This window comes from Beta vulgaris, chromosome 2, assembly GCF_026745355.1.
Source record: "Beta vulgaris subsp. vulgaris cultivar EL10 chromosome 2, EL10.2, whole genome shotgun sequence".
Taxonomy (NCBI): Eukaryota; Viridiplantae; Streptophyta; class Magnoliopsida; order Caryophyllales; family Amaranthaceae; genus Beta; species Beta vulgaris.
This window is the reverse complement of record NC_079203.1, coordinates 23,551,719-23,622,039: the sequence shown is the minus strand read 5'-3', so window position 1 is coordinate 23,622,039 and position 70,321 is coordinate 23,551,719. Positions and strand designations below refer to the sequence as shown.

At 36.3% G+C, this 70,321-nt stretch overlaps 3 protein-coding genes across 3 annotated transcripts; 1 reads left to right on the top strand and 2 right to left on the bottom strand.

Annotated features, from left to right (window-relative positions):
• Positions 1–14,906: 14,906 nt before the first annotated feature.
• LOC104887092 (auxin-responsive protein SAUR71) lies at positions 14,907–15,725 on the top strand. Its single transcript, XM_010671678.4, has one exon. The coding sequence runs from the start codon at positions 15,082–15,084 to the stop codon at positions 15,493–15,495; it is 414 nt and encodes a 137-aa protein (XP_010669980.1). The 5' UTR covers positions 14,907–15,081; the 3' UTR covers positions 15,496–15,725.
• Positions 15,726–18,690: 2,965 nt separating this feature from the next.
• On the bottom strand, positions 18,691–39,987 carry LOC104887093 (nucleolar complex-associated protein 3). Its single transcript, XM_010671679.4, has 13 exons — positions 39,603–39,987; positions 39,103–39,269; positions 38,824–39,017; positions 34,763–34,971; positions 34,572–34,674; positions 31,901–32,064; positions 30,446–30,584; positions 27,900–28,070; positions 27,676–27,812; positions 24,107–24,421; positions 22,389–22,528; positions 22,217–22,308; positions 18,691–19,594 (listed from the first exon to the last, which is right to left on the bottom strand). The coding sequence occupies exons 1-13, from the start codon at positions 39,761–39,763 to the stop codon at positions 19,106–19,108; spliced, it is 2,481 nt and encodes an 826-aa protein (XP_010669981.1). The 5' UTR covers positions 39,764–39,987; the 3' UTR covers positions 18,691–19,105.
• A 13,098-nt stretch (positions 39,988–53,085) lies between these two features.
• On the bottom strand, positions 53,086–54,579 carry LOC104887173 (uncharacterized). The gene has a single exon (XM_010671770.3). It carries the CDS (start codon positions 54,577–54,579, stop codon positions 53,086–53,088), a length of 1,494 nt encoding a protein of 497 aa, XP_010670072.3.
• Positions 54,580–70,321: the final 15,742 nt, after the last annotated feature.

The following is a 70,321-nucleotide window of genomic DNA, read 5'->3' as shown; positions in this document are numbered from 1 at the left end:
CAGAAATTACTTAAAATCGCCCAAATTTATTTTTATAGACCATTTTACCATTTTACCCTTTTTCCTTTTCCACACCACCCACCACCCACCACCCACCACCCCACCACCACCACCAACTTACTGCCATTTCACCCTCTCCTTTTTTCCACACCACCCATCACCAGTTCTTTTATGGTGAACGTCTGGCCAGGATGTTCTGACCATGGGGCGAACGTCCAGCCAGGACGTTCGCGCCATGGCTAGAACGTCTTGGCCAGACATTCGCCATAAAAAAATTTCAAATTTCCGGGTTACGCGAAGGGTGACGCGAAGGTGGTGGTGGTTGTGTGTGACGTGATGCTGCAAAGGTGGTGGTGGTTTTGTGCGATGTGAAGCTGCGAAGGTGGTGGTGGTTCTGTGCGATAAGACTTGCGAAGGTGGTGGTGGTTCTGTGCGACGAAGGAAGTGGTGGAGTGAGAGTGGGTGGTGGAGTGAGGTGGTAATTTCAATGGAGGTGAGGGCGGTGGAGTGAGGTGGGTGGGTGGTGGTGGCAGCCAGACAAGAGGTAAGGGGATGGTGGTGGTGATTTAAGAAAAAAAAGAGAAAGGTTATAAATGTAACTTCAATTTTTTTTTGGGGGCGGTTCTAAGTAATTGTGGGGAGATATATAGAATTTCAGTTTGAAACTTACTTATTTTAGTAAAAAAAATTCAAAATATCTACAACAATAATGATGAAAAACCAAAAAGTCAAATTTTAACTCTTTAATCCCATTAGATTACTAACCCAAGAAACCTTTCACTTAATAATTCTCACCAAAATCACCCATATAATCCATCCCTAACATCCCAAAACCAAAAATCAAACCCCCAACCCTTCAACTAGCCCAATATATGAACTCATTCAATTCAACCCCAACTACTCATATATCATCAGAACCCTAAATTCACCCCCACACACAAATTTCTTCCAGTTTTTCCCCAAAATCAAAACCCTATATCTACTCTATTCTCCTCTTATCTTGTCCCTCAATCGCCAAATTCTCTCTTTCCTTCTACCTCTCCATCTTACAGTCTGTTCTCTCTCCTCTGTTCATCTAAAAATGGTGAATCTTGAACCCTTAAGAAAAGCTCTTACCTCCGAAAAAAATCCAGAGAAGAGAAACCTCCTAAATCTATGTGTCCGACTTTTTGAAACCTTTCATTTCTCTCACTTCACTAGGATGTATGAAAAGTAGCGAGCCTTCAAAGTGTATAAATCTCAAAGCAGTTGTACCTTTAGGCCTCGCCATTAACAGTATAAAGGAGGAGGAGAAGTTTGAATGGGATGTGGTTTGTGGGTTGCCTACGGTTGGTCATTCGGAGTTTAAGTTTAAATAGAGAGTGCAGATCTAGGGGCGAACGGAAAAAACCAAAGTTTGAGGTGCGAAAAATAGCCTAGTCGATTTTCTAAATTCTCTTACTTGCCGAAAACTAGGGGTGAGGGTGAAAATTGTTGAGTCACCTAAAAAAGAGAAGGATCAGAAGTGTGCTTAGGAATTAAGTCAGGATTCTTCACTTCAGATTTTGGCTTCTATGCCTTATTTTGATTATGGGGGTCTAATTCTGTGGGTGGTTATGAGGGATTTGATTCTTTTGGAGCGCATGTCATCCCATGCGTAATTTTGTACTGCAACGAAGAGTCTCTCAACAAATCAGAGACCATCTGATTTAGAAGAGCAGAGGAACCTAAATAAGTTTAAGTATGACCTCTAACTTTTTAATTTTTTAATTTTTAATGTGTTCCTTGTCAATGGTGATGTGTGGCATTCGCATGATGATTTCTTATTGGTTGCTATGGGATTATATTTTTAGTGTTGGATTGGTTGTTGTGGGATTATAATTCATGTTGGATTTGGTCCCTTTTGATTAGTTGGTGTTTGAATTATTTGATATTGTTAATTTTGTTGTTGTTGGAATGGTTGATGTTGTATTTATTTTTGCATGTTGGAAGTATTTTTGGTTGTTGAAGTGGTTGATCATGGATATGACAATTGAGGTTGGATATGTTGGTGTTGTATATGTTAGTGTTGGATATGTTACTATTGGATATGTTAGTTTTGGATATGTTGTTGTTGGATATACTTTTTTAAAACCCCTCATTTCTCTTCTTTTACTAGGATGTTGTTCTTGTTTGCGATTTATTTATTCATGTTGTAATGCTTTCTGTTGGATATTATGTTGCCTTTGGACATTATTACTCCCTGTCATTTTGTTCGTATGGGTCCTAGCTTCTCTTTTTTTTTTCTTCTTTCATTGTTGTTTGTTTGGACACAAATGAGAATATTTCAAATTTTCCATCATGTATAATCACCCCATGCTCATTAAATAAGGGTCTTGAAGTGACACTCATGAACATTGCTTTGATATTGTATCTTTTTTACTTGCATATTCTATATGGATTAATTTTTGCTGGTAGGAAATAGAACCTTCTTTTGCTAGGGTTTAAGTAAAACCACTTTTCATCAATATGACCACTATTTTTCATAGGGATGAAACATGGTTTTCTACCCTTTGTTGCATACTCAATGTGTGAGAGTACCCACTGCATTCTCTGTATCTTATGCTTCTCTATGACTGCTGGGTGGTTGTTACTAGTGTGCACCGTTGGGTTTTCTAGTTTGTTTAGCCTGATAATCTTCATGTGTGAGAACTTTAAATACCCTACGTATACTCTGTAAGTGTACCTCAGATGCAGGGGCTGACTGCAGCCACTGCTCTGAAACTTCATGTGCTTTCCTGCCTGACTTTCCTTCTTTTTTTTTAATTGACATCAATGGCTTATCTCCTTGTTCTTTGCTTCTCTACTTCTTTGAAAATTGTGGAAATTGTGCTTTTATGCACCCCTATTTGTTTTACAACTGTCGAATTTTTCTCGCATGGTAACTTTCCATTTTTATTCATGCCAAGTAGCTGAAAACTTATGTAACCTCTTTGATTGTTTATGAGGTTTTCAATTTTTTTTTCTAATAAATGCATTTCCCACCTTTATTCTACAGTAGGTGTAGTGCTCCTAACCTTTCTTCATCAAGTAGCTGGTCTATTCAAAAGAAGGCATCTTCATCATCCATTTTGTTGTTTTTTTTTGCTCGGATGATGGTGCTACTATTGCTGTTGTTTTTTTCATTGCGGGAAGATGAAGACCCTAACTAGTATATTGCGTGCAATAATTGTTCTGTGAAGTTAAACTAGGTTGCGATTGTTGCCTAATTTTTTTTGGTCTTTGGAACAATGATTTTTTGTCGGTTCTTCTCCTTATATAGAGGGAGGTATAAAGAGTAAAGCTGATTAACATTTGATGATGAACAATGGTTGGGAACTTTGAAATTTTAATGGACGACTAAAGTTTAAAATTTGGGTTGTAAGTCCATTTGTATTTTTTAAATTTTACATAAAATTTGTTGGCTATGTCTCCATTATTAATTGGCCCTAAAATTTGTCTCCAAATTTTTTTCCCAAAAAATTTGGCTGATATCTGCCATTAAAGGTGAGACAAAAAGTCAAAACTTAACTCCTTTTTTCTCTCTCCTAAAAGGCAAAAAAGTTCCCCCATTTTTGGCGCCTAAATTACCCACATGGGAAACATACCCGACTGATCTCCCCATTTTTCTCTCTTCTCCTTTTCCCTAATACAACCCTTAACTATAATTATCAAATTCTCACTAGGAGTCTGTGTCAAGCCAAAATGTTGCAATAATTTTGTTACAGAGGAAGTATGTGGAGACAACCTAAGTGTGCGGTAAAGTCTTTGTAAAAGTATAAAAAAACGTTCGTCGAAAAGTAGGTCTATATATAGGGAAACAAGTCCAAAAATCGCACGAATAAGATAAGAGTAATGTTGCAACTGGCGCACGGGATGTGCTCTCCATCCACAGCCATGCATGACGTGCACGGGCCATGCCCTAGCTCAAGCTTCCCGCGTCAGCACATGTTTCCATGCATTGCTTCTTTTTTCTAACTGTCTTGATATTCTGCGCGCATTCTGGTGCACTACACGCAAAGCAGATATGAGCGATTTCCGAAATCAGAAGATTTCTTTTATCCTTTAAGGTTCGAAAATCATTTCTCTTAAAGAAAAAATTCTCATTGTCATTTTATTTTTGAATTTAGAAAGTATCTATTATGATCATTTGAAACTACAATTAATTATAATAATAATTCATTAGGCTTTCCGAAAATGAGGTTTAAAATTAGCTTTGGAATTAATAAATAGACTTTATTCTTTAAAAAGATATGGACTTAACGTCTTTGGATTGTTCTCCTTTGAGTCAGACCGATTATGACAATGGTGTGTATCATCATTGGATACTCAAATGGGGAGACACGATTATGTGTCCACAACGGTGTACAATCAGTTTGCAGACATTTTCACCAAGGGCCTAACACGACAAATATTTTTAGTGTTCCGATTCAATCATAGCGTTCGATCTAGGGATGGGTATGGGTCGGATCTACGGCAAGTCCAACTAGACGCAGACCCGTAAAATTTTGATGTATACCCATGGGGTCTAAAAAATCTAGATTCTTACCCAAATTCAATGAGTCTAGTAGGTCATGGGTCCAAAATGGGATTAAAACTCATTAAGAGTTTACATTACTTTTTTTAAAGACGCTTTATTTTACCCCTGTTTTTTTAGTTATTAAAAATGAAAAAATACGTCTAATACTTCTAAAAAAATAGTCCAAATTAAATCCACAATAAGTTGTCTTAGTCCTGGTTGGATTCGGATGAAATGAGAAGTTAAGGGCTCGAGAACTTGACGCAATGGATGCTTGAAAAACTAAAAATTCATATGTTAAGGTAAAAGTTTTTATTGCTCTTTAGATATTTATTATATGTATTATTATTATTATTATCATTGTATATATTTTTATAAAAGAACATGGGTCTGTAGGGCGGGTTTGAGTCTGAATCTATCAAACCCAGACCTAATCCCTTTTTTAAACCCATACCTTAATTTTTACCGAGACCCAATGGGTCTCAAAATTCTAGACCAATATCCTTAAAAGTGGATACGATCCAAACGGATCTGGGTCGGGTCTTGGGTCCATGCCATTCCCTAATTCAATCTCCTCCCACTATATATGACTACGGGGGTGTGGAGAATATGTAAGATATTCCACTCGATTACTATATATATTTATATAAATATTGTATTATTATGTTAGGTTTATGATATATTCATTGTAACACCTACAAATATTGATCGATCCAAGTAAGGAGATTTACAGAATCTAACATGCATAATCATAAAAATATATAAATATAATGAAATTTCCAAATGTTTTTAGCAATAATAATCAAACACAAATTTGATTTATATTTACATGTTATACTACTTCATCTATTTCTTTTTAATCTACACACTTTTCTTTTTAAGATGTTTCTGTTTAATATACACATTGTTTTATTAATACTCGTTTTTGACGTGAACAGTGGACCCTATAGCTTTTGTCCATAACCCGCATGTGAGTACTTTTACGACTATTTTTTCTTCTATCTCATGCTTTTCCACCCTCTCTTTCATACTTTTCTTCTTCATATCTCAAGCTTTTACTATTTCATTACTTATGGTGGAAAGCAAAGCGTATAGATTAAAAAAGAAATAAATGTAGTATAACTACCTATTATAGAGTCCAGATCCAATAAGAAGGATCTCAAAACGAGAAGGGTAAGAAGGGTTTATGTGCATATTTTTTGTACTGAATGTGCATATTATAGTTTTCAAACTGTAAGTATATGCTCTTAAAAAATAAGATGCACATTTAAGTAAAAAAAGTTCACATGATAAAAATCCAATTCGTATAAAAAATTATGCACATTTAGTTAAAAAAAAAATGCAAAAAAGTCCTTCAATGCAGAAACTCCTTCTCATTTTAAGTATTATATATATTACGAGTATATTAAATCTATTTATTATATAAAAAAATATCTCATTTTGCTTTCATATATCACATCATTATTAAAATGTCGTCTATTGTTTATCCCTTTTTTTTTTCTCTTGGGATGTTTTAGAAAAAGAAAATTAAAACTCATACTAAAAATGATGACCATGAAAGACCGCTAATTTAATCTTACATTCACTATATTTCTTCCCACCAATTTGTATGTTTCATCAACTCCATCTCTCCACCCAACCAAAAACTAATAATATACTTCATCCATTCTATATTAGTCGCAATATTTTTCATATTCAGCTGCCTACATCAATTAATTGCAACAATTCTAGTTTAGGCATGAACTCACCAATTTTTTTTATTACATGTTACTCTGCAATTATACCTAAAACCTTTGTTGAAAATGATGACAAAATAATAAAATAATAATCCATTACACGCAGCCACCCCGATAAAAAAAACCCATACAATTTATCTATATTATGAATTTAAGATTTATTCGTAATTTGTGACATGACAAAAATCTCATTTTTATTAAATTCCAATCTTTCTTCTACTCAAAAACAAGCAAAAATCCCTGAAATGTGAACTTGTAGAGTTAGACTCGACATCGCTCACCTGCAAATCAATCTTTTCGATTTTGGTTCTGTAGGAGCAAGTCAGAAAGCAAGATACATCTGATTTAGGATCACAATGGATTCTACGATCCTAGATTCTATGATCCGATTTTATCATAATAATTGAAAAATATTACCTTTCGTCTATTAAATGTCGGTGACATGTTACTTCAATTTTAGAGTACTATTGAACTATATCACCATTTGAGAATGAAAAATGTCATTATTAATGTGTGTAAAGTTTTAACATGAGTGTTTTGCAATATTATAACATATTATCACTAATTTCGGTTACATGTTACTTTATAGGATCGTCCAATCCTACAATTCGATCATGTCGATTCGAAGTTACCAACCCTTATAATCCAAAATAGGATTCCTATCTTGAATGACTTGTTTGCCACCTATTTAATAATGAAAAAGCAAATGGAGACAGATGGGGGTATTTGTAATCCCCCACATTTTTAAAGGATTTTCATAAATATATTTAAGTATTTATGTAATTATATTTAAATCCAAATGAATTTGGAAAATGATTTGACTTTTAAAAAGGGTTGACTATTTTAAAAGTCAACTAAAAAAATATTTTTCTTAGCTTAATAAAATTTGTAATATTGTAATTAAGCGTGTTTTAAATAAGAGTTTAATTATTAAAAGCACATTTGAAAAGAAAGCTTAATGGAATCGAAAGCCCAAAAGTAATAAAAAGGGAAAGGATGATTTGATGACTAAAGTCCTAATAAGCCCATCTTGTTAGTCATCAAAGTTTTAATTATTGAAATTCCTTTTCCTAAGCCCAATAGGATTAGCCTATTTAAATATCCTAAAAACCCAAATATTTTGCCCTACACTTTATTTTCTCTCTCCTCCCTTGCACGTGATTTCCGAATTCTCTCTCTCTCACTCGACATTTTCTCTCTCCTCTTCCTCTTGAGCGTGAGTTTCATATTTCCTCTCAAAAATCGTTTCTTCTTCGCTAAGTAACGTTTCTTGTTGAACAAGAAACGTCACGAATAATTTCTTGAAGCCAAAACCTGCTGCCGCCACCTCCTTGCTGCTGTCACAGCCGCCGGCGCTGCTCTTCCTCCTTTTGTTTCGGTTGTTTTCTTTACTTCTCCTTTAAGATTCCATTAAAGTCCTAATTTTTATTGTTATTTTATTACTATTTACATGATTACGATTTGAGTTATTATTTATTATGAAAGAGTTTATTTCGGAATCCTTTATTGCTGCTTTAAGAGAAAAGTTTTACCCTACTTTTATGAGGAAACTAAAAGCCCAGAAGTTTACAAACCTTAGGATGAGAAGTATGACTATCTCTGAGTATTATAGAAAGTTCATAGCTAGGTTTGCATTTGAGGTAATAGCCACTGAGGAGTTAAAGGCTCAATGATTTGAGCAAGCTTTGATTGAGGAAATTCAATTGGGGTTTAGTAGATTTTGAAGTGTTGGATTTGCCTATTAGCATACCTATTGGAGAAATCATAAGGTATACTAAGTTATTTAAGAACTTACCTTTGAAGATAGGAGGGAGTGTCTTTCCATCCGATTTGATCGAGTTTAACTTAGGGGATTTAGATGTGATTCTTGGGATGAACTGGTTGAGTCATTACAAGGCCAGGATCGATTGTGAAGTCAGAAAGTAGTGTTGAGAAACCCTTCGGGAAAATTTACCTCATATAGACGATTTGGGAAACCTAAAAACTTTGGGTGATCTCTGCTCTGCAAGTGCAGAAGTTGATGAGAAAGGGGTGTGAGCTGTTTTTCTGTAGCGTGCAAGATGTGAGTAAAGAAGTCGAGTTAAACTTGAGGATGTTCCAAGTGAATGAGTTTATGGACGTATTTCCAGTGAAATTTCAGGTATGCCGCCTGCAAGAGCTGTTGAGTTTACCATAGACTTAGTTCCTGGAACTGCACCTATATCTAAGGCACCTTATAGAATGGCACCTCCTGAGATGAGTGAGTTAAAGACGCAATTGCAAGAACTTTTGGATAAGGGTTATATCAGACCTAGTGCATCGCCTTGGGGAGCTCCTGTTTTGTTCGTGAAGAAAAAGGATGGGAGTATGAGGTTATGTATCGACTATAGGGAGTTGAATAATGTTACCATTAAGAACAAGTACCCTTTGCCTAGAATAGATGACCTATTCGATCAATGAATGGAGCAGTGTGTTCTCGAAGATTGACTTACGTTCAGGATATCATCAATTGAGGGTAGCTGATAAGGATGTACCTAAGACTGCCTTTAGAACGCGTTATGGTCACTACGAGTTCACTGTAATGCCATTTGGGTTAACAATGCTCCTGCTATATTTATGGACTTGATGAATAGAATCTTTCATAGTTTTTAGATAAGTTCGTAGTGGTTTTCATTGATGACATTTTATATATTCGAGGAATGAAATCGAGCATGATGAACATTTGAGGGTTATTTTGGAAACCTTGAGGAAGAACCAACTATATGCCAAGTTCTCTAAGTGTGAGTTTCGTTTGGAGAAAGTAGCATTCTTGGGTCATTTTGTGTCTAAGGAAGGAGTCTCTGTAGATCCTGCTAAGATTCAAGCTGTGAGTGAGTGGCCAACTCCAAAGAGTGTGACTGACATTAGAAGTTTCTTGGGTTTAGCTGGCTATTATAGGAGATTTGTGAGGATTTCTCGAAGATAGCAGACCTATGACTAATTTAATGAAAAAGGAGTCCAAGTTTGAGTGGAATGAGAAGTGTGAGGAAGCTTTCAGATCTTGAAGGATCGTTTAACCACTGCACCTGTCTTAACCCTACCTGATGGGAATGAGGGATTTGAGGTCTATAGTGATGCTTCGAAGAATGGTTTGGGTTGTGTTTCAACAGAATGGTAAGGTAATAGCTTATGCGTCGCGTCAATTGAAACCTTATGAGGCTAATTACCCTACCCATGATCTAGAGTTAGCTGCCATAGTTTTGCATTGAAGATTTGGAGACATTATCTTTATGGGAACTTGCAAGATATTTACAGACCATAAGAGCTTGAAGTACATATTTACCCAAAAAGACTTGAATATGAGGCAAAGAAGATGGCTAGAGTTGATTAAGGATTATGATCTAGACATCCAGTATCATGAGGGGAAAGCAAATGTGGTTGCTGACGCCTTGAGTCGGAAATCGAGTCATAGCTTGAGTGCTTTGATAGTCCCTGAGGAGTTTGTAGAGATATGCAAAGGTTGAACCTAGAAATTTTAAATCCTGGGGAAAGTAGGCTAGACTTAGTAATCTTTCTTTGGGAGTGTCAGTTTTCGATGAGATCATTGAGGGTCAAGTTGGGGATGAGCATCTAGATAAGATAAAGAGAAAATGAAGCAAGGTAAGGAAGTAGACTTCAAGATTCATGATGATGGGAGTCTAAGGTTTAAAGGAAGGTGGTGTGTACCACAGAAGTGTAACGATCTAAAGAGACGTCTTATGGATGAGGGACATAACACTCCATATTCTGTGCACCCTGGGGGGACAAGCTGTATAAGGATCTTAAGGTGATATATTGGTGGCCGAACATGAACGAGAGGTAGCTGAGTATGTGTCTAAGTGTCTAACCTGTCAGAAAGTGAAGATAGACCATAAGAGGCCCATGGGGAAAGTCCAACCACTAGAGGTTCCTGGATGGAAGTGGGATTCGATTTCTATGGACTTTGTGACTGCCTTACCCAAGTCGAGGAGTGGAAATGATACCATTTGGGTTATAGTGGATAGACTGACCAAGTCCGCTGTTTTCATACCTATTAAGGAGACATGGAAGAAGAAGCAACTCGCTACAACCTATATCAAGCATGTAGTGAGATTGCACGGAGTCCAAAGGACATTATTTCGACGTGACTCTAGATTTCTATCAAGTTTTGGAAAAAGGTCCAATCAAACCTTGGGACAACATTAAAGATGAGTACCGCCTTTCACCCTGCGACCATGGTCAGACTGAGAGGACTAACCAAACTATGGAGATATGTTGCGAGCTTGTGCTATAGATTTTCAAGGAAGTTGGGAGGACCAATTAGATTTATTGAGTTCTCTTACAACAATAGTTACCATGCGAGTATTAAGATGGCACCTTTTGAGGCGTTATATGGACGGAAGTGTAGAAGTCCCATTTGCTGGAATGACTATAGTGAGAATGTAGTTTTGGGGACGAATTCATTGAGGAGACCGTCAAGAACGTTAGATTGATTCAGGCTCGAATTCAAGCTGCGCAAGATAGGCAGAAGAGTTATGCAGACTTAAAACGGCGCGAAGATGAGTTCGCTGTAGGTGATAAAGTATTCCTGAAAGTATCACCCACCAAAGGCGTTATGAGATTTGGGAAAAAGGGCAAGTGAGTGCTAAATATGTAGGCCCATATGAGATTTTGGAGCGCATTGGGAAAGTAGCTTATAGATTGGCTTGCCAATAGATTTGAAAAGACATGATGTTTTCTATATCCCAATTGAAGCGCTATATCCCTGATGAGCGCCATGTGTTAGAGCCTGAACGAGTTCAGATAGATAGTAGCCTCACTTATGAGGAAAGACCTGTCAAGATTCTCGACAGGAAAGTGCGTAGTACGCGTAACAAGGATGTTCATATTGTCAAAGTTCTTTGGTCTAACCACGAGTCAGAAGAGGCAACGTGGGAAGCCGAAGAGGATATGAAGAAAAAGTATCCAGACCTATTCCTTGAGGTGAGTTACGAGGGCGTAACTCGTTTTCTTTAAGGGGGTAGAATGCGATAAATTTCGCGCTTTTTGCTATTTTTATGAGATTTTCATGCAATGTATGCCTATGTTGGGCAATTTGCACATGTTAGTGCAAAAGAAGTAGAGTCTCCGCATAAGAAAAGTGTTCATAAGTAACACAAGTGTTTTAAAAATGGGAAAGTGCACGAGAGGCACTACCTTTTCTCCAAAAGTTTTCGAAATGTTAGTTCAAACTTTTGAAAGTACGAGGGTTTTGTGTTAAGTTTCGGGACGAAACTTCTTTTAAGGGGGGTAGACTGTAATCCCCCACATTTTTAAAGGATTTTCATAAATATATTTAAGTATTTATGTAATTATATTTAAATCCAAATGAGTTTGGAAAATGATTTGACTTTTAAAAAGGGTTGACTATTTTAAAAGTCAACTAAAAATATTTTTCTTAGCTTAATAAAATTTGTAATATTTTAATTAAGCGTGTTTTAAATAAGAGTTTAATTATTAAAAGCAATTTGAAAAGAAACTTAATGGAATCGAAAGCCCAAAAGTAATAAAAAGGGAAAGGATATTTGATGACTAAAGTCCTAATAAGCCCATCTTGTTAGTCATCAAAGTTTTAATTATTGAAATTCTTTTCCTAAGCCCAATAGGATTAGCCTATTTAAATATCCTAAAAACCCAAATATTTTGCCCTACACTTTATTTTTCTCTCCTCCTTGCACGTGATTTCCGATTCTCTCTCTCTCACTCGACATTTTCTCTCTCCTCTTCCTCTTGAGCGTGAGTTTCATATTTTCCTTCAAAAATCGTTTCTTCTTCGCTAAGTAACGTTTCTTGTTGAACAAGAAACGTCACAAATATTTTCTTGAAGCCAAAACCTGCTGCCGCCACCTCTTGCTGCTGTCACAGCCGCGGCTGCCCTTCCTCCTTTTGTTTGGTTGTTTTCTTTACTTCTCCTTTAAGATTCCATTAAAGTCCTAATTTTTATTGTTATTTTTATTACTATTTACATGATTAGATTTGAGTTATTATTTATTATGAAGAATTATTTTCGGTTTTCATATGATAAAAGAAATTTAGATTTATTATTTTTAGTTTTAATCATGAAAGATGTGATTTTTAGGGTTTTAAATCACTAGAAATCGTATATTTAAAGTATGAATATGAATTTTGATTGGAATACGATTTTTATATGCATTTAAAATATTTTCAGAAGGTTTAGAAAATTTTATAAATGCTGGAAATTCAGAAAGTTAGTATTTTAAGGTTTTTAATGGTTTTTAATCACTAGAATAGGTTATCTATACTAGGGATTAAAAATAACGAGAGTTTAAATTATAAAAACTATTTTTAAAGACGTTTAAAAGGGTTTGGGACGTTTTTAAAGTTGCTGTATTTTTTTAGTTCAAGTATTTACTTGATTATTTATTGTTCTAGGCGGAGATTCATTGTAGGGGACTTTTAGAGCATAAAAGTGGCCTACCGTTGCGTTTATACAAGGTACGTACATAGTCTACGTGCTATATGGTTTAGGAACATGCCTTAGGGATGATTTTATTTATTAGTATCATGTATAGGACCTTGTTGTCATGTATATGATTTACTATAATTGCTTTACATGTTACTTGCCTGTGTGCTGCATGTAAATTGAGAATATGTATGAGTATGACTTGTTTGTATGGAAGTTTGATGCAAACAAATAATTTCAGTTTTGGTATTAATTCGTAAGTGGATTAATTTAAGTAAGTTGAAATCATGTGTTACATAGATTTCTTGGAGGTTATTAATTTATCTTATAAGAACCGTGGATCTTATTTGGTAAGTATGGATTATACCTATGTAAAGGTACGGATTTATGTTGGCTAGGTTCAACAAAGGATAAAAAGGAAATAAAAAGGAGTCTTGATTGATAAGTTATGAATCACTTGTTAATTCAAAGATAAAAAGAATGTTGTTATGATTATGTGATTATTGAATTGTGTTATGTGGTTGTTGTGGTGTCACACAAGTAATAAATATATTTAACGTAAAGTGAAACGAGAATAAGTTATAGACTTTAGACTGGTGCACGTCTAGAGTTGGACACTAAGGGTTGGGGTACATGTCCGCCGTGATATGTATTTCGAGGGTTGGATTGATCACCATTCCTCTTTAGTTCAAAGGTTCCTCGATATCGTAGGTCATTCTGGTTTACGGAGTCATGACCGTATTTCCTATTTTTGGTTGGTCAACTCGTCCAATAACTATTCCATTAAAGTAATAAAAGTTGGGTCAAGTGTAGTTCAGTAAAAGTTGCTTGTAGAGTATTATTTACTTATGTTATTATTTATTCCTACGAGTTATGTTTGTAGTATCATGCTTAGGATTATTTGTGTCTGATATGTAGTACTCAGCTTTGCTGATTACGTGCTTGTCTGTGTTTGTGATCATGGCTTTGCCTATTGATCCTGTGGTGATCCTTCGGGGGAGCAGAGTCAAGAAAGCATTGACATTACAGGTTCGAAGATGCATACCATTGGGAAATCTGGAATGGAGAGGCTTTTGTGACATTAGTCGTATTTAAGTTGTTTCTAGGAATTTATATTTCAAACTTAGCTTTAAGTTGGTGTGTTTCAGTTCAAACATTGTTTGATTCTTATTTCATAAGTTTAATAAAGTTGAGTTTGTTTTAATAAGTTTTCCGCTGCAAAATTCTGAGTAAGCCGAAACGTTATCACACGGGCGATAATGCCTGGGTAATTCTCTAGATTTGTTATAAAAGTATTTTCTAGAAAGAGAGAATTATCGGGGTGTTACAGTATTTCGTTACTAAAATATAAGTTCAAAAGAAAAAAAAAACTTAAATGAGTTGTAATAGATTATCATGTAAATTGTGAGTTTGAGTTGGTTGGCACATCATATCACAACTCCAAGGTTTGACGTTTGATTTTCATGGGTAACGAGGGTGAAAGCAAAGGTGGTTGGGGGGGGGGGGTGTGTGTGTTTAACTATTTAGCTTTGGTTTAACATTCCTGAAATAGGATAGGGTATTAGCAATTGTTGTACCTCATAAGAAAAAGTTATGAAGATCCCAATTTTCCTTTACTAAGAGCTAAAATTTTCAACCAAAGTATTTTCATTTCTTGATCCTAAAACTTTAACAAAGATGAACTTTGATATATATTGTATTATTCGCTAATGATATTGAGAGAGTTAGACTTTGGACTTATGGCTAAAAATACGGAGGGAAGAGTGCTCTTAGCAATGGATCGTACATTTATGTAAAGCGGAGGCTGTTACTTTTAGGTGGGCCGTTATGATTATCAAATATGAAGGTTGCATAATATGGTGCTGAAAGAGTTGAAGGTGATGCTCAAGTGGTTATTCATGAATCACAAGACCATCATACTAGTTCTATTAGTGCTCGATGATGTCAATCATTATAATTAGAATATTTAACAATTATCATTCTCCTCCTAATTTAAATAATAAAATGAAGTAGCTCATTATGTTGCTAAAGAGGCCACGACTAATAACATTTATCCTCCTTAAATCTTCAGTTTAAGTATATCAAACTCTACGATCAATATCACTCAATAATTAGTTTAAACCCTAACTTTTGACCATAAAACAAAAAAGTACATCCATTCTCTCAATCTCAAAACTTTTTAAAAAAACACATTCCATTTCCCTAATCCTAAAAAGAAAAGATTTATCCCAACTCACCCAATATTCTCCCTTATTAATACACTTTCCTCACCTTCACTCCTTCCATCACATAATTCCCTTTTCTCCAAGACACACTCTTTCTCTCCTCACCACAACACAACACAACACCAAACTCCTCTTTGACTCTTTTACATCTCAAAAATCAAAAACATGAAGCAATTAATAAGAAGACTATCCAAAGTAGCCGATTCTTCCTCAGATTCATCAAACTCATACTCCCTTCTCCGGTCCGACTCTCTAAGTTTACCTCGTCGAACCGGCCGTGCAAGAAAAACCCAACCCGGTCGACGGCGGTCTGTGCCATCAGGTCATGTCCCGGTCTACGTTGGTGAAGAAATGGAGCGGTTTGTAGTGAACGCGGATCTAATGAACCACCCGATATTTGTTAAGCTTCTGAATATATCAGCTCAAGAATACGGATACGAACAAATTGGTGCTCTTCGGATCCCTTGTAACGTCGTCGTTTTTGAACGTGTTCTTCACGCTCTGAAATGTGGTTATGATGTTTCTTCCGATTTACATGATCTTATTAACTCAACGTCTGATGAAGTCATCTTTTTTTAGCAATTACTTGTTTTTTTACTAGATGTAGAAAACAAATATGCTCAGATCTGGATGAATTTCATCTGTTTTTGTTTTGCTCTAATTTCAATTTGTAAATATAGGAGATTGGAGTTTCAAAGGGAAGAAGAACTTTTTCAATTTATTTGTTTTTTAGGGACTTCTTCTTTTTACTTTGTTTTCATGGATCATGTAGCAATCAAATTATTACTTCCTTTTTCTGCTTTCACTTACTTTTTACTCTTATCCTCTACTATCTTACTGTTTGAGACTCTGAGTTATAAGGATCACTTGAAAAATTGCATTAAATAAAAAAAAATAAAATAAATAATGCTAGCGTTTTAGGGTGATACTGTTTCATGTGACAAAAAAAAAAATAATAATTTTTTTTTATTCGATAATCAACCTTATAATCGCGATTGTCAAAAAAATTTAATTTATGATTTTGGTTTAAACTTTGTTTGGGTTTTTTAATGTTATAAACCTGTATTGTTCAGTTTGTGAGTTAATCTTTTCAAAATTTTGATGCGTGCTGTCAAGTAAATGTCACTAGATTCATTTACTTTTAGTAATTTAGTGAATTTAATTTACTTTACATGGTTTAACCCTTATAGGTAATATTTAAAAGTTTGATTAAATTATGAAAAGTAACCAGAAATTAATCATGCATAGTTCACGCTACAGAGTACAGTGTGGAATTCTAAAAAGTTGGTATAGAAAACTCAAGAAACACAAGAAATCAAGAAATTGTGATTGCAGGCGGGACATGGTAAGAAAAGTATAGTTGTTTGAGGACGTAATAATATGAAGAAGTATCTTATAAGGGAAAAAGAAGGTCAAGATGCGAAAAGATAATTCAGAAAGATGGACCAGCTGAGAATTCATCAAAACAGATCGAAATTAAAGAGAAAAAAACAAACAAAAAGAAATAAGTGGAAATTCTCTTATAGTCCAGTTGTTTTTTCACGTCTTCTAGACATATTTGACCATCGTTCTCTGATTACATACCTGTAGTCTTAATTTTCAAATCTTTTTGTTTGATTGGCCAAATAAAAAAAAATTAGTATGAACCCGGTGCACATTAATTTTAGCGTGCATCCGATTCATATCATATGAGTTGTAATGATTACACCACTAATATTCTTTCTTTTCTTTGTTTTTTTGTTTTTGAATTTTTAACACTGAATCATACTATAGCAGCATGCTGACAATATAGCTCATATATATTATCCAAAGTTGGTCTTACTTGAACCTGATATACAATATTAAGATATTTATGATAGTGTATATATTTATGATATAGTGTATCTATTTGTGATGTAGTAATGCGTTTTCGTACGTAATATTTTCTATAGTGTTTTCCTGTGTTATATAGTGTAGTATTATTTATGATATAATGTACGTAGTATACTGTGTTTTTGTACCTAATATTTTTTATACATGTTATAGTGTGTTACTATCTGATATAGTGTATCTATGTATAATATAATATTTGTCGCGGGTTACGTGGTTGAGTCTGGTACACATAAACTTTAATATAAACCGGGTCAACACAAGTATAATTTTTAGCCCAATATCTCATATGATCATATGATATTATTGTCTTAATTTGACCATAATCCTTTACCTTTGTTTACATATTAGTCTTAATTTTAAAAGTTTGGTTTTATGCAATATGACAAACTAGTCCTTAAACTGCAACTTTGGTAGGATTTTGTTTGTAAATAAAATCGAGCATATAACTCATAGACCTGGCAAAGTTGGTCCTGATCCGAAAATCCGGTCCGAAATATCCGATCCGTGGTCCGATCTGGGTCCGAACGAGACGGTCCGAACCTTGATCCGAATCCGAAACGGTCCCGATCCGGTCCGAATCCTGATCCGAAATAATCTTGATCCGAAACTCATCCGAAATCCGAATATCCCGATATAATCTTACCCGATCCGAAACCGACCCGACCCGAAGGTAAACCGATCCGAAATTATTGGTTTCGATTAGGCTTTGATCCGAAATATCCGAAACTTACCGGTTTTTTTATATAAAAAAATATCATTGCCATAAGTATTCCATTCATTCTACCATAGTCTGATTCCGATCCGAAATAATAGTCCGAACGATGACCCAATCCGGAACGATCCGATCCGGTCCGATCCTGGTCCGAATGTAACTTGATCCGAAAACGGCCCGATCTGAATTGGTCCGGTCCGATTCCGATCCGAAATAATAGTCCAAACGATGACCCAATCCGAAACGGTCCGATCCGGTCCGATCCCAGTCCGAATGTAACTTGATCCGAAAACGGTCCGATCTGAATTGGTCCGGTCCGAATCCGATCTGATTGGTCCGATTGCCAGGTCTAATAACTCAAGACGAGAGATTACCTTTATTATGCAAGTTCTTGCCAAACTTTATTTCCTGTTTTTGTTTGGGTAATTTAGAGAATAATTAGCATAGTTTACATCGAGGATACAATAAATTTATTGCTAAATCGATTCATTTTAACTCAAGATGAAGACAAAATTGATCGTTTGTCAAGTCATAATGGGCCATTTAGAGAAAAAGATAACTTAACATCAATTGGTCACTTCAACTAGTTAGAGCATCACCTTGTCAAGGCGGAAGTTGCAAATTCGAGCCCCTCAATTCCGACGGATTGAATAAATATATCAATTCATCTTTCAAATTTTCGAGAAAAAGTAAACACATTCTAAGAAAAGGGGATGCAGATCCAGTCAAAGCCTTTGTTGAGTCCAAACATATTCTGCGTTACCTAGAGTATTTTCTCCAATGTTTTGTCCGCATCAAAACACTTCAGCATCCAAAAAGGATTTTAGATTAATGAAAAAGAAAAACAACAGCGAAGAAGGAAAGACATTCGACATTAGTCCCTAACAGCAGAATGCAAGTCATCATCTACACGCCTTCCAAAATTTCCAATTATAGAAGTTGGGATGACAATGGGGCGGGTTTGGGTCGGGTCCACCCGAACCAAGACCCAGACCCGTTTATTTTTCACCAACCCAGATTCGTTGGGTCTAGATTTTTCATACCCAAACCCAGAACTACTGGGTCTAACGGGTTCATGGATCCTAAATGGGTCGTTTTAGTTTTAAGTTTTAATCACATTTTCGAATATATGTAATTAAAAATTATCGCCCAAATATATATAAGTCATGTATCCATGACTAATTAAAGCATTCTTTAAACAAAATTTTAAGAATTAACTCATAAATATTAAAATATTACAACTTACAAGTCTTAAATTGAGTTACAACACTAACGAGTTCACAAAATCACAACTCATAAAACCATAGCGTTTAGGTTAAAAAAAAAAATTCTAATACGTAGATGGGTCTGCGCGGCGAGTCTGGTCTAGCATATGTGGATCCGAACCCAAACCCGGCCCATGCTCTTCTAAACCCAGACCCGACTTGGACCCATTGGGTCTAAAATTTCTGGACTCACACCCTTATAAATGTGTCGGATCGGGTCCAGGACCCATTGCCATCTCTATATGGAAGCCAAAATTCTTTGAATGTGATAATACATCAACAGAGATCATCTGCTTCAACAGAAATATCTAAAAAAGAACAAAATAACACAAAATGTTTCCTACAAATGTTTCCTCTTCTTTAGCTTTGATCCTTCCTTCTTTACTTTTAGACGCTTTTTATACTCGTCATGCAACTGAAGGGAGAGTGTTGCAAGATCCAACTCCCTTCTGAGTTTCTCATTCTCTGCAATATCATGGACAGCAGTAAAATGATGCGAAAGTTTCTTCAAGAAGCCATCTTCATCAACTTCCAACGAAGAAGACTCATCTTCTCCAGACAAAACATGGTCCCCTCTTTTTCGTTTATTATGCAACTTCATGTCACTCTTTATGTTAAATTGTTCTTTCTCCAAGAGCAGCTCATTATAAGCTTGCTGAGGAGGAACCGTTGCCATATAAACTTGATTAGAAGCAGTGGTCATCTTGGAAATGGTTGAAGCCATGGTTGAAATAGTAGGATGATAATGTTTTGACAACAGATTCAGTTCCCACAGGACGGATGCCAGTGCACCACTCAGGTGAGGATCAGAAGAATACGGATGATATTTCTGTAGGGCGACATAGATATACATATCACGAATACACATACAGTAAAAACATACACATATAAAACTACATATAGAGCATAGAACAACATGATTGCGGGTTGAGGCTGAGGTGGTGTAGTGACCTCTCAGGACTCATTTGAGGATTTCCACTTATCCCCCCTCAAGTGAGTCCCCTTCATCTTACCTTTAAAAAATAACATGATCGTTGGTGAACTATTTCTCCATAGTATAGCACTTGCTTGCGTACGCGGGCCATGTAATCAAGTTTTGAACAAGTAATGAAAAACAAAACAAAAACGGTTTTTTCACCTGGTACCCAAGGTTTTACGAAATGCACGAGGTACCCTCGTTTCGAAAATGCACCAGATGCCTTTATGATTTACATAAAATGCACCAAATACCCTTAATGACTAACGGCGTCAAGTTTCCGTTACTCATAAGGGTAAATCAACTTGATTATTTCAAAACCCCCCACCCACCCACCTAACTACCCCACTCATGGCTTGCCTAGCCACCCCCATCACTCACCCACCACTCCAAAAACCACCCATCCCCAAAACCCCTTCAACCACCTCCTTCCCTCTCTTTCTTTCCTCCACCTCTTCTCCTCTCTCTCTGCCCTCCCCTCCACCACACACCCTCCCCCCTTAACTCCCTAATACTACCCTATCCTCCACCACACACGCCCCTCTTGCGAAGCCTATTCTTGCACTCCTTTCGAGTATCTTCGTCATCAGAAATCAATCATGAAAAGCCAACGTAATGCACTTCTCATTGTTGTTGCTCTCCTCTTTTACTTGATCTTGTACTGTCGGTTGAATCAACGACTTAAGAGGTTCAAGTCCCGCAACACCCTCCCCCCCCCAACTCCCCTACAACACCGCCCTCTTGGCTTTTGTTTTTGTTTGTTTTTGGAGTTGTTTAGGGTTCAAAATTTTCGAAATCCGTTGAGTTTTGTTCGCATTTTTATGGTGAATCTGGTTATGGTGGTGGCTGGCTTCGCAAGCAGAGGGGGAAGGTGGGTTTTGCGGGGCTGAGAGGGAGAGGGAGGGGGTTGCGGGGGGTGGAGGAAGGGGGGAAGGGGGCTGCAGGAGTGGGGGAGCTGCTGCGAGGGGTGGGGTTAGGGTTTGAAGTTAAGGGGTTAAGGTTAGGTTAGGGTTTGAAGTTGGGGGGTTAATGTTGGGGTAGGGTTTGAAGTTAAGGTTCTACTTAGTTTATTCGGGTTTAATTTGGATTAGAGGGGTTAATTAACCCTAATGACTAACGGAAACTTGAAGCCGCTAGTCATTTAGGGTATTTAGTGCATTTTATGTAAATCACAAGGGCAACTAGTGCATTTTCGAAACAACGAGGGTACCTCGTGCATTTCGTGAAACCTCGAGTATAAAAACCGAAATAAAATGGTAGCAGAGTTTAGGCTTAACAAAAATAAAAAGTTGCTATATACTAATGATCAAATATAACGTCAATGTGTTCTATAAATTTATAAGTTAACATTTACACCCTCCATATTTTATTAGTGGTTACATTTGCTTTTTTCTCGGAATCCACATTATACCTTTGACAATTAATATCAAAAGTTTAATTAATAAAGTGATATTGCCAAAATTATAAATTCCAAATGAATCTAACAAGATCCCACAAGATGATATTTTGAAATCTTACACTAGTGAGAATTTAAGGTCAAAACATCAGAGACTTTGACCACAAAAGAAAGTACAACTATTTAAAGGAAATGGCAGTAGTAGCAAAAGTTAGTTCCAAGATCCATTTGTTAATATACTCTTATCTGGTTTCTCCAAAAACAAAAACAAAAATCACTTTCATACATTCAAGTGGAGGAAAATCTGAAAAAAATTAACCAGATGTATTACTATGCTTGTGTTATCATCAAACGAGCATGTAAACTGTAGGCTACTAAAATAATAATGTTATTTATTACAATGCTAACTCAAATTCAGTATCCATTCTTGATGCCAGAAATTAAATATCACCAATAGATGGACAAAATGGCATGAAACATCTATGAGGTATAGATGCAAATTTATTTTGCTTCACAAAAAAGTCAAAGTGTTATAGAGCTCAAAATTCAATAAGGCTTTTAGATAAATACTAATACTCTATTAATATGGCTCCTTACACTATTTGTGTCTTATCAGATGTGAAGCAAGTCACTGAGTATCAGATTAAGAGTCAGTTGAAAATGATAATGATGTTGGTGCTATTGCAGAGGTAAATGCATACCCTCCCCCCCCCCCCCCCAAAACCATTAAAAAGACCCAACCCAAGACAAGGAGAGCCTTCCAAAGGTATTAAGGTAATATATTGATAATGAAAAATAGTGATATAACAAATTGCAGAGAAAAAAAAGCCCCATAATGCTCCAGTAAATGTGTATAGGTTGGTGCATCGATTAAGAAAGACCATTGAATATCTTACAATGTGCACTAAAGTCCCCTCACCAGTCCTCTCCCTTTCCCTCTGTAAAATAAGATACAGGGGTGACATAGGAAGATTGTCATAAGAACATTTACCATTGGAAAAGTTGAGCTAACATTTATATAACAAAATTTTCATAAAGCTAAGAAAAAAGTTATGGAAGAATGGAAGGAATGCACATACCACAATTGATCCTGATACACCTCCTACATCATTTTCTAACATATATCGGCACTTGACATTCTTCTGCAGAAGATTTTTGACAGTGACAAGAGCTGGACAAAAACAGAAGTCACATTGTTGAGCAAATAATTAGGGATTTGCAGTGATGAAAACAAAGGGAAGAGTAACAGACCGGCCATGGATTCTGCAGATCCAAAACATAAGGTGGAAGATGCCAAACGTTTTATGAAAGCGCCAGCTCTTTGCATATCATGTTGCCTATCATCACATAACATTATCTTCAGGGCTTCCGCCAAAATTTGACCTTGATCCCTGCTTCATTTTAAAAATAGAAGAAAAGTAATTAGTTTCTCCAATACCAACATTCTCTTTAAATGTTCCTATAATGGATTTGATTCCCACTAAGACATGTTTCATTTTAATTATACCTTCAGCCCTAAAGTTCCCACTGAGGCATGCTTCATTACAAAAGAATATAGGACATCATTTACTATCTGCAACATAATAACTGTAAAAATAAATGCAGAGTATCAATGTACTAAAAGGCACCTCACTATTTATGTCTGATGGCAAGCCAGCAAGCAGAGTTGGCATAGCTAGTGGACCATGTTTACATAGATTTCAAACGTGGAAAAATATATCAAATTAATCTACTCTGTGGACTGGGACATCTCGGTTGTTCAGAGTCTCAACTATGAATAGCACTAATTTAGTTTTTATTACTTGAACATAGAATTAGAAGTTAATATGTATCCCTTATAATGTCAGCTGCAATTGAATACAAAACGAAAGAATTGGAAGAGAGATTTAGCCACGGGTATGAATTTCATAACTTCGTTAGGCTACATGTGTACAACTCCACTCTCATTCCATAGACCCCCAACCAGATGTATACTCTAGGTCCCAAAAGACGCTTTTATCACTGATCCAGTGGTAAAAATACTTATCATGATGTCGACTAGTCTAGAACATACGAAAACAACAATGAATCGAGCAAGAGAACACCTTTTATTCCAATAGGAAAAATCAAAAGGTATTGCATGAGTGTCTCACAGCAAATTGGAGCAAGTTAAATTGATTTTAGACATTGAAAAGTGGAGGATAAAATTTGCTAAACTGATGCTTAAGCTAATAAACTTTCTTTGTCAAAATTATGTCTTTCATATTGCAGTAGACTAGCTTTTGTATCCTGAAAAAAAAACATATAAAGCTGAACACAAAAGACATTAAACTGACATTTTAAATATGAAAATTGAAAGGTATCAATTTTGTGATTTTTCTTTCATGTGGCATCAACATTATACTTGATAAATAAATGTATAACTGAGGCAAAAAAAATTAAAACTGAACATTTTAAGTTTACAACTTTTCTGTCAGTGCTTTCTTTCATGTGGCATCATTATGCCATTGTGGGCTGGGCTATCACACAATGTTCATGCCTTGTTGGTCACAGTCAATACTTATGGAATAAAAATAGTATAAACTGTCACAAACTACCGTAAAACTAAGGTGATCTTTAGGAAACCACGTATCCAAAGTTTTAGAAACAAGGAAGCCACCTTTGTTACTACTTTTTCATAAGTGCAGCCACCTTGAGCTATATTTGGCTATAGAGGACTTAGATTGATAATTTGATATGTCGTGTGCGTATGTAGTATCAACAAGCTGAAACCCTTCGTCACCAAACCTTAAAGTAATCCAAATGACATCTCCTAGACCCCTAAACATGTATGAGGCATAGAAATCAAGAAAATTAGATCAATGCAACATTGTAGGACCAAAAAAATTAAATCAGCAAAATACCGATCTTCCCATGCCGCCATTGACGCATTATATATATGATAAAATAACATCACGAAATTGAAGGAAAATAACATGTAAAGTACCCACCTTCCTGGTCTATACTCAAGAATGAGATTGTAAAGCTGGATAAAGAAATCCTGTAAATCAACATTCAAGGCATCAAGATTCTTTCTCATCACTTTGAAGGCAACGATGCAGCATTCCAATCGTTCAGACACTGTCAAAGGACTTTCAGAATGTCCAGAATTGGTGCCAGAAGCAAGAATTTTAAGGTGCTTAAGTAGATCAGCCATGAAATCTAGATCGATCAGGTGCGCAAACATCCCCACTCCTTTCAAGCATGAACTGAGTAGTGGATGAGCTCCACGTGGAACGACTGACGAAGTAGCATTTATCTTGGACCTGACCAAGAACAGAAAGAGAATATTAACCAATATGAATAACAAATGTAGTATCATATATTTGCAAAAGAATGCACTTCAACCCCCCAAGTTGCTTATTTTGAAGGAAGAAGGCGAGCAGCAGAGTAACTGTCTTATCATTGCAACAAACCATTATAGATGTTCACTTTAAAATTATATAAGATGGTTTTGATTTCCCAGAGATCTGCAGATCTTAGTTTCTCCATTCTCGATTTGTTTGATCGATCTTTAGGTTTTATCTCTTTGTCACTGTACACCTATATATGTGATACGAAAAGTAACATCCTCCTCCACTTATCCATTTCTTTTCATCATCCATTGTTTAAAGATTCTCTTCAAAAGAATCTTTCCCAATTTCTCCGATATTAAGAACAAAGACACGACATTGTAGTAAGGACTAGTATCAAGGAATTCCGTATATATTACCAGTTATCAGTGGGATGATGGTTTAGTGGACTGCACACATGAAGCAAGATATAAAATTCCAGTTCTCTTTTACTAATCCTGCTTTAACCCTCTTCCCACAGGATTTCTACTTATCTAGAAGCAGAGATAATAGATTTCTACTTGTTTCTTTTCCCTGTAGTATTCATTCATTTTTCTTCATTTATATTCTTACCCGGTGCCTGAGAGACTTTGGAGATTTAAGGTTCTAACAAACAGATATGACATAAAGTTAGAAATGGCATGTGACATTCAAGTTAGAAATGGCATGTGACACTCAAGTTAGAAATCGCAAGATTGCAAGAATAAAGGAAGGCTGTACAGATGTTTACAAGTTCAGTAAATTTGCTAGAGGGCTGCACACATGAGCTGTGAAACTATATAATATTATCTGAATGGGTAACTGAGTTAGGAATCCTATTTTCATCTCTCTTCGAAGTGTATACCAACTTAACAACAAAGATACAATAACTCTAAACTAATTTGTCTTTTTTCCCTTAGGATTAATTTCACTTCAAATGAAATTCTTTTTCCTTTATTGTTTTTTGCTTTTTCTTTATTGGTGCTTTCTCTCTATCCTCCAGCAGTGGCCTATATGATTAGAAGTGTAGAACAAGAGACGACATTGGAGTTCAAAACTTCTATACATGACAATTGACTAATGACTAAGTGTCATGACAGGTTAGAGGTCCTCATAAATGAATCAAGGCAGCTTCAGAAAGGCATTTGGAGTTGTACACAGCTAGAAACTTCTAATTATAATGAAAGAAGTATCATGTTGCAAAGATCAGCCAAGCCACATAATGATGAAGATTGAACAAGTAAAAAGCATAACTTTAAACTTTAAAGCAATTCTTTCGACAAGTTGTTAGGATACTAGCAAATAAAACCTTAGAATGAGATATGGTGATAGATCAATCATGTTGAGATATAAAGATCAATGTAAGGCTTAGATATGGGCTTTTTAGTTACGGGTGGGAATGGGGCTGATACAACCTTTTTATTTCGGAAAATTCTTGGGTAAGAGAGAGAGTTCTTTCTCTGCATTCTTCTTCCCAAGCTTACCTACTATCTACACTGCACCAAGCTTCTATTTCGCAGTTTCAGGAAGCCCATAGTTTATCCTAGGATACTAGAATTCTAGGAGAATTGCATACGATACGCAATCAGACGATGTAGCCTCCACATTGGGGTTTCTAGATTCTTATGCTGTCACTAATAATACTGATTGCAGATTGACATGGTGGAATTACCATACATATTCTCTGAAAACTCAAAATCCCACAGCTTTCCCTGTTTGCAGCTTTATTAAAAAGGCTGAAGGTTCATATAATAGTTAACGTCTTGTGTGCAGTGTGCACAAATAGTTGCAGTGAAAGTGCGGCAGCCAACTTACTTTATCAACTGGCACTTGTATCCTGAGTTATAAGGGTGCAGTTTGGTTTTTCGTCTCTTCACTGTGAGTTGGTTGTGACTTCTCAGATTAAAAGTAGAGTGGATGTATGCTTAGTCTTTGTTGGGTAATATGCAGCCATGCACGAGAGGTGGATTTATTTCATGAGCTAAAAAAAAAGGTGATCTGGTGGTGAGCATTAATGGTAGAAAAGTTGGGTGCTTAGATTAGATCGCAATGATTGTACCATCTATAACAAAACTAACTAACTAATTGAATATATGATGGTGCGGTCTTTTAGCTTCATTGTGCAGGTATGTCAAAGAGTAGTAATCTTTGAAATTTAAGCCCTATATCTACTAATATTTCTATCATCTATTATCTATCCTAGCCTGCTCCCTGCACCCAGGCGTGGGTGTTGGGTACACGTATGTCTTAATTTAAGCTCAGAACTATTTATATTTAATATAATAATAGTAATAAACAACGAAAAAGAATACTTTAAAGATATTTTGTTGAGTTGATAATTAGTGCTTACTATTGAAAGATAAGTATCTATAGCTGCCATAAAAAAGCAAAAAAGTCAGAAATGTACTCCCAACATATCTAAAGTTGTCATCAAAAGATGAAGTAACTAAGCAAAGAAAAGTGAAAGAGGGACAGAGGAAAAAAAAGAGTTTATAAATATGAGTGCGAAATTCTTGAGAAGTTCGATGAATAAAGCATAAGAGAGTAAGAAGATGAGAGATCAGCAGCTCTTGAGTTATCTTTTTCTCTTTCAAAATATTCTTTTCTTATCTATCATTTCAAGTTTCTTCTTAGATATTTGAACAAAAACATTTTCAAGAAAACGTGATTTTCCCATCTCCTTAGTTTGGTTCGTAAAGGGTAAAATACGGCTGTCCAAATGGTGAAAAATAGTTTTCCCAAGGGTGGAAAACATTTTCCTTCCCAAAGAATGAATGCCACTTTTTCCTCCTTATTCCTTACCTTCTTCTCTTCATGTGAAGAACCATTTTCCTTTCCAAAAAACGAATGCTACCTCCCTTTCCTTACCTTCCTCTTCCCTTCTTCCCTTCTTCCCATTTATCCCCTCTCATCCATTTCATTCTTCTTTTCCTCTCCGACTATTCATGCACAGAACCAAGCAAAAGAAAACTAATCTACTATTGTATTTTGTTTCTGGAAAATTGTTTTATGTTGAAAATGTTTTTCACTCAGCCAAACAGAGCCTTCATGCTAGTACATCTAGATTTATTATTGAACGATTCCAATACAAAAACATTAGGATCTGGAATTGAAGTAGAGACACCATAATTATGCATGGGCAGATAATCCGAGTGTGCAAACGAAAGTAAAAGTGTAAAATCGGATAAGATAGCAAAACAAAAATTCACCGTATAGTATCTAGCTGTATCGTGTGCTTCAAAACACGGAAATATGTATTAAACACGGCAGATAATGTCCGAGCTTGCATCCTCCTTTGTTCTGTTTCATCTAAGGCAAGTGAAGCAGCCTTGAAATCAGCATTTACCTGTTTAAAATTCAATCTTAGTGACATGCTAAAAATAAGATTTCGGTCAAAAATAACTTGCACGCAATGGATGGCATAAGCAAACACCTCTTCTCTCGTCTTTGATACCAGTTCCTGCTTACTTCTCTTATTATCACTGACTGCACGTCGACTTTGCTCATCAGAATTCTTTCCCCTCTTATTTTTCTTACGTTTAGCCTTATCATCATCAGCTGTCTTTCTCGCAAGATCTTCATCGAATGACAAAGCCAAGAATACCTAAACAGCAACAAGAAAGCCTTAGTCCCAAACTGATTTGGGGTCGGCTAACATAAATCATCATAGAAAGACCATGACCAATGAAACAAGAAAAGAGCCGGAAGTTAAAAAGAATAAACAAGGAAGAGGGAGAAAGTGAAATTAATAAAAGTAAAACAAGAAGAAAAAAATTATATAAAAAAAACAGAAGGGGTAAGAAAATACAAAAAGTTAAAGGAAAATGGTAAGCATAGATAAGTAAAATAAATAGATTTGAAATATCATAAAAGAGAGCCAAGAAAAGACGGAGAGAGAAAAAAAAATACCTTTGTAGGAAAAACAAATGAAAAGGTTCGAGAAAATCTTAAGAAAGGGAATATGTAAAGAATGTTCAATCTTCTAAAAAAAATGTAAAGAATGTTTAACGCGAAAGGTTTGCAAAATGCAAGAAGTAAACTAAGAAGGGGTAAAAAGGGAAGCAATATAAAGTCAAGTAAAGTCATTAACATATTTCATTCTCAATCACCTTCATCAAGTTTTCTTAGATCTTCCCCTATCCCTTACAACCTTAATTTTAAAAAGCGCGCCCAAAGCACACCTTGGCGCAAGGCAAGCCAAGGCGGTGAGATATACACATCTTATTGGTCACGCGAGGTAATGTGAGACGAGCATAGACGTGCGCTTTTGTGCGCCTTTCCTGGAAGCGTAACAGGCAACCGCTTTTTGGTTCAAAGCTCGCGTGTGGGACACATCCTTGTTTTCCTTTTTTTTTGTTTTCCATAATTTTTAGTTTTTGAACGTTATTTCCTTTGCGTCGACATTACCTTGGTTGAAACCCTAGAACTCGAGGTTTCTCTCTACTTGTACTCGTTGCTGGTCCTCGCCGATATTCTTGGTCGTCTCTGGTGGTCACCTCCTCTCGCCGGTTCTTCTTCTGCTTCTATTGTCTTCCTTTCTTCTTCTTCGTCTTTCTTTTCTTTATATCTTCTTTCTTTCCTTGTTTTTTCTCTTGTGGTTTCCGGCACCGATCTGCTGGTGGTCGTTGCCGGAGAAGCTTCTGATTTAGTTCTTTTTGTTTGTTTTTTTTCCCTTTAATTCTCTCTCTAATAAGCTCTGTTTTCCGTTTCTTTCATTCTTCTTTTAGTAATCAACTTGTGCAGCTGTAAGCCTGTAACCTCTAGGTACTTCCCCCCTCTACATAGTTAAGTGACTCACCTCCTCTTCTCTTCTGTTTTTATTTTGAGATTAGAGAGAAAACATATTGCAAAAATTAGATAACTTTTGAGGAGAGAAAAAATTTTAAAAAGCAAAAAAAATGTATTGATGGCACTAAGCACTAACTTAAAATTTTAAATTATCGCAGCTAATATTGTTGTTAAAATTAAGTTTTTTTTTCAGTATAAAATATGTCCTATAATCGATCTTAAGGTTTTGGCATCAAAGGTGCACCTTCGCCTTGCAGCTCGGTGCGGGTTGCGCCTTTTGAAACTAAGCTTACAACCTTATCACTTGGTCTCCGTAATGTCCAAAACCATCTTCAATGATTCTCCATCATCTTAAAGTCAATCGGTGTAACTCCTACTTTCTTCCAAATAATTCCTTTTCCTCAATAATCGATTCTTTCTTGTATGACCATATAGCCAACGTGAAACACACATCTCCTCCACATTCATCTTTTGCATGTGACAATGTTTCACTGTCTAACATTTCGTGTCGTAAGCAAGGCTGATCTAATTGTTGTGAGGTAGAATTTTTCCTTCAATCTTTGGGACATGCCTGGATCACAACCTGACTCAATTCTATGAGCGACATCGCCATCCGATTCCCAGTCCTTTTGGATAATAGATCCTAAATATCGGAAGAATTAAGAACCTTTGACAATCTTTCCATCTATATTCTAAGGTAATCGCCCTTGCCTCTCTGTTTTGGATCCTACTAAACTTACACTCCACATATTTCGTCTTGTTTCTACTCAGCTTAAAGCCTCGAGATTCCAAAGTTTGTCTCCATAATTCCAACTTACTTTTCACTCGTTTTGTTTCATCAATCAACAAAATATCTTCTGCAAACATCATGCACCAAGGTATATCGTCTTGAATTGACCTCGTCAATTTGTCCATAACTATAGCAGGTATACAATGAAAGAAAAATGAAAGAAATGAGAATCCCTAAACCCTGCCAAGAATACCTAAATGAAAGAAAAATGTCATTCAATGCCATATACAGTAAAGATGAAATAAGAATCAGTAAACTATCAAACCAACACGGAAACAAGATGCATGTATGCACATACAACAATGTCAAAACCTTGACCCTAGACGCATGTATGCAACATTAAATTTTTATTCAAGAACTGAGTAATATCAAGCACGAAAATTACGTGCAATAACACCTACGTCAATAGAGTCAGGGTGCAGTTGACAATCATAAATTTTAACGAGATTCGCAATCAGTTGTACAGCCTCAACAGTTGCCTCTCCACCATGCTTCGCCTCATTTTTGAAAAGAGACTGAATTGTAGTAGAGCAATGTTTCCTGTAAACAAGTCAAAGTAATTCATGTAAACACAAATTACAAATGCAAGTTAAGCAATATTAGAAAAAGCTCACAACCCGGTAATGTAGTATCTAAAACGGAATTGCTGTAGTATCAACAGATAAGTTACGAGACCTGAAACTTTTTATGATATTGTAAATCATATGAGATCTAGTGTAGCAGACCCTATATTATTATTATTATCATGTATAAATAACTAGAACTAACTTGTAAAGAAAAAGAGCAGAAACAACTACTCTTTGCTGCTCAATAATGTCATCTTAGTTTTTTTTTTTGTTTTTGGTTTGGGTGGGGAAAATAGGTAAAAGAGATATTATATTAATAGGACTTGAAGGGGATGTTAACCCTATACAAATCAGGACTTAGGTCAAATGATATCATGTCCAAAAAAGAACAAACATTACAGGTTTCCAAAATCAAAAATAAAATAAAAAAAACCAAAAAACAAAAAAATAGCAAAAAAGAAAAATAAACATATGCAGAAAAGAAAAAAAAAAAAAAAACATATGCAAAAATTGAAGCCTTCAAACCACATAATCAATGATGTTCTCTACAAAATCATGGTCAACAATACCTAATTGTAAGTAAACTCAATTATATAAAGAACAACATGCAATTGATGTAGGGAACGTACTAAACTGCTAACCAGGGGAGGGACTGTTAAGTAAGAGAGAGATAAAAATCCCTGCCTCACTGGCCAGCACCAACATCTACAGGTTTCCATTCCTTTTTAATCATAAATATAGGAATTAAGGAGGTAAATAAAGTAGTAAAGAGCACATACACAAATTCTATCAAAAAAAAAAATCTGAGTTGGAAAGAAAAATAGTGTGAATGATCTACTCAATGCAATTCTCATCAGAAATGATAATACGGGAGAAGTTGTCAAAAGTTTACGATGGGAATATAGAGCAACAGTAATTATAAAAAAATAAATAAATAACCTGCCTTAAATAACACTTAAAAAAAATAACGAGAGAGAACATAGTTTACTCAATGCTACTTTCAATGTTAAGTAAAGACTTATATAAACTCAGAATATACTCAAAGCTACATACTACTCCAAAAAATGACCTTTAACTATTGATTTAAAGGAGACGAGTTCCTAAGAGTAGGAGCTGCAACTTTTTTCATCAGTTCAAACTGAAACCAAAATGATATGATCACTGTATCATATAAAAGCAGATTTTGAGAAGCAGACTGCAGATACATAGAGCAACATACCCTTCAAAGTAAAGGAAAGAGCTGAAGTTATTTAACATGAAATGGTGAGCAATACATAAACCAAACCGAACCTCACAACATCATCCCCAGAAGACAGATTCCTTACAACAGCTGATATTAAGTTATCGCTAAAGTTGAAATGTGGGTGGGCATCAAGCAAAGTGCAGAAACAGCGAACAACTACACGGTTGAACTCAGGGAGGCGTTGTAACGTAATTAGCCTCTGCAGGTAAGCCTGGAAACCAATGAAAAATGAATGTTAGCCAATCACCTAGAAGATAACATTAGAATTAGTAATGGAAGTAATCACAGAAAGAAAAGTAAAGACATGTCAGCTGATAAGTCAAATTAGCCTCTCCATAAAATCTCAAAGTTCTATAACATAACTATTTAACATCAGATTAGAAAGATTGAGGTATACGAGAGGGGCCATATCCTATAATTAACTTCTCTCTCGTGGTTTATGGCAATCAAGCAGGGTGGGGTAAAATTTTAGGCCCGGTATGCACATTCTCCTCCTTAGAGGCAACAAGGGTCTGCCTCCATTTGTACTTATCTACACTTGTAAAAACAACTTGGATAAAATGTTCTGAGCCTATATTAACTGCATTTTTCAAAAAAATATTTTGAAGCAAAGAGGCCTGAGTCATAACCCTTACTTAGATAACCACAGGAGCCCAACCAAAACAGAAAGAGAGCTCAGAACACTTTTAGGTAGGTCTTCAACATATATTAAATGGGATGTTTTGTAGCTATCTCTTTGCCAGACAATTGAGAAAAATGGCCTATTACAGCACTTCGATAACAATAAAAGGAAGTTGGACATCCTTCATGTTGGATTGAAGCTCCTTAAAGATTGGAGTGAAGCTCCTTAAAACACGTAACAATGATGAGCCAACTAGATAAAATGGGCTCATGATAAATCAAACATCATTGAAGAACATCTCAATATCTCCAAGTTCTCAAATCCCAAAGGAACTACAGAAAGTACTGCTGAAGAAAGGCTTTGGACCTGAAGGAGCAAAAAAAAATGGACTTCTACCTCACAATCTGCTGTCAGATGTCATTGTTTGTAAACAGTGAAGCAATAGAGTGAGCAATAACAGCTTATATTCCATCCTAATACATTGTGTTCCCCAAACTCTGTCTTCCTTTACTTCTCAAATTTGTAGCCTTTTATGACAGCTAAATCCATTCTCTACATTTTATATACTTATGCACTGCTTTTTCCTCTCTGTAGGAGGATCTGGACTTTTTGCTTACTATTATATAGATTGTCATTATTACTATATTTTTTACGAATGCTACTCCAAAAGTACATTATATCTTGCTTCAACTTTTCTTTTAAAAATTAGTACTGTTTACATCTAACAAGCAGCTGTTGACAAATATACTATTCATATGTTTATTGGAAACTGTTTGTACACATACTCAAAAGTTTGAAATTCCATACTACCTCTTCTACATTTACCCCCTTTTAATCTATATAACAATTTAATGATATTGCATAATATCATACTGCCATCAACTTAAAAAACTTATACAATAAGGTAATAATAAAAAAATTATATTTATATTTTCATATATATTTTAGTTTATATCCACTTAAAACTACGACAATTTAAGTTCATTGTAAGTGGTAACTACTATATTTAGTTCCATCCCCCGAAAAACAAAAATCCTGGCCCTGCCACTGATTTCCTGCTCTCCATAACTAGCTAGGCAGCTAGCCTCCGTTATCCATCTTTGAATAGAATGTGCAAATGAACTGGCAAAGGGAAGGGTATCATAGATATTGCATTAGTTTTTTTGTTAGAAGTAGATCGAGGGAGAAGCAGTGATTTAGTTATACGAAAGAGAAAGAAATCAGACTATCTATACAGAGTATTGAAAGAGAAAAGAACGAAGAACATTGTTAAGAGATACTTTGTTTGTTAGTTTTGGGAGTGACTCAAAGCAACTCAAAAGATTGGTAACTCTATCTTTAGATAGTGTTTTTACTTAATTAATCCAAATCATCTCTTCTTCCCTTACTCTGCCCAGATTTCAGTTCACTACAGAATGCAACTGTTTTAGCTTCCTGCATGACATCTTCACATTATGACAGAGATGACAGTACAAAATAGCATGTCAGAGGCTCTTTTTGAGTTTCATGGAACAAAAATGCTAGCAAATTAAAGTCAAACCCTGAAACATAAGTAGAAAGCGAACTGACTGGAGTAAATACTTCAAATTAAAGGAAGCCATTTGATAATGTGCAAGAAAATGCTTGCCCAAGTTTCTCCATTTTCTTTTTCAGCTCTACACCATTAGTAACAAAACAGGAAGGAGAAGAGACAATCAAACAAAAAAACATAGACATATCTTCATTTACATCATCTAGCAATGTCCAAACCATTATGTCCAAAACATTAAATCAAAGGACATCCAGGTTCATTCCAACAGCTTCACAAACCAGACAATGCTATCAGATCAAGTTTTCATGTTAACAGGGACGCCATCGCAAAGCAGTCAATCGACAGTAAGCATGATTTTAGATCCATTGACATTGCCCACGATAATTCATACATGTCACTATGAATATTATTTTTGTCAAGTTCGCCGGCAATGAAGAGAGCGAGCTGAGAGATCAAATATTCTTGATTTTAATTCTCTTCATGACTTCATTAATACCAGTAACAACAATAATGAATGACAGCTAAATGATGCACAGACCAAACAACTGCATAAACAAGGACAAACCTTGTATGATGACAAAAGTGTTGCTTCAAAATATCGCGTCTTCTTTACACCCTTAGAAACATTCATTTCTTGCTCCTTCTCGGTAGGAAGCCTGATGCGGTAACTGCAACATACAACCAGCATATATATAAGAAACGACCAGACTTATGTTGAGATGCTAATGAAGGAGCATTACCAAAAGCATTTCTTACCCAGGAATTATATCTCTGAAGACAACTAAGGAAGATAACAATGCTGCCTTTTCAATAGATTTATCACCATCTTTACATAAGCTTAGCAACTCTTTCAGAAACTTTATATTTGACTCAGGATCTGCAAGCAAGGCAGTACCCAACTCTGCAATTTTAAGTTGCTTAGCTTCAGCAACTTCTGCAGCAGTAAGATCTTCTTTCACCTCAACCTATAGCCAACAAGTATAAGTAGTAGCAAAACAGTAACTCTTGAGAAAGAATGCAAAATTTTCTACACTATAATCAGGACACTTCAAAAAATGCATACATTATCTAGTATCTACTAAACAATAGCATTTTCTTACAAAAAGTTATATTCCTCAAGTGGACAAAAATCCATATAGACAGCCAGTGAGGGATTTCATAAAGTTGAAAATGACCTGAGATTGGAACATTGGTTTGTTCGTTGATTTACAAAATGAACCACGCTTAAGAGGTTCTGAAACTCTTTTTTGGTAAAAAAAATTTGAAAACAAACACAATAACATAAGTTGTCTATATATATTTTAAAAAATGGAAATAAAACAAAATAGGAACAACTTGTCTGTTAACATTCACTAATTGCTCATTTATTTATGTTCATCAGTAAAAAGGCCCGTTTGTTTTGATATAAAATCGCTAAGAACTTGTTTAGTTGTTCAGTTATAACAATTAATCCAGAAATCAGTTAGTAATAATCACCCAGCACTAGAACTGTCAATCAGGAGGGGTTATTTGAGAAGAACACCAAAAAACACGGGATTAAATCATTAAAATGATATAAGAAAACCTTACTTTATTTTCTTGTATCACTTTCCACTTATGCTAGTTGTTTCAAAAAATATTTATCAAATCTTTTTGCCTTTAACCACACGTTACTTTACATGCTTATGGGTGGCCAGGTCATAGCAGGTTTTAGAATGTAAAAACTTGTTCAAGACCCATACAATTGGGTCGACTTGAGTTAGGGCTGGATTTTTTGATCAAATCACTTATTAACATGTCTATCACCAACACACCATATACAAAATTTTGACATTCCTTAAAATAAATTTATTTATGGAGAACTTCTTTGGAAAAATGAACTAAGCTCTTCTTAGGGTGAGGAAAAAAAATCTTGCCAAAGGAAAATCTCTGAAATGAAAGCATAGACGTATTTTTTCTACAAGTTACAACTACAACCAAAGCATTAAACTAAAAAATCAAAGACCAAAGCCAAAGGTGTCAGCTACCGAGAAGTTAAAAAATTGAACATCTTGAAACACAATACGGAAAAGGCCTGTGTTAGTTACATAAAAGATATATCAATTATACTATGTGTAATTCTACCACACGACAATTAGACGACACGGGGTGATGGGCAGTAAAACATTGTCACGTTTATAAGATGAATGTGGCGGAAATGTGCATGTTATGTTGAATGTGGTCATATAAGAAAGATCAAGTGAGGAATGAGATTATTAGGAAGAAAGTAGGGGTTACACCAATTGACTTTAAGATGATGGAGAATCCTCTATAATGGTCTGGACATGTAAGATGGAGACCAAGTGATGCCCTGGTTAGGATACTGGAAGGGTGGCAAAGTGATAGGGTCATAAAGGGTAGGGGAAGACTTAAAAAAAACTTGGATGAAGGTGATTGAGAATGATGTGAGTCTACTTGGGATAGAGGAAAATATGGCGTTGGATACGACAGAGTGGAGGAAGAGAATATAAGTCGATGACTTGTCGTGACTTGATATATCTCCCCTTTTGATCACTCTTAGTTTACTTCTTGCGTTTTGCAAATCTCTTCCATTGAACATTGTTTACATTTTCCCTTTCTTAAGGTTTTCTCTAACCTTTTCATTTGTTTTCCCTGCGAAGCTGTTTTTTTTTTCTCTCCCGCGTCTTTTCTTGGCTCTCTTCTATATGATATTTTCAAATGTATTTATTTTGTTTATCTATTCATTTTTCGTTTTTAACTTTTCTTATTTTTCGTACCCCTTGTATATTTAATTTTCTTTTTTCTTTTTGTTTTACTTTTTACTAATTTCACTTTATATCTCTGTTTTGTTTTATTTTCATTAACTCCCCACTTTTTTTTTTATTTCACAACGATTTCCTAAACCGACCCCAAATGATTTTGGGAGTTGGGACTAAGGCTTTATTGTTGTTGTTGTATACCAATTATGTGTACTAAAATGTAAAGATCTTCTTGGGAAACACAATAGTGACTTGATTAAGGATAGTTATTCAGTTCCTTAATTAAGATCGAGAAGCAAAATAACACAGACACTTGTCGATCATTAATAACGTTAATACTTGTCTTGTTAGTGAAGATAGAATGGCATGACTGCATGAGCATTTTCTTCCTTTTTCCCTTCTCTCAATAGGTTTGAAATAGATCTTCCTATAATCTTAAGAGGTTATATTCCAAAAGCAACCGAAAAGACAAATATCTTTCTTGGATGCCACACAAGAAGTATGAACCACGGACCCAAAACTTTTAGACCCTACTATTTACCATTACAATCTTCAAACTATGAGCTTCAAACTAAAATCTATACAACAAAAAAATTAAGCAAAGAGATACATTATTTCATTGATCAAAAGCCAACAAAAAAACAAATAGCAAGGTCTAATCAATCCAACACCTTTAGAAAAACTTAGATAATAAAAGCTACTATAAATTAGTGTAGATAACAAATTTTGCAAGACACATTAAGAATCATGTGCTGCAAGGAGGGAAATGAGATTGAATGGAGAGCTACAATCAAATTGAAACCAGAATGAAGCCACAACAAGACCTGGAAAATTAAAATAAAAATATGAATTGAATAAAGAACTTAGATCGAGCAACAAACATAAGAAAACCCTTGAAGATATATCGAAAAGATGAGAGAGAAGAAAGAAAGTGTTGGTAAACAGAAGTTAGATCAAGATGGTGGCAGTTCCATTGATTTGGGGGGGAAAAAAGTCGGAAGAAGGTGTGAAGGAGAGGAAATCAAAGCGTTTCTTGAGAGGTGAAGGATAATTAATGTCTTCTTGTTGGAAGTTTGGTTTGAACCCAATTCCTTGTCCTTCCTAGTTGGAATCCTAAGATATTCTTTGTAGTTTTGTACATTATCTAGAAAGAATAATGAGAGGTTGCTTTGTTTGCTTGAAGCCTAGAGCAGACCATATAATAAGGAGAATGATGAACCACTGACTAAGTCACTAGACCTACGAAAGACAGATTGATTGATGTTGAAGAAACAATGATAAATGGGCAACAAAAAGGATTGGGTATAAAAAACTTAGAATTTATGAAATATCATAATGGAACTTTAAACAGTAGCAATCTTCTTAAGCACATGAGAAAAGGTCCTACAACTCAACATACGAGGCATGTCCAAAGGAGAAAGAGCAAAGGAGAGAAGCTTGAATGCCAACCAACAAGAAAAAGACCGTTTTCGGTGGAGCTGAATACATTATAAAACTCAGAACCGCATTTCTGTCTTGATGTACACAGATTGAAGATTTAGTGTCAATACAATGTCTTAATATTCCTAACTATTGTAGATTTTGGGTGATCCATTAGAGCATGTACAATGTTAATGGCTTTCCAATAAACTCTCTACTATTCTCTCTTCAGGCTACTCTCAAAAACTATATCTAAGAAACACCTAACAACAATAAAGCTCTTTAAGGAGCTCTCCACTCTTCACTATGTAATGGTCCCCATGTCAAATAATGAAACTCATTTCTTTGTGTCATCATCATGTGTCACCAACTAATTCGTTGGGGCAATGGCGAGGCATTTCCCATTTCTCCCAAATTGTATCTCCTCCCCATCCAAGAGCCCCATTGTTGGCTAAGAAGTAGTTCTCCAATTTCTCTTTCCTTGAAGAGCTAGTTGGAGAGCACTCCCAAGAACCCCATTGTACATGCTCTCATAGTCCAATCAACAAAACTGGAAGATTAAATTTAATGACATTCTCCTTCATTCCAACTATTTTGTGACCCTTTGTAATTTGCATATATTAGAACTACATAAATCAGCTCCAGCGTAAATAAGCTTACCAAAACATCAGATTGAGGGTTCTGAGGTACATCTTCCTCACTCTGATCAAGTTCTTTTCCCTGCTTCTTTTCGTCTTTCTTCTTTTTCTTCAACTTTGCTCTCCTTTCTGCTTTGTTTAATTTAAAGACACCTTTATCTCCTTCATTCTCATTTTCTTTGTCAGAATCTTCAGATTTTTTTGCTTCTTTTGGGACTGAATTGAGTAAGCATATTAGTTACAATAGCTACAGCAATGACTTCTAAACCACCCCAACTAAAAGTGAGTTTAGATTGCAAACCTGTCTTATAATAAAGCTTTCCGTCCAAGGTCTTAACTGGAAGCGCGTCAACACGATCAACCTCTATACCCTTCTTTTCCTCGTTCTCAAGTGTTTTCTTTCGCAGTCGTTTCTCATACAATGCTTCCAAATCATCTTCCTTTGTATTCGCAACACGACTCACATGCCTACACAGATTAAAAAATTTATCCAGATGTCCTACTAAACACATATAAACCTCAAAAACATACCTCAAAAACATACCTACAAACCTCCGAACATATGCAGTCCAACCAGTATCTCCCTAAACATGCTTACTACATCCCCTTAACAAATACTTATCCAACAAAATTCTTCAATTTGGTCATTCAGCTTTAATTCTAATACACCCAATTTCCCAACATAATTATCATTGAAAAAATACCACCCACATAATATTTCTTGGACTTAACAGAACATGAAACTGAAATAACAATGCAATACCAACAACAATTAAGTACAAAAAAGCTAAATATTCATACTTGGTGATAGATTGAGTATCCAAACGAGAAACAAAACCAGCATAAGCACGATTTTTAGTAACAAAATTGACATCTTCATCCGAAACTTCAATTTCTTCTTCGGGTACTTCAGGTGGGAGTAGCGGTGGTAGAGTTACCTTCTGCTTCTGCTTTTTGCCCATTGTGAAACAACACTAGCACACTGAGAGTTTGTGCGAGCTTTTGGTTATTGCGGTGAAAGCAGAAGAAGAAAACAGGGGAGAAGTAGAAGGAAATAGCAGGGCAAAAGATTGAAATTGTCCAAGGGTTTTGTTTTTGATGTTTTCTTCTTTGGCAGGCCCATTTCAAGCTTAGGAGGAGGCCCCTTTTTAAAGAAGCTTAATCGTCGTAAAGGATTTTTGTGTTGTGAAATAAAGAAGCACAAGAATTTATGAGAGGAAAGTATTCTCTAATTGCACTTGTGCGTGTGAATTGCTTATTGAGTATATGGTATTTATAATACACTAGTTTTTGGACCCGTGCATAATGCACGGGAATCCTTTAATTTATTAAGTAGTTTTTTTCTGTTCCAAATATATTAAATGTATAATTATTAGAATACATGCATATAAAGTTGAAAGAATATAAAATGTATAATTGAGCTATTAGCTGCTGAATTAAAATTTTATGATTTTGTATTCAAAATAATTATAAACTGGCTTACAACTCATGCGTTGCATCATTATGATTTATGTTACCCATGCTATATCCTTGTTAATTATATTGTACAATATAAATCATCTAGAATATATTATCCTAATGTTGTTTATCATTTTCTTTAATCTACCAACGATGTAATATTAGAAAAAAATTTAGTGCTCACAAATGTAATATAACTGTGCTATATCCTTATTGTATCGTACAATATATAATGTATGAATAAAATTTTACTAAAGATTTAGGGAAATATTTTAGTATATAGTTTTATGAAATAAAAACATGTACCTTGCTTAGGGTAAGTTAATAATAATTTAAAATTGGCTTACAACTCGTGAGTTAAATTATGACATATCACTTATTTGTAATAATTAGTACTCCATTGATTAGGGTGAAAATGGCTTACAACTCGTGAGTTGTTGCACAATTATGACTAATGACTTATAACCCGGGAGTTGCATTCTAAAATTTGAAATCCATAACTCATGATCACATCGATTATGGTGATTGAAATATTTTTGTCAATTAAAGTTGTTGGACCCGTTCAAAATGCACGAGATTTTTTTAAATATAATTTTAAGATTTTAAGACATTTCTTTTGAAAACGTAGTGTGATATTAGCTCATGATTCAAAGTTTTTATAGTCATATCATGTAACAAAAAATGTTCAAAACTGATTTATGACTCGTGCGTTCAGTGACTAATTAAGTTAATATTATGGTAGGACGTATTACAAACCATCATTTTAGAATAAAACATATTGATTGAAAAATTTGCCGATCTGCCTGTAGCTTCACTCGGAAGCTCTGATAAAAACACAATTTGCACTACTATTATACTCAATCATACAACTATTTTCGCTCCCGCTTTATGCAGTTCCACTCACCCCCAATTTCTTGTTGTCTTACACCATCACTATACCGCACCTGGCAACCCACTTTTCACCACCCACCGAACCACCATGCCACGGGGAACTTTGACAGGCGTTATCTATTCAAAAAAAAAATTGGCAGATTTTACAATTTAAGGGAATAATTACACATAAATGAGAATCTTCAATGACCTGTCACAAAAGTCTAATTATATTATTTTCGTTATATATACTTGTTTTATAGTCTTGTATCATTGTATGTTACGTTGAAAATTAATGTAAATTAATCTTTAATACCCTCTTTGTTCTAGAGTAATCCAAATACATTTTATTCTCTTTTGTCTCAGAATACTATTTAGACTTTCATGGTTGGAATGATCCTTCTACTTAAAGCAACTTATGACTTTTAATTTTTGTGGTTATCTTGCATTATGTGATTTTTTTTTATATTCATTTATCCCTCAATTAATAATTTCAAATCTTATATTTTATTTATCATTACTTATATATATTAGAAAGTATCAAATATATTGTTTATTTTATATACCTTGATAATTTTATAACTGTTGTATGCTAATGTTCAACATTGTCATTGTCTATCAAAAAAAAAAAGTTTCATAGGAAAATCTAATGAATAAACACAACCCTATTTGTGATTATAAACATTCTAAAACGTTAAGTTTTGATTCTTTGTTTTTTTGTACATGTTGCCACTTTTTAGTCCCACTATAAATATCATGGTCTAAGTATAATATTTGAATAAATTTAGCACGTCAAGTTTGTTCAGCTATTGTTTAAACTTATATAGTATGATTAGTAGAATTTCTTAAAGTTTTCAATAAAATAATCAACCGATTTATTTAGATTTGACAATTTCGTGTAATGGATATAAACCTGGTTATCCTGGTTATATATATTAGTTTCTAAGTGATTATGCCCATTGATGATGAAATTGATCTTGAATATGATATAATCCTAACATCTATTCATTGATATTTAAAGAGTTAGCTAATTTTCTTTCTTCTTTAATCTAGCATAATTTCAAAAAGGACATATTATGAACACATGTTAACTTTATTTAACTTTTTTTTTTGATGGGTACTTTATTTAACTTAGTAGTTGTTGTTTCTTCTAATTGAGATCTAAAGAGTTTCCTAGCTTCTAGACCCGTGCAAATAGCATGGAAAATCTTTTGTTTAATCAATATATTTATATTTCAAATTTGATTCGGTGCATATTTATAGTAAATGGTTACATTAAAGGTTGATAAAAAAAATAAGAAATTTTTTTATATTATGATATATTGATATTTTTCCTAAAATTAGGGTGTAGATAAGGATGATCAATTTAAATGGATATTCAATTATCTATTTCACCCAAATTTCGAAAACAGATAAAAGCCCATATTAAATAGATGAAAAGTCGGTGGTGGTTTGTTGGATGGAGCTGGTGACACATTAGATTAGATTTGGGTGGTGCTATGTCCCATTCGTCACCCATTTATCCATCCGTTTTTTATATTTTATGTCTTAGTTTTTAGTATAAAAATCAGGGTGTTACCGTATATCTATATATCCAGAACATATCTATAAATATAAACCAAAACATCCTTCAATTTCTCGCAATAAACAATAATTTATTAGTTTAAAATCTTCATACTCTGAAACATATATGAGTGTAGATCAATTTTTTTTACTTACTATAAATTGTTCTTGGTTTGTTATGGAAAAGGGTTCTTATAATAATAAATTTTGATGAATAATATTTCTTCATTTTTGCTGCTTGAAAATAGATTGAGAGTTAAAAGCAAATACTATTTTAATGTTTTTAAAATTGAGCAATGGGTTTTTACTAACATAATGGATAGTTGGGACTATTGGGAGCAAAATTGAATGAAAAATAATTGAGTCGGCGTTGTTGTATGCTTAGGCCGATTAGATAAATAAAAGTTGCTCTATATTTCTTTTCTATATTGTACAATTTCTGCAAGATTGAAGGAAATGTTTTATGTTCTTTAGAGTATAGTAAACATACTAAATCAAGGGGAAATTTATCATCTGTTAAATAGCTAATGTTCTTTATTGTATATGACTTTATGTTCTTTATCTTATAGATTGATGAAAAACATGGACCATTTAAGGGCCTGTTCTCCCCAGCTTATTTTCAGTTCAGTTCAACTCAGTTCAGTTCAGCTCAGCTTAGCTTAGATCAGTTCAGTTCAGTTCAGTTCAACTCCATTCTTTTATAATCATTTTGTTAAATATTACTATTATGTTGGTCTAATTTATTTTACTAATTACTCTTATTTATTATTATTTATTTTATATTATTATTATTATTATTATTGTTATTATTATTTCTATTATTTTGTTTACAATAGATTTATTCATTATTATTACTATTATTATTAGAAGGAACATGGTTTAGGTCAAAAGCACAAATGAACCCACGTTTTTTAGCCCATAAACAAATCAAATCGCGTCAAAACAGTTTATGATGCAATTTTGCGCGATCCGACCCAATCATTAATTTTATTAATAAATATATTATTACATTATTAAATCTAATTACTAAAATAGTAATATTAATTTACTTCTTATATATTATTGTTATTATATAATCATATCATCAAGTATTAATATATTAATACAAATAATATAAAATAATTATTATTAATTAATATTATTAATAATAATAATTTATGATTATTAATATTATTTATTCATAACTATCATTTAAAAATATCCAAAATACTATTAATATTCATTATCATTACTTATCATTATAATAATTATTTAATATTCATGTTATTATTGTTTAAATATTATTTATATATTTATTACATTCAATTTAATTCAATTCAGTTCAGTTCAGTTGTTTTATGCTGAAGAGAACAGGCCCTAAGTTAGTACAAAATGAAATATCAAGCGAACGTAAGTTATATCATGAGTCTTGTTGTTATCTTGTACACTCTATACAACATACATGACAAAAATAGCTAAGTCAAAGGCTTTATATTAGATGATAGAAAGCATTTATCATACTATGTTATCAGCAAGTTTAGCTTTTGTATTTGTGTACCAGTGGTTTCAATTTTTATGAGCCGTAACTTGTGAGGCATGGCAAGTTGGTTATGAAAAATGATTTGGAATTTTCTGTACAACATAACTATATAAACCCCTTCTCATTTTATTGACAATTAAAGAATGAAACTCCTTCGAAACTTTCATCTTCTTAACCCTATGTGTTGATGTGCATTTAATATTTCTTCAACATACTCCTCATATAGTTATATATAGCATAATGGATTTTTGAAGGGAAGCGTTATTTTTTTTTTTTTAATATTGGTTGAATTATAATAATTGGTTATAATAAGATTTGATTTGTTTCCTTAATTGATAGAAGCTTGATTAATTTCCTTAGTTATTGTAATTGATTTTATTACCCTATTTGTTGCACAATGCACTCGATGGAGGATAGGGTGATTAGAAAAACATTTGTGCCACGTGGCATAACCAAAGAAAAAGCTGGAAAGTTGAGGGTGAAGGAGAGCCGAGGAAGCTTCATGTCTTGCCACATAGGCTGAAGTTTTCTTGCTTTAATATTATATATGATTTCAACTATTATTCAACCTACTAACTCATATATAGGTGTGTTTTTCAATAATAATAAATGCTATATATGAATTTCAAATAGGTGGCCTTTATATTTTGACCCTTAACACTCCCTCCTGAATGCCCATCATGTTGAAAAAAGAGGAGATATTAGTTGACTCATTAAACCTTATCAGGTGAAACCTAATGGGATAAAAACCTGAATAAGGGAAAAAAAGTAAAACGTCCACGTAATCATATATGCTATAATAAATTGGCTTATTAAAAACCTTGTCAGAAAAAAGCCGATGGGATAAAAAATATATCGAAGGGAAAAAGAGTGCAAGCATATAATACTCCCTCTGAATTTCGGACTGATTCTTCAAATTTCTTCACCGAAAGGGATTTGGTAAATAAATATGCAAATTTCTCACATGATTGGATTTGTTGGATGTTATCTTCCCTTCCTTTTGGAGGTCATGTGAAGAAGAGCTTTGGTGATAAATGTTTAGTTCTGTCTCCTTTGGTACCCCTCGCTTACTTGGTTGATACATGCAGTATTATCTTTGTAGGTGATAGTTGGAATTGTTGGAATTGTTTTCATTCCACATTCTTATTGGATATTGTTGATCATTGACCTTAGCCATAAACATTCCCTTCAGGCTTCATAAAGAGCAATTAGTTCCGCATGATTTGATGATGTGGCCGTCAAAGTCTGCTTCGTAGATTTCCAAGATATGGCAGTAGCTCCATAAGTGCATAGATTTTTTGATTAAGATTTAGCCTATTTGTGGATTTGATAAGTACCCAGTATCTTCATATCCAATGAGTGACGCATTTGGTTTCGATTGATAGAATAATCCAAGGTCTTGTGTTCCTCAAATATAACGTAATAAGTGTTTGACTCCACCTCAATGTCTCTTTGTTGCTGCATTGGTGTATCTAGCTAACTAGAAAAGATACGCCAGGTCGAGTATTGATAGCCAAGTACATTACGACATCAATTACACTTAAATATGGTACTTCAGGACCAAGAATTTCTTTGTTTTCTTCTCGTGGTTTGAATGGATCATCTTTCACATTTAGAGAACGCACTATCATTGGAGAACTTATAAGGTGGGCTTTATCCATGGAAAAACGTTCGGAATTTTTCAGTATAGTTAGATTGATGGAAAAAAATCCCATTTCTCAAATGTTCCATTCGCAAGCCAAGGAAAAACTTTGTCCTCCCGAGATCTTTCATCTCAAATTCTTTCCTGTATTTTGCAGTCATTTCGAGTTCGCAAGGAGTTCCAATAATATTCAAATCATCGACATATACAACAATGATGGCAAATCCTGATTTAGATCGCTTAATGAATACATAGGCAATGATTTGATTATTTTTAAATCCTTCTTTCAATAGGTACTCACTAAGACGATTATACCACATTCTTCCAGATTGTTTTTACCCATTGAGTGACTTTTTCAATTTTGTTGAAAACATCTCCCTAAACATGTGATTTTTTGGTAGCTTCAGTCCATCAGGGACTTTCATATAAATATCTGTGTTAAGTGGCCCATATATGAAGTCACTACATCCATTAACCTCTTTATAATCCTTTCGAAGCTGACAAACTTAATGAGCAGGTTGTATTTGAGTTCTCTAATACTTTGAAGAGGCCTATGATGGAGAGAATTTGACGGGTAAGTCTAGTGGAGGATGAGATAGAGGATGCCACGAATGTGGTTCACACAGGGGATGAGTTGTATGCTACTCTTACTGAAGCCTCTAGCTTGGACATGGAAGAGGTGAACGAATTTTTCATGCTTCTTGACGCTACCATTGAGGAGACACAAAATGAAGCATTTGAGGTTCTAGCTACATCCAATGAAACAGAGGAGTGTTCTAAGCCTCCTCCAAAGGTGGAGTTCAAACCCCCTTCCATCCTCTCTCAAATACGTTTTTCTTGATGATGCATGTACTTATCCTGTTATTGTCAGTTCGAGTCTTGATGACATCTCTATATCAAAATTGATAGAGATAATACAAAAATATAAAGATGTCATTGGGTACTTGATTAAAGACCTGAAGGGGATAATCCCTTCTCTTGCTATGCATAGTATCCATCTCATCGATAGTAATGCCTCCTCCATAGAGCATCAGAGAAGGCTCAATCCCAACCTCAAAGAGGTTGTGAAAAAGGAGATCATGAAACTGCATGACGCGGGAATCATCTACGCTATCTCAGATAGCAAGTGGGTGAACCCGATTCACGTGGTTCCAAAAAAGGGAGGCATGACTATAGTTGAAAATGAGAAAGGAGAAACAATCTCCACTAGAACTGTCACTGGGTGGAGAGTCTGTGTTGACTACAGGAAGTTGAACAAATCGACCCGCAAGGACATTTCCCCCTTATCTTCATTGACCAAATGTTGGAGAGGCTTGCTCGTCATTCACACTTTTTCTTTCTCGATGGTTATTCTGGATTTTTTCAAATCCCCATTCATCCGGATGACCAAGAGAAAACCACATCTACTTGTCCGTATGGGACATTCGCATATCGAAGGATGCCCTTTGGTTTGTGTAATGCGCAATCCACTTTTCAAAGGTGTATGACAGGCTGACAGCAATCTTCTCTAACATGCTAGAGGATTCTATTAAGGTGTTCATGGATGATTTTAGCGTGTGTGGTTCGTCTTTTGACACATATCTGGTTAATCTTGAATGTGTATTGAAAAGGTGTCAAGAGACGAACCTCGTCCTGAATTAGGAGAAGTGTCACTTTATGGTCGAGGAAGACATTTTCCTTGGGCATAAAGTGTCGAAGAAGGGCATGAAGTGGATCCGGCAAAGGTTTCGGTTATTGAGAAGCTTCCGCCACGTAACTCGGTGATGGGAGTTCGTGCTTTCCTTGGACATGTGGGTTTTTACCGGCGTTTCATCGAGGATTTTTCTCAAATAGCCAAATCATTGACGAATCTACTCCAAAAAGATGTTGATTTTGAGTTTGATGAGTCTTGTATTAAGGCTTTTGAAACTTTGAAAATAGCTCTTATTTCTGCCCCCATCGTGCAAGCTCTAGATTGGAGTTTGCCTTTTGAACTAATGTGCAATTCTAAATGTTACATAGTGCAAAACTAGTAAACCAATACTACAATCCCCAATAGTAGGTTCTCAATTTGGAGACTTGTGCAACAACGCTTGAACTCAAATACCAGACCTGAGCTCTGCCTTGAAACCTGCAAAAAAGGGACCACCCTGGAGGTTTGGGTGGTATTTCCCCCTCCAAAGCTTAAGTCAGGTATCAGGGATATGAAGGAACTTTTAGAGAGAGAAAGTAGAGAGAGAGAGAGAATTTATGGCAAAATAATAGTACTATACTCTGAAAAACGTACCTTTCCCCTGATTTCAAGGACTATTTATACTGTTTGAAATGACTGTTGTACCTTGATGTCACCCTAATTTGGGAGCACCTGATTGGCTAAGCAATTATGCTCTGACAGGTGTCAGGTTTTGATTGGTTAGTACACCTCACCTTTTTTACAGAAATATATGTTGCTTTCACTGCGCCTAAGTACTATTTTGGGCCACAAGAGGGGTTTTAGTACACCTTTTCCTCAGAAAAGTGTACTTCAGCCCATAGAAACTGATGATCCATGTAATTTACCAATATAAGTGAGCGCCACATGTAAGGTTGTGATAGGGCCACATGTCATCCTTATAGCCGTTGATTTTTAGGCTACAACATTTTCCCCTTAAAAGAGGAAGTTACCATTTGGGCACTAAGACGGTTGGTTTCCTCTTTTAACCGACCAGAACTGCCCTTCTTTTTTTTCAAAAAAGAGGCACCATTTAGCCGATCTTATCAAGTCAACCCTCAAGGTATTTTGGCAAACAATGGTTATTTTTACCGGATGAGGGGGTCACTTTCACCCTCTATAAATATGTTCCTTTGTCGTTTCTGGAATCATTGCAACATCCTTGAGAGATTTTCTAGATAGAGAGACTCTGCATATTTTTACTGAGCTTTTAGAGAGAGAAAATTCTTCCGTCCAAGCTCTTGCTAAGTGCTTTTCAATTTTGCCGAAGTTTCATCCAACTCGTCCTTAACGCTCGTCCAAGCACTTTCAACAGGTATTCTTTTCTCTGTTTACTTCCCTTACATTTTCACGCATTTTTAAAGAAAAATAGACTCGTCTTCTGCAACGAATATCCCCGGCCGTTCAAGGGTTGCATCTGACCCTAGAACAGAGAGCCTTTCTTCTTCGGCATATTCTAGAGTTGGACCTATCTCGGTCGGACATGCATTCTTTTATTTTGGACATGGATGGCAAAGTCAGACGACCCAGTCTTTACCTGTGCAGGGTAATCTGGCGCGCGTCAAGCAAACAACTCGCATCAGACGAGGGATTAACCTTCCGGCCTCCAGCTCAGAAATGGAGGCATCAACTGGACGAATTCTCACTGACGGGTATGTCATCTTCTCTGTGTAATTGGATGCTTCGTGGGTTCGCACAACTGCTCATAGAAGTTTATTGCACTTCATAGCTTAGAATTGATAATTGATGTTTTGCTATTATAAGTGACATGTAATGTGGGATGATACAAGTGTCAATTTAGTGAGATGAATTGGATGGAGAATTTGGTAGTCTAACTCTGTATTTCAGTATGGCCATTGATTTAAGTTTGTGTTGTTCGTTTTAGTTCGAAGCTAGTTCTGAATAGGATTAAGATCTTCCAGCCTCTTGCCATCTCTATTGACACTTGGTCAAGTATAAGGTTAGCAAACTATTAAACACTTGGGTATCTCTAATTAGTTTACTTCTCTTTTACACTATATTATAGTTTAGATGTGAGAGCTTCAAAGTAAATTTATATTTCATAAGTTTAATCTCATTGTAGCCTTTTATGAAGCTAGGAATTTAGAATGGGTGGAGTTGTTGGACTTAATGACTATCTTATTAATATTAGCACAGTTTACTGTTGAGCTTGGTGTAGTTCATGCCTTTTATTAGCAGTTGTCTATTATAATTAAAAACAAGCTAATAGCTAGCTAATTCATTGGTCCATTCATGCTATGTTATTATTCTTCATTTATTTTTCCTAGCATATGTGGGCTGGTTATGTTAGTTGTTTCGTGTTGTTGTAGGCTACTTGTTGCTACTATTGGTGTCTATATTAGACCTACACGTATGGCTTCGTGAGTTGCAGTGATGATGGTACATGATTTTTTGACTATGTTGTTGCTATCTTAATTTCATCTCCATTTCATATAGCAGTTTGGTTTCTTTGTATTCTCCACAAATAATTGAGCATGAATATTGAATCAACTTAAACTATTTACAACATATTATTAACAATCAAATTTTTCTTTGTGACAGGTTACAAAGCTTTTTAAAGTCCGAATTGGAAGCATTTTGATATTTATATATTTCTCGTTGAATCAAGAATGAAGAATTGACTTCTATTTTGTGTTGAACATTATTTTGGGTTTAAAAACTTTTTAGCTAGCAAACTGGCTAGATAATCATTTTGTAATTTTGTACAGAAACTAGTACTTGTACATATTTGATGTCGACTTTTGCTATAATATATGACTTTTTCGAAGCCATTTTTAATGCATTAGTAGCTTTTAGTAATGGAATTACAGGGAATTCGTTTAATTAGAAAGTAATTGATTCGGCGTTGCAACTATATTAAAAAGTGTTGCTATAGCTAAAAAAGTGATGTACTTCTGATTTATAAACTATGTAGAAGTGTTGCATATAGATGAAAAAGTGTTGCACTTGTGTTTATAATAAATGTAGAAGCGTTGCATTTGATGAGAAAAACGTTGCCATTGTATCAACGTATAATCTTAAAAGCATTGCAATAGGAGGCTAAAAACATTGCATTTCAAAAAGCGTTGCATTGGACAAATCATGCAACGTTTCTATGAAGCGTTGCAATAGCCCCTTGTAAGCGTTGCATTAGACCTAATGCAACATGACTTATTGAAATACTTTTAAAGCGTTGCATTTGATCTTTTGCAACGTTTTTATACCTTATAGCAACGCTATTGAAGCGTTGATATAGCTTAGTTATGTAGTAGTGGCTTTTCTTGGCTCAAACGATAAGTCAAACATGTTGAGCTCCACATCCCACTTTAGCATTCGTCCGGAGGCATCCATCTTATGCAAAACTTGCTTCAAAGGCTGATCAGTATAGACGAGGATACTATGAGCAAGGAAGTATGGTCTTAGCTTCCGGCTGGTCATAAGTAGTGCCAGGTCGAATTTCTCTACCATTGAATACCTGCCCTTGGCATCTTTTAGCACATGGCTAACAAAATAGACGGATATTTGTACTGAGTCCCTTTCGGCTAAGAGGGCAGCACTAACCGCGAATGAAGATACGGCTAAGTATACATATAATCTTTCTCCTTCGGCCGGGCTGATAAGCCGGGGCAATTGCCGAAGATGCTCTTTTACTTGCTGAAGAGCCTTTTCTGCTTCCTCCGTCCACTCGAATTTCGCATTCTTCTTTATTGTTGCGAAGAAATGATGACACCTATCACCAGACTTAGATAGAAATCGTCCAAGGGCGGCCAGACACCCTGTCAGACGCTGGACTTCTTTAATCTTGGACGGAGAAGTCATATTCAGAATTGCTGGCATTTTGTCAGGGTTGGCCTCAATTCCTCATTGATCGACAAAAAACCCTAAGAACTTCCCGGCAACTACACCAAATACACACTTCTGCGGATTGAATTTTAACTTGTATTTTTTGAGAGTCATGAATGTTTCTCGCAAATCCTCGAGATGATCCACCTCCCTTCGGCTTTTGACGATCATATCGTCAATATAAGCCTCCATATTCCATCCTAACTGTGGCTGAAAGACCGTGTTTATGAGTCTCTGAAAGGTGGCCGGTGCATTTCGGAGGCCGAAAGGCATCCTTAGCCAGCCATAAAGACCCTTCTCAGTAATGAACGAGGTTTTATCCCGGTCCTCAGGCCACATAGGAATCTGGTGGAATCCTGAATAGGCGTCCATAAAGCTAAGCAGTGCATGCCCTGCCGTGGAGTCAACCAATCGATCGATTTTAGGCAAAGGAAAACTGTCCTTTGGGCAAGCCTTGTTCGAATCGGTATAATCAACGCACATCCTCCACGTGCCATTCGGCTTGGGGACCATGACTACATTGGCAATCCAATCCGGATAAAAGGTTTTCGGATGAATTTTGATTTCAAAAGCTTTTGGACCTCCTGATCAACAACTTGGTTCCTGGCCGGTCCCAAGTGCATTTTCTTCTACCGGACTGGCTTCTGCCCCGGATCTATGTTAAACTTATGCACAACAACTTCGGGATCAATCCCCGGCATCTCCTCAACTGTATATGCGAAAACATCCTCAAACTCATTCAGCAGCACAATCAATTCGGCCTTGGTCTGAGAACCAAGAACTGATCCGATTTTCAGCGTTCTTTCTGGACGTTCTTGATTCAAGCAAATTTCAACTGGGCTCTCCACTGGCTCTGGACGTTATAGTCCCAAGCTCATAATGGCCATCACTTCTTCCAAGGAAGCCTTCTCTTCCTTGATGGCTAGGCATTTCCTCTTCTTGCTCGGCAAGAGTATGGCCGGCCTGCCTTCTTGAGGAACCTTCTCTTGAGCTTTCCCTACTTCATTCTTCAGCTCACTTATCTGGCCTTTTACTATCTCGGCCGGTTCTTCTTCTATGGCCTTTGGCCGCTCTGCCTTTTCTCCTTTCCATGATGATGGTTTTAGAGTGGTCAGGTAGCATTCTCTTGCTGCTTGCTGATTGCCATATAGGGATCCAATCTTTCGTCCACCACACTCGAATTTCATGAGCATCAAATGAGTCACTATGATAGCCTTGATGTGGTTCAAGGTGGGTCGTCCGAGGATGACATTATAAGCTGTCAAATCTCGTACCACCAAGAATTTCACAAAGAGCGTTCGAGCGGCCTCTTTATCCCTTACCCTGACGGGTAGAGTGACTGTCCCTATGGGATGAATAACTCCTCCTCCGAATCCAATAATAGGATGGTAGACGGGTACTAAATTTTCTTCATCATATTTCAACCTTGACAGATAATCCGCACTGATGATATCAGTAGAACTCCCTGTATGAATCAGGATCCGTCTTACCCTGAGATTTGCAATTTTCATCTCTACCACCAGTGGGTCATCATGAGGTGTTCTTATCTTCCCACAATCCTACTCACTGACCATAATTTTGGGGAACGGATCAGTTTCTGCCTGGTTGGTAAGCATTACCTGGCTGAGTTCCCGCAAATAATTCTTGTGGCCGCGATTTGTGGGACCTCCTGCTGCAAATCCTCCAGAAATCACTAGCACTACATCTTCGTTATGCTTTCATCATCTTTTCTTCTCCCTTGACGATTGTCTTTTTTCTGGAATTTTCTACTTGCCTGAGGTAAATAGGAGTTCATTTTACCCTTGCGAGCTAAGTCCTCTAAGGCCCTTTTCAGATACTTACACTCATTCGTCTCATGACCACAATCTTTGTGGAAATGACAGTAATTGCTTTTATCTCGGTTCCTATAAGGCGTCTTCATTTCTGCTGGCGCCTTAAGCTCATATTGATCTTTGATCTCCATGAGAATGGAATACTGATCTTTGTTGAACTCTATAGGCTCAGCTGATGATGCCGGTTTACATCTCTTGCTTCTTCTAGATGAAGTTGTCATTGAAGTCACCGCCCAAGTTTCAGCTTTCTTGGGGATGCTCTTTTTCAGCTGGATGGTTTCTTCAACTTTCTTTGCCTCTGGCTGTTTTGCTTCATCACAAACCTCTGTAGCATGAATAAAGGCTTCGGCCTCCTGCAGAGCCTCAGTCAAGGTGGATATCTTCTTCTTCACTAAATCGAACAAAAAACTTCCAGGTCTTAAACCCCGGATGAAAGCGTCAAATGCTACTCCCGCATTCAGATCCTGGATCTGCAATGATTCCAGATTAAATCTCTTCACATAACTTATTAGAGCTTCCTTAGGTCCTTGCACGACCTTTCCTAGATGCATGTTGGTCTTCTGCTCTTTTCGATTTACGACAAAATGACTGGTAAATAAGATACTGAGCTCAGTAAAATTATTTACCGAGTTAGGAGGAAGATTGTTAAACCATTTTTGAGCTACCCCTTTCAACGTGGCTGGAAAGTTCTTGCACCATGTAGCATCATCAACTCCCTGAACATACATCTGATGTTTGTATGCGGACAAGTGATCATCCGGATCTGTAGTGCCGTCAAAGGGCTCTATTGTCGGAAGCTTAACCTTTGGGAATGGAGGGGACTCCATGATTCTGGCTGAGAAGGGAGTCGGCAAGTTAATCGTGAGTGCCCCAACATGCCCCTCAGTGGGTATGTGCTCCTGACGATATTCCTTCAGCACTGGGTTTGAGGAGGTGTTGGCTAAGGCATGACGCTTATACACCATTGGTTGTAAAATCGTTTTTTCCTGCCTTGGCTGAACAGCCGAAGGTCTTTGACTTCTTCCTTCTGTTTTAGACGAAACCCTTAATGGAGGATCCTTCATATAGGGAGTAGACCCTGAGGCCGAGCGTTGGAGAGCAACTGCCCTCTTGGCTTCCAAATACTCCCTAGCATCCGTCTCCATCTTGTGGCCACTAGAAGGAACGTTATCTCCCGGCCAAACTACTAACTTCCAGTCCATCTTCCTTCTAGGTTCACGGACGGCTGGCTGTTTTCCTTCAGATAGTGGCTTTGTCTTCTCTTGCCGAGGAGGCCGGCTTGTCCTTGGACGACCTTCTTGGGATTGCCTCCTAAGCAGCAACGCAACATCCTGCCTTGGATTAACTTGAAAAAACAGCATATTGTTCTTAATTTGCTCCTCCATGACAGCGGCCATCCTAGCCTGGAAGTCATTCAAAACATTTTCTAGATGACCAGCTGTCATTGGACGATCAAGATTCTCCTGGATGACAGGGCCCCTACTCCCTCCCGAGGGGCGAACGGCAGCAGAATGCCTGTCTCGTCCTCGAGGCGGCCTCTCGTCACCCACTATATCTTCCACTTGAATCTCGAAGCTCCTATTCCGAGCAACATTGGATGAGTGACAATCAGTCATTGTTGCGTCTCCCCACAGACGGCGCCAAATGTTACGTAGTGCAAAACTAGTAAACCAATACTACAATCCCCTATAGTAGGTTCTCAATTTGGAGACTTGTGCAACAACACTTGAACTCGAATCCTGGACCTGAGCTCTGCCTTGAAACCTGCAAAAAAGGGACCCACTCTGGAGGTTTGGGTGGTATTTCCTCCTCCGAAGCTTAAGTCAGGTATCAGGGATATGAAGGAACTTTTAGAGAGAGAAAGTAGAGAGAGAGAGAGAATTTATGGCAGAATAATAGTACTATGCTCTGAAAAACGTACCTTTCCCCTGATTTCAAGGACTATTTATACTGTTTGAAATGACTGCTGTACCTTGATGTCACCCTAATTTGGGAGCACCTGATTGGCTAAGCAATTATGCTGTGACACGTGTCAGGTGCTGATTGGTTAGTACACCTCACCTTTTTACAGAGATATATGTTGCTTTCACTGGGCCTAAGTACCATTTTGGGCCACAAGAGGGGTTTTAGTACACCTTTTCCTCAGAAAAGTGTACTTCAGCGCATAGAAATTGATGATCCATGTACTTTACCAACAGAAGTGAGCGCCACATGTAAGGCTGTGATAGAGCCACGTGTCATCCTTATAGCCGTTGATTTTTAGGCTACAACACTAGTGACTTTGCAGTGGGTGTTGTTCTTGGGCAGCGAAAGGAAGGAAGGCTGCATGTGATAGCTTATGCAAGTAGGACTTTAGATGATGCTCAACGAAATTATGCAACTACGGAGAAGGAAATGTTGGTCGTAGTCTTTGCATTTGACAAATTCCGATCTTACTTGACCTGTAATAAGGCTGTTGTGTATACGGATCACTCTGCGGTCCGTTATTTGATGAGTAAGAAATATGTCGAGCCTCGACTCATTAGGTGGGTGTTGCTTCTTCAAGAGTTCGATTTTGAGATGAAAGAGAAGAAGGAAACGGAAAATGTGGTAGCTGACTATCTTTCTCGCCTCCCTCTTGATGAGAAGCTCTTGGATCTGGACGAGATCCCTATTGTAGAAGATTTGAGAGAAGAAGCGCTATTCGCCATTCTGAATATGAGATTCCATGGTTCACAACTATGCGAATTATTTGGCTTTTGGGATTGAGCCTCATGGTTTTGACTCCCAACAAAGAAAACGATTTTTCAAAGAAGTTTCCAGGTTCTACTGGGATGACCCGCTCTTGTTTAAGAAGTGTGCCGATGGAGTGTTTAGGAGGTGTGTTCCCAATCATGAGATGACCTCGATTTTGAACCATTGTCATACCTTCGCATGTGGAGGGCACGGTGGAGCAAGCAAAACTGTTGCTAAGGTGCTCCAATGTAGTATGTTTTGGCCATCATTGCAAAAGGATGCTCGGAGTTTGTTTTGGGTTGCGATAGATGTCAAAGGAGTGGTGGCATCACAAAAAGACATGAGATGCCTCAACAAAACATTCTCGAGGTTGAGCCATTTGATGTTTGGGGAGTCGACTTCATGGGTCCATTTGTTCCTTCTTTTGGCAATATGTACATTCTTGTTGCGGTCGACTACATGACAAAATGGGTTGAAGCCATTGCCTTCCCCACCAATTACCATAATGTTGTTACGAAGCTCCTAAAGAAGATCATATTCCCTTGGTTTAGAGTGCTCCGAGTATTGATAAGTGATGGCAGTTCACACTTCGCTAAAAAGCAACTAGAAGCACTTTTGAAGAAGTACAGGGTAAATCACAAAGTCAGTCTTCCTTATCACCCCCAAACCTAAGGCTAAGTTGAAGTCTCGAATCGAGAAGTAAAGAACGTCCTTGAGAGAGTGGTCAATAAGACAAGAAAGGATTGGTCTTTGAAGCTTGATGATGCTCTTTGGGCTCTTCGCATGGCTTTCAAGACACCTATAGGCACCACTGCCTATCGCCTTGTGTATGGCAAAGCATGCCATTTGCCGGCTGAACTAGAGCACAAAGCTTGGTGGGCAGTTAAAGAGCTCAACATGGATCTTCACTTGGCGGGAGACGCTCAAAAGGAAAGGTTTGTTGAGCTTGAGGAACTCCGATTTGACGCCTATGAGAGCTCAAGATTGTACAAAGAGCAAACAAAGAAATGACATGATCACCGGATTCAACAAGAGAATTCCGGGTTTGGGACAAAGTCTTATTGTTCAACTCAAGACTAAAACTCTTCCCCGGAAAGTTAATGTCCAAGTGGTCGGGGCCTTTCTCAGTGTTGAAGACTACCCCCTATGGAGCTTATGAGATTTCGGGGGAGAACGATCCAGTTTGGGTGAACGGTCAAAGATTGAAGCTCTATAATGATAATCACGCCATTGGTTCCATTGGTTGTTTGATCCTTCGCTCACCCGGGTGTATCTCGTGAAGGACGTATCCTTTTTAGTCCAGCTAATGACTTAAAACAAGTACTACACGGGAGGCAACCCGTTTCTTTTTTTCCCTTTCTTTTATTCTATTTTATTTTTCTTTTGATTGTTAAGTTAGATTTTTGATTTATCAACTAGCCATGTGAGCTACATTTTGAAATGTGATTCTTATGAGACGTTGAGATATAAGGAGTGAGCTGGTAGAGAAAACAAAAACGAGTATGGTGCGCCCGCACCAAACCAGATGAAGAAGTCTAAGGAAAAAACAGAAGACTACGGTGTGCCCGCACCATTCTTAATTTTTTTCGAAAATTTAGAACGGTGTGCCCGAACCTATTTCAAAAAAAAAAAATTTGAAGAAAAAAACAGAACGGGGTGGTGCTCCCGCACCTCCTACAGGTGCGCCCGCACCAGCTTTCAAAAATAATTTCAAAAAAAAAAAAACAGAAGAGTCTGGTGCGCGCGCACCAAACTTTTTCAGAATTTTTTTTAGAGTTTAGTGCACCCGCACCAAAGCCGGCTGAGCGAAAACACGAATTTCCTTTCTTTTTTTTGGCCCTCACCCTTCCTTTTTCTCATAATGTCGAAACCTCTCTCTCACTCACTCACTTTCTCTCTCTTCAAGCTCTCTAGATCCGGCCACCACACACGTTTTTCAGCAACCTCCGACCGACTTTCTCACCGGAAATTTCATCACCTTCATCTCTACAACACTCAAGAACATAAAATTTGGGGATTTGGCAAGGTATGGATTTCTAGGGTTTCAAATTTGGGGATTTTCATCTCCATGTTGGTAAATCTTCTTCTAATCCTCGTTTTTCATCTATAATCTTGTTATTTGGACTTCTAGTGTGTTTTCTTTTTGATTACATGCTTGTTTTTCCTCTAATTTTTTATTATTCATGAAGTTTGCTCAATTTTTTACTTGATATTGTGATGAACTAGTGAGATTTCATGTTCTTTGTGTGAATTTCAGACTCTTCTGAATTTTTGTGAAGTACATTGCATGATTTGCTAAGTGTTATTGATAATCTTTGCACAACTTGTGGTTGGTTTGGTGAATTTGTGTTGAAAGTCACCTTGTGAGTGGTGAAAATCTTGGAGTAGTTCTAGTTCTTGCTTGTTAGCAACTTTGTTGCTATTGCTTGTGGGATTGTTAGCGGGTACATTTTAGGATTAGTTTTTCTTTTCTTTTCATTTTATTTTCTTTTGTGTGTGTTTCTTTGTGTGGGGAGTTAGTTTTGTTTTGTGCTATTGAAACGGACCGTCACTTATTCAACCCCGTTTGAAAAATTAAACTTTTTTTTACCACCATGGGAAGAAATAGTGGCGAGGGATCATCCTCTCGGTCTAAGAGGGCTAAGACAGGGTCCTCCTCACAAGGACCCTCTTCTAGCTCTAATCCCCCACCCATTTATCCTGTGAAGTTTCCCAATGCGGCTCACAAACAAATCTTCACACGAATTTCCGAGCGCACACTTCGTCCCACGAAGTTCTATGACTACATTACATGTGTTAACCTTAACATTGAATCGATGATAATGAGATGGTAGACAATCTAGGGCCGTCGTACTTTCTCACCGTCCGTGAACCTACTTATGATCAGCTTACTCTTGATTCTTGAGTACGTTGAAGATAAGCCGAGAGGTGGACACTGGTGTTCTAACTATCCAATTTCGTCTTTTCAATCAAGTTAGAACACTCTCATTTGACGAATTTAGTGAAGCCTTTAGGATAGATTCTAGTGCCCCTTGTGATGCCCCTTTAGGCACCATTTGGCAGGGATACAACGAACAGGAATGGTGGGCCAAGATCACCAATGGCACCACTCCGTTTCGGACGAACTCGTCCAAAGCATCGGAGATTATCCATATCGCTCTCTACTACTTCTATAAGATGTTGGTTTATACCATCTTTCCTAAACAGGAAGTCGGGTAGTTGAGAAAGGAAGAGCTTTTCGTTCTTTGGTTGGCCACTGACGGGGCGCACCTTGGACCCCGAATTAATTTTGCCGCTCTCTTCCTTAATCGACTACAAGAGATTTGAGGGGTACTACGGTATCTGGGGAGATTGTTTGTGATGGAATCATCACTCGGATAGCATCTTACCTCGAGCTGGACGAGGACCTGGCTCGCTTGGAAGCTAGCGTGCCTTCTGTTGGCCAGTCCAACCTATTGGATGGTGCAAGCCAGCAATAGATAAAATTTCTGCGGCATTACAGGAAGCCAAACTGCATTTGGCTTGTGGGGGAGACGATATTGTTACATAAACAACGAGTTCATCTGCAACACCCCCCGCTAACTGTGAAAACCGTTGGCGGGTTCCCCCTTTCCATATCGCTCCTCAGGATGTCCCTGATAGGATCTTCATTCAGTCCACCCCTATAGAGGGCATAACACGGGCTCCGAGAGTTTCGAGGTCCAACCACCGCATACCTGAGAGTGAGGTGGTCGAACCTTCATCCTCTCAGTCTTTCTATATGGGTTCCGTCATGGAGGCTATGGCCCACATGCAGGCCTCTCAGGAGGCCAATCACCGTGCAGTTACCGCTACCCTTACCGGTATCCGCATCGACCCTGACCATGTGTCTAGGGTGGTTTGGTGCACTCACCTCGCCAATGTCCATTCCGGACACGAGCCCCCTTTCCCTAACCATCTTCACTACCCTCCTACATTCGACCCTCGTGAAGGGCCATTTGAGGAGCCTTCTTTTCGCCCTTACCGCCACTTCCCATCTTACTTCCCTGACGGGTACTCCGGTGGGTATTTCCCTCCTAATCCCCCTTCCGATGGGGGTGATGGTGGGTATTAGGTGCTATTCATGATCCCCCCTCACTCTCCCTCCTTTTGCAACTCCGAGCGCGGAGTTTTGCTTAAGCTTGGGGGCCTTGCATGTATGTTTATGTCTTTGGGAGTTTGGGGTCATCGATGGTTAGTGATTTAGGGGTTCTATTGGTTTTCGGTGTAATTCGGTGATTGATCCTATCTGTTGGTCTTGTCTCCTCCCACCCCTGTTTCCTTCTCTTTAACCTGTATAACGTGTGCTTGGTAGTTTGTTTGGTTGTTTGTTTTGGTAGTTTTGACTTGCTTTACATAAAAAAATCACTTTTTCCTCTTTTATTCTTTTCATTTTCTTTTTGTTTTTATTTTTCTGCATTTAGGGTAGCTTGGTTGCTTGCATGATCTGTGGCGAAAAAGAGTTCATAACTTGATTGTAAGACCTTCCCGACATTAGACTTGATGGTTTTGGAAGCCCTGTTGTGACTTTAAGCGACTCTTGAGAATGATAACTTTTGGTAGAGTCTTTTTGAAATTAGGCGAGTTGGATGAATGGATTGCCTTGCCCCTTGTGCGACGAATCCCGAAGGAGGGCCAAGAACCTCGTAAGACTCATTCACAACCCTCACCATTGATCGCCTAACTTGTAACTTGCATTTTAGCTCCCCAAGATTGCATAAGACCGAGCCTTTAGAAGAATGATTTAGGGAATTTCTTTTTGCTAGAAATAGGAGCTCCAAAGCCAAAAGCTTGCTTACCGGCATAATTATCCGCTTTTCAACCCATCTAAGTCTTTCTATCCTATCTTTGCTTAACCCTCACAATAAGTCATGGGCAAACTTTCCCCAAAGTGGAGTGCATGTTAGTTTGTGTTGAGTTGAGTCGTTTTGATATTAAGTCGTAGTTGAAAGTGAATTAATATGCAAGTATGATTGCAAAAGCTAAAGGAAGTTGCGAGAGAAAAGACAAAATAAATAATTGAAAAAAAAGCTCTTTGTGTTTCATTTGGATTTTCATTAAAAGAAAAGAAAGAAAGAGCAACTTGATGTGAAAAATAACAAACGTTCAAAAAGTGAGAGTTCAAAAGGTGAAAAAGTCAAACTGAAAATCAAGGTTATGTGTGAGGACTTGAATTGAGATTGGTGTTCGGACTAGCTTGGGGGAGTATTTACCCCTAGTTTGTACTCCGCTTACCCTTTTTGCACCACATTCTTAAATTATAATCCACACCCCTAACCTAGCCCCGTTACAACCTTAACAAAGTCCCTTTTGACTTCTAGATTGAACTTGGTCGATTTAGTAGTGGCGGGCGAGTTTTGTGCAAGGCATGATGAGGGTCATTAAAATGTGGTAGAGGCGAGCTATTATGGTTGAGCATCCCTAGGGAGGAGTCAAACTCGGGACTTGGAAGTGGAGAAGAGTGAGAGATCACTCTTGGAAAGGATTTTTTCAAAAAGACTCGGTTATCGGTGGATTGAGTCCTTAGAGTCACTCTTGTACTTCCTAATCATCTTCCCTCTTGTGTTTGGATGGTCTCCTAAATCTTGTTATGAACTCATTTAGCTTCATGTCATGTTTGTAACTTTGCATTTAGAGCATGTAGGTTAGTTTGTTGCATGATTTTTTTTTTCTTTTTACTCTCTTTCTCCTCTTCTTTCCTTTCTTGTCACTCTTGGTTTACTTGAGGACAAGCAAAACTCTAAGCTTGGGGGAATTTCATACGTGTGTTGCTGTTGAACCCTAGTTTTGATGATGACAAAGGAACAAAGATGCAAACTAAGTATTGAACTAACAAGTTGTTTAAATGAGTGAATTTCAAGGTGTCAATGAAAAGGAACAAAGAGAATACTAAGTCAAGGAAGAAATCAAGTTTGGATTTTAAAGACTAAGTGAAGATGTTTCTATTGTTGGTACTGGAGCAGCATTGGAGCAAGAAGACTAAAGCGAGGCTTTTTGTTTCTAGTTCCATTGTAAAGGAATGAGTGAGAATGGTAAGGAACTATGGCAATTTATAATGAGAATGATCGTTTGTTCCTTTGTAAGGAACAGACGAACTAGTGCTGAACTTATAACGTTAAAGGAACTGAGAATTAAAAGGAACTAGACTTAGGATGAAGCATTACAATGGTGCATTTATATCAGTTGAGTAAATTATGCCTAGAATTTAGGTAACCGTTTTATTTAAGGAAAAATTTGATTTTAAGAAAAACATTTTAAGGAAAAAAATTTAATTTTCCAAAGATAATAAAAATTCTTTTCAGTTTTTATGGAAATATTTTAAAGATAATATTTTTAGTAAAAGGATTTTATTTCGGTTTCATTAATTAAAATGTTTTAAATTAAATCAAATTTTCGAATTAATGCTCAAAGTGGTTGCTAAAATTAAGGAGAAGTAACTTAATTCTCTCCCACGTTTAACAATGATCATGGAGATCATGGGATGATTGAGCGATGTGTTCCTCCGGGTAAGGAACATCATGGGATAATGGTTCAAACCACTAATACATGTTTTAATCCCACGTTCTAAGTTATTACCACTATAAATACTAATGTCTAATGAAGTTCTATTAAGTGTGCCTGACTAAGTGATTTAGTGAGTTTAACTAAGTAAAGTGTCAGTGCCTTCATTCTCTCATAAAAGCCATTTGTTCTTTGTCTTCTTACTCTAATTCCACTAAGTTTATTCAATCAATTGTATTTGGTTTTTGGGGTAAGGGGAGTTTGAGTGAAGTTCTGTAAGAGAGAAGCTTTAAGTAAAGCAAGATAAAGTGAGAGAACTTCAAGTGAAGTTGAGAGGAACAACTGTTAACGGAACAATTATTCAGGAACTCAAGGTGTGGCTCGTGCGTAGAATTAGGTTGTAAGAAAGTTGTTTGGCCTAATTAGTGAAAGAGTTGAGTTTGAAATCCCTAGTGGTCGAGGTTGTTTCTTCTTGTTGGGCCCAAGAAGTTTTTCCTGTAAAAACCCTGTGTTCCTTTAGCTTGTTTATTTGTTTAAGTTTGAAATTCCGCAAAAAGTTACGTTTATTTCTATACATACAAGTCACCCCCCCCCCCTTGTATTGTCCTAGTAAATAACAATTGGTATCAGAGCTAGAACTCACAAAAGATAGGAAACCCTATTGAGAAAAAGATCCAAGGAACAATGGATACCACCGAGAAACTTGAGGAAGGTTACTCCACGCAAAGGCCTCCATGTTCAATGGGAAGTTCTATTCCCACTGGAAGAACCGAATGGAGATATTCATCAGAGCTGAAAACTACCAGGTATGGAGAGTCATTGAAGTTGGTGATTTCGAGGTCACAACTACTAATGACAAAAATGAGGTAATTCTAAAACCCTTCTCTGAATATGACAAAGCTGATTTCGAAAAAATGGAAGTAAATGTCATGGTTGTGAAATTGTTGCATTGTGGACTTGGACCACATGAACACAATAGGATCATGGGATGCAAATCCGCAAAGCAAATATGGGATTTACTAGAAGTAACCCATGAAGGAACTAATGAAGTCAAAAAATTCAAAATTGATTTACTTATGAATCAATATGAACTGTTCTCCATTAAAACTAAGGAAAGCATTCGAGATATGTTACTCGTTTTACTAACATTATTAATGAGTTAGCTTCTCTTGGAAAGTTTATTTCATCTGAGGAACAGGTTCGAAAGGTTCTTAGGAGTCTTCCTAAGGATAGATGGATGGCTAAAGTCACTGCTCTTCAAGAAACAAAAGACTTCACTAAGTTCAACTTAGAACAGCTGGCAGGGTCACTTATGACTCATGAGCTTCACCTTGATACTGAATATGGTGAAAGCTCAAATCAAAATCCATTGCTCTCAAAGCAGATGATGAAGATGATTCAGACTCAGAAGAAGAAGAAGCAGCCCTCATGGTTCGAAAATTTCGAAAGATGTATAGGAACATGAAGAACGGGAACTTCAAAGGTAAACTAAGAAATTTTCTAACAAAGGTGCTTGTCATAAATGTGGTAGTACAGATCACTTCATCAAGGAATGTCCACTTTAGAAAATGACAAACCAAAGAAAGGAACAAGGAACGCTTTGCTGAAAGGAACAAAGAATCCAAGGCACCTTTCTCTAAAGGCAAACGTGCGCAAAGCAATGATAGCTGCTTGGGGAGACTCAGAGACGAAAGAGGAAGAAGAACAACAAACTGAAGAAACTGCAAATCTTTGCCTCATGGCAAACATTGATGAAAAAGAAGATGAAGAAAATGTTGAGGTAAGCCAACATGGACTTGAATCAGACTTAGATTGAAACTAGGCCTGAAGTTTATGATCTTCTTTATGATGCAATTCTTGAATGTAGAGATGAACGTGAAAAATGTGAACAAACTGAACAAGCTCTTAAAGTTTGCAAAGAACATATAGAATGACTTAAGAAAATGAGATCGGATGTTGAAACTAGGTTCTTTGATTTGTTTGACGAAAACTTGAAAATCAAGGAATCTTATGAGAATGTGAAGAATGAAAATTATCTGATTAATTTAGAAATTTCACACTTAAAAGGAATTTCTCCCTGTTCTAAGTTCCTTTGACATTAGATCAACCCCTTTGAAAGGATACATATCTGAAATCGAAAATTTGAATAAAGAGAAAATTATTTTAAAGGAACAGATCTGTAATCTTAAGAAGAAACTGGTTGTTGCAAGGAACGTAGGAAAAATGATGGTTGTTCCTAAGTGGATTGAGAGACCACAGACTAAAAGAAAAGAAGATTTTGATTTTGAAAACTACAAGAAAAGGAACAAGAACAAGAAATATGTTGACCTACCTAGTGATAAATTTTGCATGTATTGTGGTAAGATAGGTCATTACATAAATCATTGTCAACTAAAACCTGAAATGATTCGCAAAAATGTGAAGATGAGTAACATGAAATGGGTTGTCAAATCAAGTCCTAGTCGAGAACATGAACCCACGAAACAAGGGGTTCCTACAACTAACAACTAGTTGATTTTTGCAAGTTGGAGTGAGGGGGAACGACACTTGGTATCTTGATAGTGGTTGTTCTATGCATATGACAGAAGAAAAATCTAAGTTTCTCTCACTCTCAACCTATGAAGGTGGAAGTGTGACCTTTTTTACAATAAGAAAGGTAACATAGTTGCCATGGGTAAGGTTAGCAAGTCACCATCACATTTCATTGAAACTGTATTTTTAGTTGAAGGATTAAAACACAATGTATTAAGTATTTCCCAATTCCATGCTAAGGGAAATGTTTTCAAATTTAATAATGAAAAATGCTTGATCATTAACATTAAATCGAAGAAGGTCATCTTGGTAGGAACAAGGAAAGGGAACACATATATTGTGGATCTTAATCTTGTTCCTAAAAACAATCCGACGTGTCTTAGTGTAATTGAAGATGTGATCCACTCCTTTGGCATAAGCGTCTAGGACATGCTAGCTTTTCATTACTTGACAAACATCGATCAAAAGATCCTGTCTTGGGATTACCATCTATAAAATTTCATATTGATCAAGTTTGTGGTGCATGTGCCCGAGGAAAACATGTTAGATCCTCTTTCAAATCTAAAACTATAGTGAGCACCACAAAACCATTAGAATTAATTCATATGGATTTGTGTGGCCCTATGAAAATTCAAAGTAGAAGTGGAAAGAGGTATGTGTTAGTTATTGTTGATGATTACTCTAGGTATACTTGGGTTATTTTTCTCTCTAGTAAAGATGAGACTTATGATGAGTTCCTTGTTTTTGCTAAAAGAGTTCAAAATTTGAGTGGTCATCAATTGATGAATATTAGATCTGATCACGGTAAAGAATTTGAAAATTATAAATTTGATGACTTAAGTAGAGACCATGGCCTAGATCATAATTTTTCTTCCCCTAAAAATAGAACTTTGGAAGAAATGACTAGGACAATGCTAATTCCTAGTGATCTTCCAAGGAACTATTGGGCCGAAGCTGTTAATACTGTTTGTCACATAATAAATCATGCCATGATGAGACCAATCATTAACTAAACTCCTTATGAGCTTTATTATGGAAAGAAACCCAATATCACACATTTCAGAACATTTGGTTGCAAATGTTTTGTTCATAACAATGGAAAAGTTCATAACAATAGGAAAGATAATCTTGGAAAATTTGATGATAGGAGTGATGAAGCAATATTCTTAGGATATTCATCACATAGTAAGGCTTATAGAGTTTACAATAAGAGAACTATGTGTGTTGAAGAAAGTATCCACATAATTTTTGATGAATCTAACAAATTCAATCCAAGCAAACAGGTTGATGACTATGAGATTTGCTTGGTACAACCAATTGAGAAAGATACAGATTCAATTAAAAAAGAAGAAATAAAAGAGAAAAGGAACGAAGAAAATGAAAACATTCATAACAATGATGTTTCTGTTCCTCAAGATGAAGGAGTTGTTCCTGTTCCTCAAGTTGAAGGAACTGAGTCAACCAATGCTGAAAGAGGAACAACTGATCAAAGCTCCTCATTAACTCAAAGAACTCAAGAGGAACAACCTGCTCCTATAAGGGAGTTTCAACCAAAACCTTGGAGACATCAAAAATCACATCAGGTGGAACTCATAATAAGTGACATATACAAAGGTACGAAAACTAGATCTCAGTTAAGAAATTTTTGTGCATTTCATGCGTTCTTATCAATGATAAAACCACGAAATCATGAAGAATCCCTAACTGATTCTGGTTGGATCACTGCTATGCAAGCTGAATTAAATGATTTTGAAAGAAACAAGGTATGACATCTAGTTCCTTCTTCTAAACAACAAAAAGTAATCGGCTTAAAAGGTATGTTTAGAAATAAACTAGATGCGTATGGAACAATTGTTCGGAACAAAGCCAGACTTGTAGTAAAAGGGTATAATCAACAAGAAGGAATTGACTATGAAAAAACCTTTGCTCCTGTTGCTAGACTAGAAGCCATTAGAATACTAATTGCATTTGCTGCTTATATGGGATTTAAATTATATCAAATGGATGTTAAGTGTGCATTTCTAAATGGCTATTTAAATGAAAATGTATATGTTGAACAACCCCATGGATTTGAAAGTAATGATCTCCCAAACCAATTCTACAAGCTTGACAAGGCTCTTTATGGGTTAAAACAAGCGCCTAGATCATGGTATGAGAGATTATCTAAGTTCCTTTTAGAAAATAACTTTAAAAGAGGAAAGGTGGATAAAACCTTGTTTCTAAAATCGAAAGGAACTGACATATTACTTGTTCAAATATATGTTGATGACATCATTTTTGGAGCAACAAATGAAACATTATGCAAAGAATTCTCAAATCTCATGAGTAATGAATTTGAAATGAGTATGATGGGTGAGTTAAATTTCTTTCTTGGGTTACAGATTAAGCAAACTAAAAAGGGAATAAATATTCACCAATAAAAATACATAAAGGAACTGCTAAACAAATATGGCCTTGAAAACTCTAAGATAAATCACACTCCTATGGGAACTTCAACTAGATTAGATGAAGATTCCATTGGAACAAGTGTTGATCAAACGAAATATAGAGGCATGATTCACTAGTAGAATAAATGCTATTTGCTGCGGTGGTATTGCTGCGGTTTTACCCATACGCAGCAATATAACACGCAAAAAAAATAAAAAAATAAAAAATGACAATATTGCTGCGGTTTCCGCCAAAAACCGCAGCAATATTGTCCAACAGATTAATTTTGAACAAAATGTGGGGCCCAGTCCAGCTAATATTGCTGCGGTTTCCACGTAGGACCGCAACAATATATTGAAAAAAAAAAATTTTTAATATATTGTTGCGGTCCTATTTGAAAACCGCAGCAATATAAACGCTTAATATATATATATATATATATATATATATATATATATATATATATATATATATATATATATATATATATATATATTATATATATATGTCTCGCGCGCCCCTCCCTCTAAATGTTACAAAACTGAAAAACCCTAAATCTAACAAACGCGCCTCCCTCCTTCTCCCCCCTCCCTCTCACTCCTACTCCTTCCTCTCTCATTTTAGCAGTGCATTCTATCTCCTTCACCCTCCTGCTTTCTCCCTCTTTCACCCTTCATCAACAACAACAACGTCATCAACAACGACCCTCGGCACTTCGTCCTTCGACGACCATCACAAAATGTGAATCAGCGGTGGTTTTTTGGAAGGCTTCGTCCTTCGACCATGGTTTCCTTCGACCATGGCGAAACCTGCTGCAGTCCTTCGACCATGGTTTCCTTCGACCATCACAAAATGTGAATATGTTTTTCTTTTTTTTCGTTTTTTTGTTGTTTTTTAAGATCTGTTGCGGTTTTATTCAACAACGACCATGCTGCAGTCGAAGGAAGCCATTTACATCGTCGTTGTCGCTCCTCTACTCCGCCGACGATTGAGATTTGGGTCGTGGGTCGAGTGGATTGGCTTTGTCGCCATTTACATAGAACTTTTCCGGCGACTATGGAAGTTGTTCGGCGACTTTGTGAATGTGTGTGAATGTGTTGGATCTTTGTACATCATTTGTGAAATTTTTATTTTCAGTTTATTAGGATACTTTTTAATTTTCAGTTTGTTTTTTTAAATATATTTTCTATTTTTATTATATTTTTTGTAATTTGTCATTTAGTTATTGTTTTTATTTTTGCTTTCTATTTTACTGTATTTTTTGTATTATATATTGAGAGATTCATGTCATTTTATTGAGTTATTGATTTTTTTTATTTTTGCTTTTCATTTTACTGTATTTTTTGTATTATATATTAAAGAAATTCATGTCATTTTATTGAGTTCACTTTGGTGGATAATGGATAATATTCCAAATTTGATTGCAAAATGCAAAAAAAAAAAAAAAAAATTTTTTACCCGTACCTCAAGCCATTGCTGCGGTTTTTAAGTCAAAACCGCAGCAATATGTGGTACTTTTTTAATAAATAATAAATGTATTGCTGCGGTTTTGGCTAGGAACCGCAACAATATTATTAATACCTATTGCTGCGCCCTTAATTGTTGCGCGCCCAAAACCGCAGCAATAGGGCACTTTTTAACCGCAGCAAGTAGCATTTATTCTACTAGTGATTGGTTCACTTTTGTATCTAACTGCTAGTCGTCCAGACATAGCTTTTAGTGTTGGTTTGTGTGCTAGATTTCAAGCAAATCCCAAGGAATCTCATCTAATTGCCGTGAACAAAATTCTTAGATATCTTAAAGGAACTGATGATCTTGGACTTTTCTATCCAAGAAGTTATACATTTGAGTTAAGAGGATATGCTGATGCTGATTATGGTGGAGATCTTGTAAATAGGAAAAGCACTTCAGGTATGGTTCAATTTCTTAGTCATAGTTTAGTTTTTTGGAACACCAAGAAATAAAACACAATTTATTTATCCACTGCTGAAGCGGAATATGTAGCTGCTGCTGCATGTTACTCTCAAATGCTTTGGATAAAACAACAACTTTGCGACTGTGGAATAAACTTTAATTGTGTTCCTACTTATTGTGATTATACTAGTGCCATTAGTATTTCAAAAGATCCAGTGCATCATTCAAGAGTTAAGCATATACATATCATACATCACTTTCTAAAAGAAAATGTGGAAAAAGGTTTGATTAAACTTGAGTTTTGTCAAACTAAAAAATAAATTGCTGATATACTAACTAAGCCTCTACAAAGAGATAGATATGAAAAATTAAGGCTTGAGTTAGGTTTAATAAAACTTAAGTAATTGTTCCTATTCCAATCCCTCGTGTCTGAATTAATTTGTCTTACTCTATGTGATACTAGTTTTTAATGCACGCGATGCGTGCGACGACATTTCCGCCAAATCAAACCACTACTCCTTTAATTACCATACCCATATTTCTGAATTTCATATAATATTTTTTTCTCTTTCTATTCAATTGAACATCATCTTCATCAATTTCCCCCAGTTCAAACCATACACTCGACTTTCTCTCTCTCTATTCAATTGAGACCGTACCGTCGATTATTAGCTGAGGATTATCTCAAACAAGTTGCAAAGTTAGCTTTGGCGGTCATGAAATTGGCTTTTGCTCTGTCCGTCATGGATCGTCGAGCTTGCTTACGGTCATGGCCCAAGCTCTGTATTTTATGTTGAAATTCGAATATGGGCACATTTTTTGATTTTAATATATAGGTTTAAGTATTTTTTTATTAATTTCCTCCAAATTCGAGTTCTCATATTATGTCTCAATTTTTTTTAGTATTTGGGCACGAGTATCAAAGTTATATTAATGAAATGTGATTTTTTTTTATTAATAAACGGGTTTAAGTATTTTTTTTTCTCTCAAATTCTT

Excerpts from the sequence above, each read along its gene's own strand:
- LOC104887092 (XM_010671678.4), top strand. The coding sequence starts at position 15,082 with ATGAAGCAATTAATAAGAAGACTATCCAAAGTAGCCGATTCTTCCTCA.
- LOC104887093 (XM_010671679.4), bottom strand. The coding sequence starts at position 39,763 with ATGGGCAAAAAGCAGAAGCAGAAGGTAACTCTACCACCGCTACTCCCA. Across the intron at positions 24,422-27,675 it reads ATACAGCTAGATACTATACG|GTCCAAGATAAATGCTACTT; the intron begins GTGAATTTTTGT and ends GTTCTTGGTCAG. Across the intron at positions 22,309-22,388 it reads ATCTGCAGAATCCATGGCCG|CTCTTGTCACTGTCAAAAAT; the intron begins GTCTGTTACTCT and ends GTTTTTGTCCAG.
- LOC104887173 (XM_010671770.3), bottom strand. The coding sequence starts at position 54,579 with ATGCTGTTTTTTCAAGTTAATCCAAGGCAGGATGTTGCGTTGCTGCTT.